Raw genomic sequence first — 72,089 nt, forward strand, 5'->3', positions numbered from 1 at the left:
TTAATTCTCATTTAATAATTAATTCAGCCGAGATTAATTCTCACTTAATTATTTACACGTCAGCTTTTCCACCTATTAATTCTCATTTAATAATTTACACGTCAGCTTTTCCACCTATTAATTCTCATTTAATAATTAATTCAGGATTTTATGAGTTTTTATTGTGATTTGCTAGATTTTGATAGTTTTTATCTATATTTATTTAGTACCTTTTTAAATTTTAGATTTGATTAGGATTTAGGTTGTTTATTTCATGATTTTATCTTAATTTATTTTTAGAGTATTAATTAATTTTTATGGTATTTTTATTGAATTTTCGGATTTTTAATTAATTCAAGCTTTCATGAGTTTTTATTGTGATTTGCTAGATTTTTGTAGTTTTTATCTATCTTTATTTAGTACCTTTTAAAATTTTAGATTTGATTTATAAGATCTGTCCTAATTATCTAAGATTTACCTAGATTACTCCTTACTAAATTTATTTCATCATGATTTAAATAGATTATTAATATCTGAACTTTTTTTTCATAAAATTTTAAAAGATTTGCCCTAATTATCTAAGATTTACCTAGATTAAATAAAAAACTAAAAATTCAATAAAAATACCTTAAAAATTAATTAATAAAAACTACCAAATCACAATAAAAACTCATAAAATCCTTAATTAAATAAAAATAACATAAAATTTAATTTAATTAATACTCTAAAAATAAACTTTTTCTTCACCTAAAATTTATTTCCATAACAAATCTTGAAACCGGTTTTTTAAAGCTAATTTTAAATCTGATAAACTTTTTCATAAAATATTAAAATCTTAAAAGATTTGTCTTAATTATCTAAGATTTACCTAAATTTCTCCTTACTAATACTGCATCAGCCACCTCCTCCACTACATGTCTCTACTGTGAATCGGTTGGCATGAAGGAAAAATGAGGAAGATCATAAACTAAAATGTAAATAAAAATGTAACAAATAACTCAAATAGGAAACACATTTAGCCTATGTGGTATCTATATATATTAGAAAAGAACAACTTCTAGCATGACGTGTCGCTCTCACAGGCCAAGTTAGTGACGTGTCGTTCCGAGATTAATTCTCACTTAATTAGTTACACGTCAGCTTTTCCACCTATTAATTCTCATTTAATAATTTACACGTCAGCTTTTCCACCTATTAATTCTCATTTAATAATTAATTCAGCCGAGATTAATTCTCACTTAATTATTTACACGTCAGCTTTTCCACCTATTAATTCTCATTTAATAATTTACACGTCAGCTTTTCCACCTATTAATTCTCATTTAATAATTAATTCAGCCGAGATTAATTCTCACTTAATTATTTACACGTCAGCTTTTCCACCTATTAATTCTCATTTAATAATTTACACGTCAGCTTTTCCACCTATTAATTCTCATTTAATAATTTATTCAGGATTTTATGAGTTTTTATTGTGATTTGCTAGATTTTGATAGTTTTTATCTATATTTATTTAGTACCTTTTTAAATTTTAGATTTGATTAGGATTTAGGTTGTTTATTTCATGATTTTATCTTAATTTATTTTTAGAGTATTAATTAATTTTTATGGTATTTTTATTGAATTTTCGGATTTTTAATTAATTCAAGCTTTCATGAGTTTTTATTGTGATTTGCTAGATTTTTGTAGTTTTTATCTATCTTTATTTAGTACCTTTTAAAATTTTAGATTTGATTTATAAGATCTGTCCTAATTATCTAAGATTTACCTAGATTACTCCTTACTAAATTTATTTCATCATGATTTAAATAGATTATTAATATCTGAACTTTTTTTTCATAAAATTTTAAAAGATTTGCCCTAATTATCTAAGATTTACCTAGATTAAATAAAAAACTAAAAATTCAATAAAAATACCTTAAAAATTAATTAATAAAAACTACCAAATCACAATAAAAACTCATAAAATCCTTAATTAAATAAAAATAACATAAAATTTAATTTAATTAATACTCTAAAAATAAACTTTTTCTTCACCTAAAATTTATTTCCATAACAAATCTTGAAACCGGTTTTTTAAAGCTAATTTTAAATCTGATAAACTTTTTCATAAAATATTAAAATCTTAAAAGATTTGTCTTAATTATCTAAGATTTACCTAAATTTCTCCTTACTAATACTGCATCAGCCACCTCCTCCACTACATGTCTCTACTGTGAATCGGTTGGCATGAAGGAAAAATGAGGAAGATCATAAACTAAAATGTAAATAAAAATGTAACAAATAACTCAAATAGGAAACACATTTAGCCTATGTGGTATCTATATATATTAGAAAAGAACAACTTCTAGCATGACGTGTCGCTCTCACAGGCCAAGTTAGTGACGTGTCGTTCCGAGATTAATTCTCACTTAATTAGTTACACGTCAGCTTTTCCACCTATTAATTCTCATTTAATAATTTACACGTCAGCTTTTCCACCTATTAATTCTCATTTAATAATTAATTCAGCCGAGATTAATTCTCACTTAATTATTTACACGTCAGCTTTTCCACCTATTAATTCTCATTTAATAATTTACACGTCAGCTTTTCCACCTATTAATTCTCATTTAATAATTAATTCAGGATTTTATGAGTTTTTATTGTGATTTGCTAGATTTTGATAGTTTTTATCTATATTTATTTAGTACCTTTTTAAATTTTAGATTTGATTAGGATTTAGGTTGTTTATTTCATGATTTTATCTTAATTTAGTTTTAGAGTATTAATTAATTTTTATGGTATTTTTATTGAATTTTCGGATTTTTAATTAATTCAAGCTTTCATGAGTTTTTATTGTGATTTGCTAGATTTTTGTAGTTTTTATCTATCTTTATTTAGTACCTTTTAAAATTTTAGATTTGATTTATAAGATCTGTCCTAATTATCTAAGATTTACCTAGATTACTCCTTACTAAATTTATTTCATCATGATTTAAATAGATTATTAATATCTGAACTTTTTTTTCATAAAATTTTAAAAGATTTGCCCTAATTATCTAAGATTTACCTAGATTAAATAAAAAACTAAAAATTCAATAAAAATACCCTAAAAATTAATTAATAAAAACTACCAAATCACAATAAAAACTCATAAAATCCTTAATTAAATAAAAATAACATAAAATTTAATTTATTTAATACTCTAAAAATAAACTTTTTCTTCACCTAAAATTTATTTCCATAACAAATCTTGAAACCGGTTTTTTAAAGTTAATTTTAAATCTGATAAACTTTTTCATAAAATATTAAAATCTTAAAAGATTTGCCTTAATTATCTAAGATTTACCTAAATTTCTCCTTACTAATACTGCATCAGCCACCTCCTCCCCTACATGTCTCTACTGTGAATCGGTTGGCATGAAGGAAAAATGAGGAAGATCATAAACTAAAATGTAAATAAAAATGTAACAAATAACTCAAATAGGAAACACATTTAGCCTATGTGGTATCTATATATATATTAGAAAAGAACAACTTCTAGCATGACGTGTCGCTCTCACAGGCTAAGTTAGTGACGTGTCGTTCCGAGATTAATTCTCACTTAATTATTTACACGTCAGCTTTTCCACCTATTAATTCTCATTTAATAATTTACACGTCAGCTTTTCCACCTATTAATTCTCATTTAATAATTAATTCAGCCGAGATTAATTCTCACTTAATTATTTACACGTCAGCTTTTCCACCTATTAATTCTCATTTAATAATTTACACGTCAGCTTTTCCACCTATTAATTCTCATTTAATAATTAATTCAGGATTTTATGAGTTTTTATTGTGATTTGCTAGATTTTGATAGTTTTTATCTATATTTATTTAGTACCTTTTTAAATTTTAGATTTGATTAGGATTTAGGTTGTTTATTTCATGATTTTATCTTAATTTATTTTTAGAGTATTAATTAATTTTTATGGTATTTTTATTGAATTTTCGGATTTTTAATTAATTCAAGCTTTCATGAGTTTTTATTGTGATTTGCTAGATTTTTGTAGTTTTTATCTATCTTTATTTAGTACCTTTTAAAATTTTAGATTTGATTTATAAGATCTGTCCTAATTATCTAAGATTTACCTAGATTACTCCTTACTAAATTTATTTCATCATGATTTAAATAGATTATTAATATCTGAACTTTTTTTTCATAAAATTTTAAAAGATTTGCCCTAATTATCTAAGATTTACCTAGATTAAATAAAAAACTAAAAATTCAATAAAAATACCTTAAAAATTAATTAATAAAAACTACCAAATCACAATAAAAACTCATAAAATCCTTAATTAAATAAAAATAACATAAAATTTAATTTAATTAATACTCTAAAAATAAACTTTTTCTTCACCTAAAATTTATTTCCATAACAAATCTTGAAACCGGTTTTTTAAAGCTAATTTTAAATCTGATAAACTTTTTCATCAAATATTAAAATCTTAAAAGATTTGTCTTAATTATCTAAGATTTACCTAAATTTCTCCTTACTAATACTGCATCAGCCACCTCCTCCACTACATGTCTCTACTGTGAATCGGTTGGCATGAAGGAAAAATGAGGAAGATCATAAACTAAAATGTAAATAAAAATGTAACAAATAACTCAAATAGGAAACACATTTAGCCTATGTGGTATCTATATATATTAGAAAAGAACAACTTCTAGCATGACGTGTCGCTCTCACAGGCCAAGTTAGTGACGTGTCGTTCCGAGATTAATTCTCACTTAATTAGTTACACGTCAGCTTTTCCACCTATTAATTCTCATTTAATAATTTACACGTCAGCTTTTCCACCTATTAATTCTCATTTAATAATTAATTCAGCCGAGATTAATTCTCACTTAATTATTTACACGTCAGCTTTTCCACCTATTAATTCTCATTTAATAATTTACACGTCAGCTTTTCCACCTATTAATTCTCATTTAATAATTAATTCAGGATTTTATGAGTTTTTATTGTGATTTGCTAGATTTTGATAGTTTTTATCTATATTTATTTAGTACCTTTTTAAATTTTAGATTTGATTAGGATTTAGGTTGTTTATTTCATGATTTTATCTTAATTTAGTTTTAGAGTATTAATTAATTTTTATGGTATTTTTATTGAATTTTCGGATTTTTAATTAATTCAAGCTTTCATGAGTTTTTATTGTGATTTGCTAGATTTTTGTAGTTTTTATCTATCTTTATTTAGTACCTTTTAAAATTTTAGATTTGATTTATAAGATCTGTCCTAATTATCTAAGATTTACCTAGATTACTCCTTACTAAATTTATTTCATCATGATTTAAATAGATTATTAATATCTGAACTTTTTTTTCATAAAATTTTAAAAGATTTGCCCTAATTATCTAAGATTTACCTAGATTAAATAAAAAACTAAAAATTCAATAAAAATACCCTAAAAATTAATTAATAAAAACTACCAAATCACAATAAAAACTCATAAAATCCTTAATTAAATAAAAATAACATAAAATTTAATTTATTTAATACTCTAAAAATAAACTTTTTCTTCACCTAAAATTTATTTCCATAACAAATCTTGAAACCGGTTTTTTAAAGTTAATTTTAAATCTGATAAACTTTTTCATAAAATATTAAAATCTTAAAAGATTTGCCTTAATTATCTAAGATTTACCTAAATTTCTCCTTACTAATACTGCATCAGCCACCTCCTCCCCTACATGTCTCTACTGTGAATCGGTTGGCATGAAGGAAAAATGAGGAAGATCATAAACTAAAATGTAAATAAAAATGTAACAAATAACTCAAATAGGAAACACATTTAGCCTATGTGGTATCTATATATATATTAGAAAAGAACAACTTCTAGCATGACGTGTCGCTCTCACAGGCTAAGTTAGTGACGTGTCGTTCCGAGATTAATTCTCACTTAATTATTTACACGTCAGCTTTTCCACCTATTAATTCTCATTTAATAATTTACACGTCAGCTTTTCCACCTATTAATTCTCATTTAATAATTAATTCAGCCGAGATTAATTCTCACTTAATTATTTACACGTCAGCTTTTCCACCTATTAATTCTCATTTAATAATTTACACGTCAGCTTTTCCACCTATTAATTCTCATTTAATAATTAATTCAGGATTTTATGAGTTTTTATTGTGATTTGCTAGATTTTGATAGTTTTTATCTATATTTATTTAGTACCTTTTTAAATTTTAGATTTGATTAGGATTTAGGTTGTTTATTTCATGATTTTATCTTAATTTATTTTTAGAGTATTAATTAATTTTTATGGTATTTTTATTGAATTTTCGGATTTTTAATTAATTCAAGCTTTCATGAGTTTTTATTGTGATTTGCTAGATTTTTGTAGTTTTTATCTATCTTTATTTAGTACCTTTTAAAATTTTAGATTTGATTTATAAGATCTGTCCTAATTATCTAAGATTTACCTAGATTACTCCTTACTAAATTTATTTCATCATGATTTAAATAGATTATTAATATCTGAACTTTTTTTTCATAAAATTTTAAAAGATTTGCCCTAATTATCTAAGATTTACCTAGATTAAATAAAAAACTAAAAATTCAATAAAAATACCTTAAAAATTAATTAATAAAAACTACCAAATCACAATAAAAACTCATAAAATCCTTAATTAAATAAAAATAACATAAAATTTAATTTAATTAATACTCTAAAAATAAACTTTTTCTTCACCTAAAATTTATTTCCATAACAAATCTTGAAACCGGTTTTTTAAAGCTAATTTTAAATTTGATAAACTTTTTCATAAAATATTAAAATCTTAAAAGATTTGTCTTAATTATCTAAGATTTACCTAAATTTCTCCTTACTAATACTGCATCAGCCACCTCCTCCACTACATGTCTCTACTGTGAATCGGTTGGCATGAAGGAAAAATGAGGAAGATCATAAACTAAAATGTAAATAAAAATGTAACAAATAACTCAAATAGGAAACACATTTAGCCTATGTGGTATCTATATATATTAGAAAAGAACAACTTCTAGCATGACGTGTCGCTCTCACAGGCCAAGTTAGTGACGTGTCGTTCCGAGATTAATTCTCACTTAATTAGTTACACGTCAGCTTTTCCACCTATTAATTCTCATTTAATAATTTACACGTCAGCTTTTCCACCTATTAATTCTCATTTAATAATTAATTCAGCCGAGATTAATTCTCACTTAATTATTTACACGTCAGCTTTTCCACCTATTAATTCTCATTTAATAATTTACACGTCAGCTTTTCCACCTATTAATTCTCATTTAATAATTAATTCAGGATTTTATGAGTTTTTATTGTGATTTGCTAGATTTTGATAGTTTTTATCTATATTTATTTAGTACCTTTTTAAATTTTAGATTTGATTAGGATTTAGGTTGTTTATTTCATGATTTTATCTTAATTTAGTTTTAGAGTATTAATTAATTTTTATGGTATTTTTATTGAATTTTCGGATTTTTAATTAATTCAAGCTTTCATGAGTTTTTATTGTGATTTGCTAGATTTTTGTAGTTTTTATCTATCTTTATTTAGTACCTTTTAAAATTTTAGATTTGATTTATAAGATCTGTCCTAATTATCTAAGATTTACCTAGATTACTCCTTACTAAATTTATTTCATCATGATTTAAATAGATTATTAATATCTGAACTTTTTTTTCATAAAATTTTAAAAGATTTGCCCTAATTATCTAAGATTTACCTAGATTAAATAAAAAACTAAAAATTCAATAAAAATACCCTAAAAATTAATTAATAAAAACTACCAAATCACAATAAAAACTCATAAAATCCTTAATTAAATAAAAATAACATAAAATTTAATTTATTTAATACTCTAAAAATAAACTTTTTCTTCACCTAAAATTTATTTCCATAACAAATCTTGAAACCGGTTTTTTAAAGTTAATTTTAAATCTGATAAACTTTTTCATAAAATATTAAAATCTTAAAAGATTTGCCTTAATTATCTAAGATTTACCTAAATTTCTCCTTACTAATACTGCATCAGCCACCTCCTCCCCTACATGTCTCTACTGTGAATCGGTTGGCATGAAGGAAAAATGAGGAAGATCATAAACTAAAATGTAAATAAAAATGTAACAAATAACTCAAATAGGAAACACATTTAGCCTATGTGGTATCTATATATATATTAGAAAAGAACAACTTCTAGCATGACGTGTCGCTCTCACAGGCTAAGTTAGTGACGTGTCGTTCCGAGATTAATTCTCACTTAATTATTTACACGTCAGCTTTTCCACCTATTAATTCTCATTTAATAATTTACACGTCAGCTTTTCCACCTATTAATTCTCATTTAATAATTAATTCAGCCGAGATTAATTCTCACTTAATTATTTACACGTCAGCTTTTCCACCTATTAATTCTCATTTAATAATTTACACGTCAGCTTTTCCACCTATTAATTCTCATTTAATAATTAATTCAGGATTTTATGAGTTTTTATTGTGATTTGCTAGATTTTGATAGTTTTTATCTATATTTATTTAGTACCTTTTTAAATTTTAGATTTGATTAGGATTTAGGTTGTTTATTTCATGATTTTATCTTAATTTATTTTTAGAGTATTAATTAATTTTTATGGTATTTTTATTGAATTTTCGGATTTTTAATTAATTCAAGCTTTCATGAGTTTTTATTGTGATTTGCTAGATTTTTGTAGTTTTTATCTATCTTTATTTAGTACCTTTTAAAATTTTAGATTTGATTTATAAGATCTGTCCTAATTATCTAAGATTTACCTAGATTACTCCTTACTAAATTTATTTCATCATGATTTAAATAGATTATTAATATCTGAACTTTTTTTTCATAAAATTTTAAAAGATTTGCCCTAATTATCTAAGATTTACCTAGATTAAATAAAAAACTAAAAATTCAATAAAAATACCTTAAAAATTAATTAATTAAAACTACCAAATCACAATAAAAACTCATAAAATCCTTAATTAAATAAAAATAACATAAAATTTAATTTAATTAATACTCTAAAAATAAACTTTTTCTTCACCTAAAATTTATTTCCATAACAAATCTTGAAACCGGTTTTTTAAAGCTAATTTTAAATCTGATAAACTTTTTCATAAAATATTAAAATCTTAAAAGATTTGCCTTAATTATCTAAGATTTACCTAAATTTCTCCTTACTAATACTGCATCAGCCACCTCCTCCCCTACATGTCTCTACTGTGAATCGGTTGGCATGAAGAAATAATGAGGAAGATCATAAACTAAAATGTAAATAAAAATACCTTAAAAATTAATTAATAAAAACTACCAAATCACAATAAAAACTCATAAAATCCTTAATTAAATAAAAATCCGAAAATTCAATAAAAATAACATAAAATTTAATTAATACTCTAAAAATAAACTTTTTCTTCACCGAAAATTTATTTCCATAACAAATCTTGAAACCTATTTTTTTAAGTTAATTTTAAATCTGAGAAATTTTTTCATAAAATATTAAAATCTTAAAAGATTTGCCTTAATTATCTAAGATTTACCTAAATTGCTCCTTACTAATACTGCATCAGCCATCTCCTCCCCTACATGCCTCTACTATGAACCGGTTGGCATGGAGGAAAAATGAGGAAGATCACTCGAGTATGCAACTTGCTTTATGTGGTGATGATAATTGTGTAAGTTGATAATTGTGTAAGTGTTTGACATAAATGTTTATGCTTCGCTTCCTAAAGATTAAATTTTATTGCTGAATTTGATTGACCTAATTAGTGAGCACTATATTTGGTAGTGTTGATTCAATTCCTAAAAGTCATGGCCTTTAATTTTCTCTTAATTTGTTCATTGTTCCCTATTTTGTGATTGTTTTGTTTAATTTCATATATGCTTTAGTATTTGTTGGTGGTTTCTGTGATGCTTCCATATCTCTTAAATAAACTAATGTTGTGATGCTTCCTCTTATGCAACCTTTATTCTGAATGTACTTAATCGGCCAATTAATAGCAAACTTACATGCTTTTATCCTTCCCATTGCAAGTTTATTTAATTGCAGATAAACTCTTTCAGAAGAAGGGACGTCCAACAAATTTGACCCAGGATCCCAGTTAAAGAAATGAGATTTAGGTAAGATACTTATTCATATGATTGCTTTCAATTCCAGATTTTGCTATTTTTCTTATTAATTAATAGATTTTTTTGTTGTCAATTGTAAATCGCTTTTAGACATAGCTATAGTCTCTTTTATTTTTCTTTACTATCTCAATAGTGGAAGCTTTTTTTTCAATTAGTACATGGGTTAAAATTCTAAATTTGCTTAACTAAAGGTCTGATTCTATTTGATTTTCAGGAAGTTTCCTATTTGGCTCAAGAATGTTTGGGGTTATGGTCCGGGAACTGCATCCTTATACCTGTCACATCCATGGGTATTAGTTGTACTCATAGATGCATCTTTATAACTCATAAGAAGATACTTATTCATATGATTGCTTTCAATTCCAGATTTTGCTATTTTTCTTATTAATTAATAGCTTTTTTTTGTTGTCAATTGTAAATCGCTTTTAGACATAGCTATAGTCTCTTTTATTTTTCTTTACTATCTCAATAGTGGAAGCTTTTTTTTTTCAATTAGTACATGGGTTAAAATTCTAAATTTGCTTAACTAAAGGTCTGATTCTATTTGATTTTCAGGAAGTTTCCTATTTGGCTCAAGAATGTTTGGGGTTATGGTCCGGGAACTGCATTCTCATAGCTGCATCTTTATAACTCATATGTTACATTTAGTTTGGCTTCATAACTGATACTTGAACTTTTGCTTAGTGGGAAGCAAGCCTTAACACAGTTAATGAGCTGAATGGAAAGAGAATGTGGGTAAGGAGAATGAATCATATAAAATTTCCTTATTTTCATCCACCAATTTATGGCATTTGCTCTTGCTATCTCATTTCTTGCTGATAAATTTATTGCTACTCATTTTTATTGATTTTGGATCTTAGAATTATGAATCTAATGCAAATAAGTAACTTTTCAAGCATGTGGTTCATTCTCCTTTTTGTCTCCATTTTTGTTACTGCAATTCTTGATCTGATGTGGAATGGGGTTAGTGTATAAGATTGGTGGCAGAATGAACAGTTATGGGTTCATATAATGAGGATAGGGACTTTGCTGAGCTCTATGAACATCACCTCTCATCCCAATCTTAGGCAAGGGAAGAAATTTATTATAGCCTTCACACATTCAGATTGCTTAGTATAAAAAGATTATTAACTCTTATCCGGGTTTTATGGACTTGCATGTCTGTTGCTCACCTTTTTTTGGTAATTTAATTGTTTTCCACTACCTAAACATTATTTCATTGTTCCTCTCAATCTGTTTTGTCCATCTCACATGTGCAATGTAAGCTCTTGCCTGGTTTGCAATTTGGTTTTGTATTTTTTTTATATATAACAGATGCATCATCTTGCACAATTTAAGATCATTCCCAATGATGTAGAGTAAAAGAAAGACATTGATGCTCCCAACTACCAAAGAAGCATGACGATGATTGATGATATGTGATGGATTTGCAAGAAATGGAGCTTGAGTTCTACACCAAGAATAGTATAAAATGTGTTATTCTAAATACAGTTGGTGGCTACTATACAGCTCTAAAGGCTCACACTTCTTGATAAATGGTGGCAAAAAAGAGCATGCAAAGATCATTGTTTGTTGTAATGATATTTCAAGGTGTTGCCACCTATGTATAAGTGAATCCTTCTCCTATTTTGACACGTGTTACACTGAAAATTTTAAAATCTTCTTTTTAACTTTAGAGATTTTAGTCTAGTCCTCGATCTGTGGCCGACTATAGGCCAATCAGCTTGATAGGCAGTGCATATAAATTAATATCAAAGGTTCTTGCTGCCCGCATCCAAGTGGTTATGCCTAAGCTCTTAACGACTAATCAGTTTGCCTTTACCCAAGGCCGACAAATAGCAGATTGCATCTTGATTGCGAATGAGGCAGTGGATGTGCTAAATGAGTGTGATGAGGGTGGGTTCTTATTAAAGCTGGATTTTGCCAAAGCCTACGATAACATAGAATGGGATTACCTTCTGGATATGCTTCATCAATTGAATTTTGGAGCGAAATGGATTGGGTGGATAAGGAGTTTCATCTCTTCGGCTTCTTTGACTATTCTAGTGAACGGATCTCCCACTGATTTCTTTGACATTCATAAAGGTCTCCGGCAGGGAGATCCGCTCTCGCCATTCCTATTCAATCTGTGTGTAAATGGGTTCTCGGTCATGTTAAACCAACTTCTTGGGGAGGTCTATTTCACGGGGATCCGATTTGGTGGGACATTCCCATTGAATCATCTACAGTTTGCGGACGACACTCTCCTCTTCTGTGAAAATAGCGAGGAGCAATTGGATAGACTCTGTAACACATTGCTGATTTTCCTATATGCATCTGGTTTAAAGGTAAACATGGCCAAATCAACGCTTATAGGTTGCAACATCTCAGATATGGAAGTGTCAAGAGTGGCTAGTCTTTTTGGATGGTCATCGGGTAAGCTCCCGTTGACCTATCTGGGGGTGCCATTAGGTGGTAATCCGAAGCGTAAGTCTTTCTGGGAACCTATGCTGGTGAAACTTAGGAGGAAAAAGGGCTCGTGGAACTCCAAATATATTTCTCTCAGTGGGAGAATTGTTCTTATGAAATCAGCCCTTTTTTCCATTCCCTTATATATGATGGCAATCTTCAAAGCTCCTTTGGGAGTTGTGGGTGAGATTGAAAAAGAACTAAGAAGTTTCCTATGGAACAAGGGAGATAGAGGTCGTAGGGTGGCATGGGTACCTTGGATTCAAGTATGCAAACCCAAGGAAGCTGGTGGCCTTGGGGTGGGATTCATAGGGTGGAAGAATCGTGCTCTTCTTCTCAAATGGGTTTGGAGATTTGGGGTGGAGAGGAAGAGCCCGTGGAGGAAAATCCTAAGTCACAAATATGGTTTAAATGAAGAGTGTCTATTACTGCACTCAGTAATCTCTCAAAGAGGCTGCTGGTCCCCAATCGTGCAAGATATCATCAAGGTAATTCAAGAAGATTGTATACTGGCTAAAGGGGTGAAAGAAGGGGTCTTGTGTAAGGTGGGGGATGGGAGATCCATTAATTTCTGGGCTGACCCTTGGGCAGGACCGTTACAGCTTCGAAATGTCTTTCCTCGAATTTTTGCCATCTCTAATGACAAGTCAGCAAAACTGGCAGATGTTGGTAGATTTACGCGGGGTAGATGGTCTTGGGACTTCAACTTCAGAAGACAATTCTTCGTCTGGGAGCAAGATATTTACACTGAATTCCTTCGCTGTATCAATTCTGTCTTTCCTTCACCCAGCTCCCCTGACTCCCTCATTTGGTGCCTTGACAATTCTGGATGCTTCTCGGTAAAAGCACTCTGTAAATGGGCGGAGAATAAGACTTTTGATACCACAACTCCTCATATTTCGGTGCAAGTCCAGAAAGTAATTCCTCCTAAGGTAAATCTTCTCCTCTGGCAAGTTTCTAATAATAAGTTAGCAACAAAAGATAATCTCTTGAAGCGGAACGTGGTAGTTAATGAGCTTTGTCATGCGTGTGAGTTAACACTGGAAACAGCACCTCATCTCTTCCTCCACTGTGTGAAAATTTGGCCATTGTGGTGCGCTATCATGCTTCGAGAGGGAATACAATGGGTTATACCAGGCTCTCTCTCCATTTTGCTGGAAGAATGGGACTATCTTGCTGTTATTACTGATAAATTACTATGGAAAATTATTCCAGCAGCTTTAGTATGGTCACTTTGGCTTGGTAGGAACGATGGCTTGTTCAAGGACAAGTGTTTTTCCTCTCAAGAGGTATGGGATATGCACCTCTTGAGGGCAGCATGGTGGGTGAAGGGCTCCTGGCCAGAGTGTCCATACGATATCTCTCAACTCCTATCCAACTACTGTCATATCAAAATTAGGAAGAAATTACCTGGCCCGCGTGTTGCTACTTGGGATCCTCCGCAGCTGGGTATTCTCAAATTTAACGTAGATGGATCATCGTTTGGTAACCCGGGTCCATGCGGTGTTGGAGGTCTGATCCGTAATGCGAACCAACAAATTCTGGGGATGTTTTCCAAAAATGTTGGAGAAGGTTGGGCTTATGCAGCTGAGGTGAAGGCTATCTTGATGGCATTACTGTTTTGTCAACAATTCTTGCTGAGCAATATCATAATTGAAAGTGATTCCTCCTTGGCTGTGGGGTGGGTCAATCTGAAAAGCAACAGGCCATGGGCTTTGATCAATGACCTCAATCAAATTGACTATCTCATACCACAAGTTAACTGTCTCAGCATCCATCACATTTTCCGGGAAGCCAATGATAAAGCTGATCAGCTAGCTAAGGAAGGAGTAACCCGTGAATCTCCCTTGTGGATTTGTAATGTATCTAATCCCACTGTGCTAGAAAGTTGATTTCTGTGTTCTGGTGCCTTGTTTCTGGTCTTCCTGGTCCACTGGTTCTTTTGCTGCTATGTTTCCTTCAATATTGGTGTTTTGTTTGGCTGCTTTTCTGGTTGCGTCCTGAGTGTGCAGCTGCCCCGTCAGGATCTGCCTTGATTGCTGGTCGCTTGCTCCTCGCTGCTTGGCGTTCCCTCTTCTCTGTTTAGCTTCTGCATTGTTTTGCTTTTCCTTGTTGTTTTGTAGCTTATCTGTGTAGTGCTCTATTATTTCCCTTTGTGTTCTTGTTTCTGTCTTTTCCCTGCTACTCTTTGTACTGGCTCTCTTTGCTGGTTGGTCGTTCTCCAATCTAGCTTTATATATTCTATTTTGGTTTTCCAAAAAAAAAACTTTAGAGATTTTTTATGCATATGTAACGTGAGATATTGTTTTATATAAAAAATATTATATTTTTTTTTTAAACAATCATTATACTCTAAACTAATTGATTGATATTGTGTTAAATTACAAATAAAATCAAATGAGATACCAACCGAATTTATTCAGTTATAAATGGAGAGGAGAAATTTCTGCACCAAAAATTTATTACCAAAACAAATCTGGCTAATTTAAAAATTTTAAATATGAGAAACTTTTTTATAAAATATTAAAATCTTCTTTTTAATTTTAGGGATTTCTTTATGCATATGTAATGTGAGATTTTGTTTTATATAAAAAGTATCATTATATTTTTTTAAACAATCATTATATTCTGAACTAATTGATTGATATTATGTTAAATTTCAAATAAAATCAAATGGGATACCAACCGAATGCATTCAGTTATAAATGGAGAGGAGAAATTTCTGCACCTAAAATTTATTACCAAAGCAAGTCTATGTTGGCTAATTTAAAATCTATGCAAAATTATTTTTGTCGGTTTAAGGTTCGTAAATTTTGTACAAAGTCTGATATATTGCTATTTTATGACTTCAAATAAACAAAATGATGTCATATTTTGTGATTTATCTTTCACAACCCTAATTTGTGCTACTATCAGATTTTTTTTCCCATGATTAATATGTTTTTATCATCTGCTTTATTATAATTGTTCTTACATTCTTAGTATGTTAAATTTTTTATAATTTAAAATATTAATCGATGTATCAAATACAATAGACACATTCTTTTTTTTTCCATGATTAATATGTGTTTATCATCTGCTTCATTATGATTTTTCTTACATTCTTAGTATCTTAAATTTTTTTATAATTTAAAATATAATCGATGTATCAAATACAATAAACATATTCCCCGTGCAACGCACGGGTAAAAAAAATCACTAGTTTGAATTGAAATTTGAAAAAAATAATAATTTATATTATTTAAAAAGATAAAAAGAAAAATAGATCAAGGGGGGAATTTATCTTTATTTCTAATAAAAAAAATAATCTAAATTTGCATCATGAGTTCAAGCAATAAAGGTGATTTACTACATTTTTGGACTGATTCAATCATTCATTATTTTATTTATGAAATACTTAGGCTATGTTTGGATTCATAATAGGGATTAGGAGGAAATGAGATACAATATAACGAAATGGAGCGGAATGGAATGAAATGAAAATTTCACTCCATTGATTGGGTATTCTATAATGAAATGGAAGAAATTACCACTCCATTTTGTAGATAACGAATGAAGCAGAATGAATTATAATTTTTTTATACCTATATTACTCTTACTTAAATTCAAAGGGACAATAAACCATACACAAACTCAAGTGAGTGCTTCTAGATTAATGAGCACTTTTTCGTTTGAGAAAGGAAAATTCGATTTTCTATTTTATTGTACAGATAGTTCTCCTGCAAAACCAAATGTCCTGTTTTTTAATTTTTATCTATCTACATCTAATTTTGTTTTACAAAATAATATATCAAGAAAAACATGAGGAACGCACAAGCAACGCAAGGAAGGAAAAAGGAGCAAGCGCATGAACAAGCTGCAAAATAGAAATAGGGAAAATAACGGTGGAACAAAATGATATAGGAACGATAAAGGAACCATAACGATGTAGAGACCATGAGGAAAGGAAGAAGAAAGAAGAACGAAGCAGAGACCACATTATGAGGATTGAAGAATAATGATGTAATTGTTGTTTGTAGGGATAAAACTATAAATCCTCTTATGAATTATTTTTTTTTATATGCAGGACACCCCAATTTTATATATTGATAATTATGAAAATAATTACCAAGCAAGTTTATCATTCTAACCCCTTAATTTTATTTCTTTTATTATTATGATATTAAATTGAAATATCATACGTAGAATTATCATCCTAAAGATCTTTCCAAATTAACATTAACATCTATTATTTTTAAGAAAATATTAATATATAAATTCATAAGTAAACTAATTTTTTTTACGATTTAATTCATTAAATATATATTTCTAACAAAGATTTATATATTTATGCAGTTAAAAAGTTGTTTAAAAAATATTTGTGCAATTAAAATTACAAAAATTAAAAAAAGATAATACTACAGAAATTTAATCATAAAGTCACCCGTGCAGTGCACGGGTATTCAACTAGTGTAATTGATTTTATTGTAAATATATACTAAAAAATAACTGATAAAAGTACTTGAATATTAATTAATTAATTAATTAATTATTACGTCAGCAAATATTTATCAGATCATTCTCACATGATTTATTGATTTTATTCATTCATTCTCACATGGAACTTTTTTCTTTAAAAAAAAAAGAAAGATTTTTTTAAAAAAAAAAGAAGCAAAAATTTATTTTAGGTTTATCTCAAATTTACTCAAAGATATTGGCTTAGTCCATGCAATGGATATTACAAACTTTCAGGACGGAGAGCTTGCAGAAAGAGCAATATTGATTATTACATGCTCTATCAAACAAGTGATCCCCAACTAGTTTGGCTTCTCAAAGTAACCCTACATATTTTCTTTTTTGAACTCGGATTCCTTCCACAGTTTACAGTACCATTCATACTTGTGTCTGTGGTTCTTCCTCGATCTTCTGTTAGCAGGCACTGGTGTCTATCCTAAATTTCATAGGTTCTAAGTTCTAAGATCAAGTACCACAAATCTTACGCATCTTTAATCAAAGAATCTCTCTGGAGCTTATATCATGTTTGGATCAGCTTCTGTTCATTCAAAATCAGTTCTAAAATCCAGAAATTACTCACATAAATTTCTCCCCAAAATCGACTTTGCATTAAAAATAAATCGTAGAAGAATTTCCAAACATACACTATTCTATTAGTCTAGCAGCCAAATGGAATGTTCAAGTCGATCCAATGGAGGATATATTGCCCCTCAATTCTTCTTGAAAGTGATGGAAGTAACTTCAAGGGCTCCACCGGAAACCCATCGAGTTATTCTATACCACCAATTCAACAGGTTGCACTCTATCAATAACATCCTTTGAATAATGCTCTGTTTTAGACTAATACATCCCCTTGACTAATGTCATTAAACACCACCACCTCATGCTCTTCATGTTTTGAAGCAGCTAAGAATTCTGGATGGGGTTAGTCCGTGTTCAAAAAGAATATTATAGGATGGTATAATCCTATAACCTCACTTGTGTTTTGTTTATTTACTTGACGGCAATGACGTAACATAATTTCTTAAGCCGGTTCCATAAAATACAACATTTTGAGCATTCAAGAAATGGAATGATATAAAACAAATCCTGAAGCATGGCATGATGCCTGATTAAACATCAATGGCTGTCGAATTGAAACTTTAGAGTGAATAAGATGCTATCAGTTTTGTAGATTGAAAGTAACAAAAAGTGCTAGTGTACAAAATTAGTCCTAAACTCACAACTGTGTGGTCACAGTGTCACACAAATAAATGCTGATCAGAACAGAGCAGAGTAGTTCTTCGCTAAAACCAGCCTTACCCCAAGGTGTATGAGCACGGCCTGGAGTCTGCAATAAAGACCTGGTTACGATCCAGGTGATGACGTACTGCACAAGAAGCAACTATAATCAATGGCATTATATAAACAGACAACAACAAAAGCTTTAACCCACTAGTAGGATTATCTAAAAGATTCAACATGCCATAATGTCCTATTGTGAAACATATCAAAAGATCAACCATTTAAATGTAATCCAATCATTTATAATTCAGAATATGGGGGCAAAAATACTTCAAACTTAAGATCATTACCCAAAAAAGTGGTGAGCTAGTTAATATTTTGACTTAATTAACAATTCTGAGTTAATGAATCCTAAACTGATACTTTGTTCACTCGAATATCTGAAGTGTAACTGCCACAAACAAATATCAAAAGTCAAAAGATAAATGGCTGCCAAACACTGATCAATTTAGCACCGTTCCTGATATTTAATGACCTCCCTTACACCATTCTATTACAAAGATTCCATTGAGAGAATAACAAATATAACTGGCATCGGGTGGATGCCTTGGTACTTGGTAGTATACCTCAAAAGTTGTTATAATTCTTTATCGCTGTCAAGCTGTGCTTTTGCTGCTGCCTTTTCAGCTTCTTCCAAAACAAAGGTTTTCAATAATTCAACATCCCTTGTACCTGATCATTCACACAGCATGCAAAGTAAGATTAAATTTATAATGTACCACTTCTCCATTTAGCTTTGCGAGAACAGGAGATGGGGGTAGCTATTACAAGTTTCCTCTAAATAAATCATATAAAAAAAAATACGGTAAAAATTAAGCTAAAAGACCATAATTTGTTTTTACTTAAAATTTAAGAATATGTTTCTTCCTTCAAGGCTGATAAAATAAAATAAATCATAAAAAGCGTAAGTTCATTTCTATCAGGCAGTTCATAGAAGTCCCTCAGTTAATTGTAATGGGGAAACTTTCTGAAAAAGGGCTTTGAATCGCTGAACTTATAAGTAGATTGGACTCTAACATGACAGATGTGATGTGAGGCTATATGCTATGCTACCTTACATCATTACCATAGATATATAATAACCATAGACTTACAGAGGTATAAGCCACAATCTCTGATAAGTAGAAAACTCATTTGGTTTATCATCATTATTTAAAACAAGTGAAAGGGGTCGTGCCATCTTGCACCTATCCAAAGATAAGTGTTAAAGCCAACATTATCTCATAAGCGTAGTTATATAATTCCACATTCATGTTTTGCAGAGAAAGGTTTTACTTATATTGAATCAATGGCTGATGTGATGCCTTGTTTGGTTTTCCAGAATTATAGATATAAGAACTCCAAGAGAACTCTAATTTTTTTATCCTTAACCTTAACCTTAACCCAAGGTAAGTTATGCACCGGAAATCAATGGACACAAGCAAACATGAAAGATCAGCAAGACATGATAATTCAAAGTGAAGGGTTGAGGATGTGAATTAAGTTGAAGATACAGCGGAATTGAGCAGAATCCAGTAAAACTCATCTTTTGCAAAAGGGAAAAAAGGAATTATAATTACCTTGGTATCTGGCAACTTCTTCGCCATCATAGAAAACCTTAAAGGTAGGATATGAATGAATATCAACTTTGGAACAGACTGGTTTTTCCGTGCTGCAATCCACTTCTCCAATCTCTATTTCATCTTCTCCTTCCATAGCCGTCCCCAAATCATCCCACAACGAACCCAGATTCTTACTGACAACATTATAATCATTTTACATGTAAGCCAACTTAATGAAATAAAAAAAAAAAACTAGTTCAGGCTTCAGCATCAAGTTTAAGCTATAATAGAAGAGTGCAAAAAAGAATTAATCACCAATGCTTGCACCAGGGAACGCAGAATTTCACAAACCACGCAGTATCCTTCTCCTTGATCTAGACACAAAAAAAGAAAAAAATTAAATCGAGAATAAAAACCATAGCAATAACGAAAGGGAAAACCTAGTTCTATAAAGCTCCCCCTATGCGCGAGGTCCAGGAAGGGGCCGGAACCACTCCGCGGATCAAATGTAGGCAGCTTTACCTTGCATTTTCGCAAGAGACTGATCCCACGGATCGAACCTATGACCGCAAAGTCACATAGCTGCAACCTGCTCGCCCTCGAATAATGATCGAGAAATATTTCTATAAAACCCCTAATTGAACAACTTATATCCCTAGCTTGCATCGAACATCATTGTAATTTTATTTTTCAAAAAATAAAATAAAATGAAAACAGGAAATTCAACATGGGTATGATAATTTCAAACGAAGCATAAATTACGAAGATTATATAAAAAAAAAAAGAGAGAGAGGGTGTAGTACGAACCTTATCAGAGAAAGTGTCAGAGGTTAAGGTTATAACCTCAGATTGGGTGAGAAGGAAGAAGGTGAGGAGAAGAAGAAGAAGAAGAAGGAGAAGAGAGGGTGCAAATTTCTGAGTTCTCATTGTTGATCTGCGTTTGCTCCCTGCCTGCGCCACCCAAAAATTTAGTCTGCAGATCTTGCAGGCACGTGGTACGGCGGAGATAATTTTTAAGGTTAATAGAAGCTTTAAAAAAAAAAAAAAACTAATTTAAAAATGCATTAAGCAAAACAATAAGGGCTATTGAGTTATTACATCAAAGCTGGATTAAGGAAACAAGTGCTTCATGGATTTTCTCAATTCAAATAAAATAACCTAAAGAATAAGAAGTTTAACCGACGAAACCACAATAGAGTTACTAGATCTACGAACAAATAATAAATCAATAGAATCAAAAGAAGAAATCAAGTTATGGAGACCATTAACGAAAGAATTGAAATAAGAGCATCTCGGGAAGGTCTTCTTCAAGAGTCAAACAAGAGCATACAATTTGTCCCTAAATAGACCCGATAGAAACAAAGATCAAAAGCCAGGGAGAAAGCCCAATGAAAGCACATAGCCTATGCAAGAACAAGAAATAAGACATCAAGAGATGCTGAGGTCGTCGTAGCAAGGACATCGTCGTTAGAATCTCGTGCAATAAAACTAAAACCACTTGAATCAGAAGCGGATACATAAGCATCAAATTTAACCTTCACCACACCTCAAGGAGGTCGCGCCAGACAGAAGGGAGCTCCCTCGATGCTGGTTTAACTAGGAAGGCACCTTTGGATCCATCTCCATGCCCCGACCAACAGATTGGAGAAGATTCAAACAAACACGCCAAGTTGTCTCCTTGCATCGAGGAAAATAATTCGCTTTTCACAATTTTCTCCATAACGCACACATAAGGACGACGACCCCGAAGACAAAGACAAGGTCACACACCCCTAGCGTCTAATAAAATGAAAACATGTTTTTGTCGAATATTGTCAATCCGGAAAATGAGACTAGAAGAAAATATCGTCCTAATTATGTGAAGATAAAGGAATAGTCATAACTCTATGAGTCGTAGGAGGCCCAAACACAAACTCCATCAACTACCGATTTTAACCAGAAGAAGAATGAGCCATTAAACTTTTAACTCATGTAATGTTAAACTCTTGAGCAGCATCCTCACAATAGCTAAGGAAGTTCCTTGGGGAAACCAATGATCTCCCTAGGATTTTACACATATTACATTACTAATATGCTAGGAACCACCTTCTCGCATGACTTGACTTGCCTTTTTGATACTACTTCAAGCATAACTAGGCCCGTAACATTTCTTTTCCTGGAAAACATTTACCATTATGCAACTAAACCAATCGCATATAAAGGTTCGGGGAATACTAATTCAAGTTTAAAAATGATCCCAAAACGACTAATTAAGTCCAAGCACTTCAGATCAAGTCAAGACAAGGGTTATTTGAAATCACACCTAATTTGAAGCATTCATGTTCAAAGACACAAACCCATGACCAAAAGCACTTATCCACGTCCAGAAGCACTAGCCCACATTCTGGAGTGGTTAATGGACTTGAAGAGTAGCTCATGAATTCCAGCACAGTTGAAGGGCTCGAGGTTCAAGTATTGAGTTCAAGCTTCAATGTTATGCTGAACTCAATACAATCATATTGAATGGAGCTTCCTGCAGATGGTGATGGTTTCTATGGGTTTCCCTATGAGTTTAATTGATACAATTATGAGATGTGTTACGACGCCTACTTTCTCCATTTTATTGAATGGGTTCCTGGGAAGAGCTTTCCAAGCATCTAGAGGTTTGAGACAGGGTGACCCTCTCTCCCCATATTTATTCATATTGTGTGCTGAGGTGTTTTCAGGCCTTATTTTGAGATTTCAGCGCCAGTTTCTTCATGGTGTGAGGATTGCGCCTCGTGCACCGGAGATATCAAAATAAAATTCCACAGATGACAGCCTTGTGTTTTTCTAGGAAAACGTTCAGGAGGCAGATGAAGTGGCTAGGATCTTATCTAAGTATGAACAGGTCTCTAGCTAGCTTATTAATTTGGATAGTTCTGAACTCTCTTTTAGCCGAAATGTTCTTAAGGATAGGAGAAATGCCCTGCAGGGTCGGTTACAGATTAAGGCAGTTGAGAGTCATCCCAAGTACTTGGGGCTGCCTACGTTTTTCGGGAGATCAAAACAGAAAGTTTTCAATTTTGTGCAAGAAATAGTGTGGAAGAAGCTGAAAGGGTGGAATGAGAAGTTCTTATCCACTGCTAGTAGGGACGTCCTTATTAAATATATGGTGCTGGCTATCCCGACTTACATTATGGGGTGTTTTTCTTTGCCGTTGGGCCTGTGTGAACACATTGAGAGTATGATTAGTCGGCCTTTTTGAGGAAGTAGGCAATGGGAGAGAAGAATTCAATAGGTGAATTGGGATGCGATGTGTGCAAGGAAAGGGAATGAGGGAATAGGTTTTGGAAGATTTAAAGCTTTTGATGATGCTCTCTTGGCTAAACAAGGTTGGAGGTTTATGTAGTGCCCTGATTTTTTGCTGGCTCGCTGTTTGAAGGTGCGTTATTTCCCCGAACAAATGTTTTAAAAGTCGCGGTGGGATTCTCTCCAAGCTATACTGGGCGGAGCATTCAACAAGCTACTTGGATTTAGAAAATGTATTTTTTTAGGATTGGAAATGGGTGTGAAGTGAATATATGGGAGGGTGCTTGGCTTCCCTATCAGAATGGTTTTAAACCTTGGTCCCCAAGACCTCAGGAGTGCACAGTGTCCTCGGTTTTTGATCTAATTGATAGAGAGAATATGTGTTGGAAGAAAAGTGTAGTGAAACAACTTTTCTATGCCTTTTGAGGTGGAGTAGATTATGAGAATTCCACTTATGAACGTCTCTAAGAGTAACCGTTTGGTGTGGGCAGCAAATACGCATGGAAACTATAGTGTAAAGTTTCCTTACAATTGTATCAGGGATTGGGAAAGTGCAGAGGTGCAGGGAGGTTCGGGTATTGAGGACAACCATGTATGGAGGAGGCTTTGGAAGTTGCAGATACTGCCAAGGGAGGCTCACTTTATATGGCGAGTTCTAAAGAAGATTTTCTCGGTGAGAAGCAAGCTTTGGACTCGAGGAGTTCCGATGGATCCTTGTTGTTCTAGGTGTGAGAGTGGGGTTGGAACCATGGACCATGCGTTTTGGGACTGTGATTGGAGTCGTTGAGTTTGGTTTATATGCCTTGGGTCTTTCGTGGAGCACAGCGCCGGAGGTAGGAGTTAGTGAGTGGGTGGTGGATATGATTTTGAATGCTCCTGTGGAAATAACTGAGCTAGTATGTGTCTTGTTGTACCTGATATGGAAGGCACACAACCTCTGCTGTTTTGAAGGAATTTTTTGGATTGTCAGCAAGTGGCCCAAGCTGCACATACAGGTTTGCACCAGTACCACGAGCTTCTTGCTCTTGTCCCTCCATGTGTGGTGCAAAATGCTGCTTCGTCTGCTTGAGCGTGGTGCCCACCACCACCGGAGATGGTCAAAGTGAACACCGATGCAGCTTGTCGAGGAGATGATTGGGGTATGGAGGCAGTGGCGGATCCAGGACCCGGGGTCAGAGGGTTCAAATTTTTCAAATGAACACATCGGTAAAAATATAATTAAAAACAACTTTAATATGTGCATACATCATAAATTATACAAGTCATAGTTGTCCTCTACGTGATTTCATATTCTGAAATCGTTGAACAACTTACACTAACACCAGCGATCATTTTCTCCCCTCAATCGAGGAAAAACTGAATAAAGTTAAATATTACATAAAACTTGCAGAAAAATATAAAAACGACTTTCTCTTATCATTTTACTTGTTAACGAAAATAACAGCCAAATAAGTAAAAATAGAGGAAAAAGTATCCGCCACTTGAAATTTTATATCTGCAAATATTTATGTATATATGCACATGCATATGTATGTATGATTCATTAATATCTGTTATTTTAGTATCACTTTTGACATTCAATAATTATTTCTTATACTTCTAGGTAGGGGTGTACAAGACCCGGCCCTACCCGCCAACCCGTCCCGGCCCAAGCCTTTAGGGCCGGGTTGAACCCGGCCCGATTATTAAAAGAGACCGGGTTCGGGTTGATCTTTGAGTTACCCGACTTCAGGTAGGGTCGGGTTCGGGTTGACACTCGGGTCACCCGGCCCGTCCCACATGTATATTTTATAAAATTTTAATTTGTTATAATGATTAAAATGTGATACATGGTGCTCAAATTTATCTTACCATGTAGATGAGATTAAATGTCTAACATCTACCTTATGAATTAAATAAACGTTTGTCAAACTATGCACACTTTCATGTTCTAACAAGAGAAAATCATGTGTGTGTATTATGCATATGTAAGACATGTGAAGAAATGATCAAACAAAATGTAAACCTCAAGTGCAATAGATTATGAAAGAATTGGATCCTTTCAAGTTATTTCTTTCAAAAAATAGTTCCAACTTATAACTCTTTTACTATGTTATTATCTTTAAATTTTACAATTAGTATCAAATAGTCTTAAACTTATTGTCCCTCGGGCCAACCCGGTCCCGTCCTACATAAACCCGTCCTAAATTGGACCCGCATAATGTCGGGTTGCTTCGGGTCTAGGGACGGGTTAGGGTCTATGAATTGACCCGATCAATATTTAGGGCCGGGTTAGGGTTAACTAAAACCCGTCCCAACCCGTCCCTTGTACACCCCTACTTCTAGGGACTGAGACTGCAATTGAACTTCTTTTGTGCTATACTGAATTCATGCTCCTTCATTCTGTTTATGTTATTGGTTGTCTACAAATGAAATTACCAAATTTGATAAATCCAGTTATGAAAAACTTTGCGAAAAGAACCTCTTATGGTAACTGTTGAGTATTACAAGAGAATGAGTCGGTTGTCATAAAAATAAGCTACCTATTGACTACATAGTACATAAGAATATAAAAAGTATACAGAAAATACTTAACAATTTTGTTAACCAAGCAATTAGAATAGCCGAATAGGGATATTAACAGCGGTGCGTCAACTCATTGTTATTCATGTAGTAAAAAAGTATTCACTCATTTAGTGGAGATTACATGGGATGATGATGATTACAGTACAGATTACTTCACCTATCTCCAATCAGCATTTTGCAAAATATCTTAGTTTAAATTGACCAACTGAGATGAGAAATCTAAACTAAAACACCATGTGCTTGCAAAATTCTCTTTGGATCATGGAGATGAGTCTTGGTTTCAATGTGTTCCTCCATCTATTTCACTCATGTATCATCTCGGATATTCTTCCGATTATATTTTATTATTCTAATGCAAGCTTGTCTTTCCGTAAATATAAAAAATAGAACATCAAACAAGAAAAAAAGAGAAAAGGAAGGATAACTCAAAAAAAAAAAGTCGAATTGGCTAAAAATCTAGCCCCTCTTATAACCTCAATGTTTCACCAGATTATTCTCACTAGCACTGCCCCAAAATATTCCTCTAATTATCTCAATAATAAAAAAATGGAGCTCGATATCGATAACCCGAAATCAATCCATTCCTTCGAATCCACTCCTCCTCCTCCTCCCTCCTCTTCTGATTCTGGTATACACGTGCAGCCCATGGAGTGGGTAGTATCACAGCCTCTTGTTGTGCATTAACCACATGCCTCATCGTTTCCTCACTCACCCCAAATGCAGTTGCAAGCTCAGGCCCCATCATGGTCCTCAGAAGCGACGTTGCACCCACCAAAAACTGTGGCCTGTTCTTCCTTGCAGAGGTGGTGAACCCAAAGAACTCTAGTGATCCACTTTGTGATGCTATTTGGCAAAATGGGAAGTACCTTGGAACAAAGAACACGTCCCCTTCTTTGATATGTGTGTCCATTGCATTGCTCCCGTTTGGAAACACAATTTGGATTCTACCAGATCCTTTCAGCACTACTCCATACTCTGTTGCCCTTGGATTCAAATGGGGTGTCATCATTGATCCCTGCCATAATAGAGTGAGCACAATGAAAATGAAACTTGTGCCATATCTTTTGTATATGTACACACTATATGGATCTTCTGAAGCTCTCTAGTGCAAATTCTTGGCTTTTAATTCTTGCATTAAATGGTTCATAGTGATTAATAAAAAATTGAAGTATCAAGGTGTTTAAGAACTTGTTCTTTTACTGCTGCAAAGGGAGTAGAGCATCCAAATTCATGTACACATACATCTTTCATGAGATGATGATGTGTTAGATGGATTTGGATTCCATATAATTGGGGAATTCTAAATTCACGTTGTCAATGAATTTGAGTTGATCAAGATTGGACGACTCATATCTTGAGTTTATGTTAGCCATCCAATTTTAAAAGAACATTTGAGTTGACCGAATGATCGAATTCATTCACTGAGTACATGAATTTATGATTTTCCTGACTGTACATAATCCAAATCTGCGGTAGATCTGTCATTGCATTTTATCCACATACAAGATTAAACTTAAACTTACCGACCACAAGTTTATATGCTTTTAATTTCTTTTCATAATTCTTTTCAAATTAAAAATTCTTTTCATAATTATACCTACATATTGAATACTTGGAATTCCAAAAACACTTTACTTAGTACACCATTTTTATCACATAGTTATCACTATTGAGTGAAATTCATGCTAGATCCATTAAATTATGTGAATTTTACTTCTTATCTGGTGTAACTATTCCATACTATGGTGGAAATATTGTATTAACGAATGTTAAGCACTTCTGTAACTGGCTTACCGCTTTGAGATTGACGTGATAAATTCCAATGCCAGAGCTTTTGAGTGGTGAATAATCAGAGCCATCTAAAGCAACACTCCAACCATAATTGTTAATAAAATCTGGTTTTCTGTCATAAAGGTTGCAAGAGTGAGGAGATTTATCGGTAAACTTTTGATCCCTAATATTCTTGTTGTCATCTCCAACTCCAAGCACAGATTCCAAGAGTTTCCTCCAAGACCAACTTGCTTGTTGCTCTTCTTCTTCTTCATCATCACTCTCTTCTTGGCATTGCACCATTCTCTTCAGGTGCTGCAATTTCTCTTCCTCCTTCAGTTGAAGAAACTTGTTCCATATGTTTGTTGCACTTGAATGATCACCCAAATGCACAATAGGGCCCTCATGTTGCCTGGTGAAGATTTTCCTCAACTCAGGTCCTGTTGCCTGTGATTTACAAGAGAACTTTGTTAGTGTTTTGTGTATGAATGTTGGTGATTTGGTTTTCCATGGTGCTATTTAATGAAAGATTGTTAGCTTACATTAAATACAGTTTCAAGGATTTCTGGCTCAAATCCAGAAAGCACTGATGCTGGATTAGCTCCTCCTCCAATATAGAAGGACTGCAACATTAACATATATTTAGCCCAATGAAATGCATTAGATCTTGAAATATTAATAAAACTAAAGTTACTGCTATAAAGCTTCTGTTATGCGTGAGATCCTAGGAGGAATCTGACCCATTTTATAGATATTAATGTAGAAAACCTTACCTTACATTTTTGCAAGAGACCTGATACAGTTCAAATTTGTGACCACAAAATCACGTGGCAATAACTTTACCATTGAGCCTAAGCTCGCACTCACATCTTAAAATATTGATCAAAATTATACATCACCACTAAGTTATTAAGGATGCATGCATGTGCCCCCGAGGGTTAACCTAAGTGATAAGAGTTCTGGGACGATATGAGTTGGGGGAATGAAGAGTGAAGAAGTCAGGATTCAAACCTTGATAAATGAACTAATTTACTAACATTATTAACAATTAACATTGTTCTATACAAAAACGGAATCATGCATGTACCTCGAAAATGCCTACTCCCAAGCTCTCAGCGGGGTCAATGCTACAAATGATGTGAAGTTTTTGACTCTCCCCGGTATTCACCAAATAGAACGCTGAACCAGCTGGAATTTCATACACATCTCCTCTCTTCAATTTCCTTTCTGCTAATTTGTCCTTATATATGAATGCCACCTTTGCTTCCCCTGAAACCAATTTTTAACCCAACTTCCAGATTTCTAATTTTTACAAAAAAGTAAAGGGCATTCTAACTTCTAAGGTATCTATAAATAAATAAACTAGATACACATGGAGGTAAAAAATAGAGATCCTTTTCCTATTGTATGTTTAGAAACCTTTATACCATTGATTCTAAAATTAAAATCAGCTTTAAAAAGAAACGTCCGAATTGATTCTGAGAAAATAGAAGTTGGTACCTGAACGTACAAACATGACTAAACTAGAGTCTAGGTACTGAGGAACAAAGAGAGATCTTGGTTCCATGGTGATGAAACCAATGTGCAAACGTCTCTCAGAAACCCTGCCACCATAGCTTTCCAGCACTCGCATCTCCCCTGCATCAGTCTTGGCCACACTCTTAGATTTCTGTAGCATGAACAATTTGTCTGGCCTTGGAGACCCCTCTTCAAGCTCTGTTACCCAATACCCCATTGTCACAGCCACACCATGACAAAGAACAAGGAGCAATATCAAAAGGGTAGCTTTATCCCCCATAGTTTCTTTGTTACACTGCAGCAGTGCAGCACTCTTGTGTGTTTTTTGTTGCTTGTAATTTGATCCTTGAGTGATGAGGGAAATGGAGGGTCTATAATGATAGAAGCAGAGAATTTCAAGGGAGACATGTGTCAACCATGTAGAATCAGAAGGAGCTTAGTGACCATGTATAAAGTCGTGTTAATTGAGCTCCTCCTTCGGAGAAAACATCCGATCAAAGAAAGACAAAGTCTGTGCTTGAATTTTTAACTTATAAATTTTAGGTTTAAATACTCTAAAGGTGTATGAAATTGTCTCTCGTACGAAAATAAGTCCCTGAATTTTTTTTTTCTGATTCCGAATCCCTGGAATTTTTTTATAATTAAAATAAGTCCTTACTCGTATTTCCGGCTTATCTAGCTTAATTTTTGCTTAGCCAAATATTCCACGTGGCTTTTTTTTAAATACACATGGATTAAAAAAATAAAAATAAAAATTTAAATATAAAATTAAAATCCTATTAACCTAATTAACCCTAAATCTACGTTAAAAAAAAAACCTAAATCTAATTAACCCTAAATCTAATTAATCTAGTTAGATTTAGGGTAATTAATTAGGTTAATAGGATTTTAATATTAAATTTGAATGTTTATTTTTATTTTCTTAATCCATGTGTATTTTAAAAAAATATAAAAATCATGTGGAATAATTGACTCAACAAAAATTAAGCCACATAAGCTTGAAATACGAGTAGGGACCTATTCTGATTAAAAAAAATTCTAGGGATTCGGAATCGGAAAAAACTTTTCTATAGACTTATTTTCGTACGGGAGACAATTTTAGGGACCTCTAGAGTATTTAAGCCTAAATTTTATTATAGCTTTATTGTTATATGACTTCTACTTCCCCGGAACATTTTCCTCTGCTTCATGAGTGTCAGGGATTTAGAAAATGATTTGAAAACAGAGTATAATATTGTAACCGAAATTAATGCTTCCTTTTTAAATAGCAATGGAACAATAGTGACAATTATGCCTTATAATCTTGTATAGAAAATTATATAATGCATCTCTATATCTAAATACACACTAACAAAGTAAGAGTTATTTATAACCATCGGAGTATTTATAGCTTGCGGAAGCGTGGGATAGAGCTTGAGGATGTGTGCCAGTTCTGCCAGGATACTAGTGAGACAGATCAGCATGTTTTGTTTGAGTGCCCAGTGATCTCTCGTTGGTGGTACGCTGTCCACTTGAGCATGCGGTTTCGACTTGGCGACGGAGTGACACACTACGTGCAGCAGATTTAGGACAGTCGTGATGATGAGGTAATTGCCACTGGTTTAACTCTTATTTTTGTGATTTGGGAGCAGCGGAACAAGGATGTTCATGACCAGGTCCAGCCTACTTTGGACGTGATTCTCCAACGCTTAGTTTCATTGCGGTGTGTGGATGATGGTCCTGTCCATGCTCCAACGTCAACCAGCAATGTGAGCTCGGTCGTGGCAGCGTGGTGGAGACCCCCAGAAGGAATTATTAAGCTCAATTTTGACGCATCTTGGACCACGACGGGGGAGCTGCAATGGGTATGATTGCAAGAAATTCCAGTGGAGATGCTGCTACTCACGGGCCCGTTGGCGCTCCTTCTTCCCTTGTGGCGGAGGCCATGGCGTTCCGGTGGTGTTTGTCTTTGGCTAGAGACCTTTGATTCTTTAGAGTGCTTCTTGAGACGGATTGTTTGCAACTCTTTGAGGCTTGGAAGCAGAATAAGCATGGCACATCTTATTTATTTTCTTTTTTACATGACTGTAGAGACTTAGTCTCATCTTTTATTTGTTTTGATTTATCTTTTGTTCGTTGTTCTGGTAACTCAGTAGCTGATTTCTTGGCAAAGAACTCCTCCAAGTTTCCCAACGTTGTTTGGCTTGAGGAGGTTCCGCCAGTTTTGAACCCTTTGGTGGCTTCGGATGTACTAGCCTCTACGGCAATTTGATTTTAATATAATGTTATCCAGTTTTTAAAAAAAAAAACATCGAAGTATCTACATACACTTAATGGGCTGTTAGAAAAGCACTATTCATAAGAGAACTTCCAATCTTGGCCATTCAATTCAGTTTCTGATCTAATGGTTGATTTTCATTCCTCACCTAACCACAGTACTACACCTTCCATCATTCACTTTTTGGTTGATTTTCATTTTCACGTTTCCCCTGATTCCAGCTAAGAGCACTATTCATGCATCACTTTCCTCCTTCCCCATGTTCACCTGTTCAATCAGTCGTACCACCTTCCATGACTCTACTCTACTCCCATCATTCACTTTCTCACTGTTCGAATTAATTGGAAGGTCAGAGGAGAAAGTAAGTAGAGGAAGCTTGCATCAACTAGAGTATAAAGCAGAATAGAAGGTGATGAGAAAGTAGAAGGAGAAGTAGAGGCAAATTTGCATCAACAAGCATGAGAAAGGGAGCATCAAAGAGGTTAGCATTTAGCATACATCTTATAGCAATATTAATAAACATCCAAACTTAACATAAAAAATCAAACTTTACAGTAAAAAATCGTTCTTTTACACTGAATATTGATATTTACATGGAAAAAAAAATCCATCTTCAGTGGCTTGCAAGTCCAGTTTGGTTGACAGGGAGATGATCTGGAGGGGAGAGGAGAGGGATTCAGTTAGTGCAAATTTTAAACAAACAAAATCAAGTAAAAATTTGATTTTTACATACCTCAGAGCCTTAAATGTCCGATCCAGGTGCTTCTTCCCTCGGATTATGGTGAAAAAATCGTTGCTTGGATAGCAACGAGCCTTGCATGCATCAAATCATTTTAAAAATCTCCGATCCAGGTGCTTCTTGACTCGGTTTTGGAGAAAAATGAGGGTTTTCGATCGGCATGGGGCGAAAGTTAGGGTTTTGGATCGGTAAGAAGAAGAAGAAGAAGAAGAAGAGGAAGGGGAAGAGAGGATGATGGGGAGAACGGGAAGATGAGAAGGAGAAAGGGAGGAAGAAGAAGTGAGAAAAAGATAGGAGAAGAGAGGAGGACGAAGACGTTTCAGAGAGAATGAGAGATGAGAGGTGAGCGGCTAGGGTTTTTGGGGTGAGAAAGAGTGGAATGAACTTTATATAGTGGGTGACCTGCTGAGCAGGTCATCCAACTGTTGTTGACCGGTTCCAGACCGGTTTTGACCGGCTGGAGCCGGTTTTTTTTTAGTTTTGACCGGTTTTCTCCCTTTTTTCAGCATTTATTATTTTAAATATTAAGTAAAGTTAATTTTGTATAAATAATCTTTAAATTAATTTTTACTTATTGTAGGTATTGGGACAGGAAATTTGATCAACCGTGAGACATTAAATTTGTGCGAGTATTTCGAAGGAAGCAAGCTTGGAAAATTTAAGTATTAATTGCTTCTTCTTTTTTCTTTAGATGTTCTTATATTTGAATTTAGTTTTTTGTAAGCATATTTGAATTTAGTACATAAGTTTGTTATTTTTTATAAATTCATTTTGCTATAATTAATTACTTTCATATTAATCTTCTTTATCATTTTTATGTTGATCATATGTAAAAATTGTATAATTTACTTTTTATGGCTATGTTTGGTATGTTATTTTAGTTAACTTATAACTTTTTTTCACTAGCTTGAAACTAATTTGACTAGCTTAAAAGTAGTTCTAGAAAATTTTCTTATAAAGGAGCTTATTCCAATAGCTGATAGGTTTTTTACCCTCCTACAATGACAGTATAAAATAAAATCAGAAATTACAAATTATTAAAAATTTGAAAATATATATCTGCATTCACCATTGAATTACCTCCTCAGTAGAGTGTAACCCATGCAGTGTTTTCCTTGGAAATAATTTCAGAAACTCATCATCCATAGGAATATGACGAAAACCATCATCAATGTCACCGAGGGGCACACATGGATCAATAACATGCAAGGACAACCTAATCAAAATCATAAGAGAAACAGTAGTTAAATCCAGAATCCATAATCTCACCAACGAAAAAAGAAAAAAAAGCCTCGCTGTGAACAGTACCCAGCACGAAAAGAAGCAACTTCAGGAATTTCAGGATTCCAAAGGACCTTTGTAGCATTCATTACATTCTGAAGGACCACATTACCTAAAATTAAGATATAATGATTAAATACATTTTTTCTGTCTACAATGTACAAAATAGAATCACCAAATGATAACATGCTTTGAGAATAAGATAAATAAATATAATAGATGAGTTTAATTAACAAAATTACAACAAAGAAACCCTATTTACACAATTAAAGGACAAAGAATCAGTGGCGGATTCAGGACCCCAGGCTCAGGGGGTTCAAATTTTTCAAAAGACCACATCGGTACAAATCTTGTATTGTTTCTTTCTAATCCAAACACTAAAAGCAAATTGAAATCTAAAAACAAATTGAAATCACTTTCAATTGAAATCTAAAAGCAGAATTTTGGTGGCCCGGAATACTTTTTCTTTGCCAAAAAACAATGGACTATGATCTTAATTACATTTTGCAATGAGCTGTTTACATGTTTATCTTACATGCATACATCAGCCATCAACGAATGTAAGAAAAAACAACTAAAAAAACACATAAGATCTTTTTTTATAAGCCAAGGTAACATTAAAAGGCAAAGGGGTGCCACCCATTTACAAAAGAAATCAGATACAATCAAGCAATTAAAGAAAAGAAGAAAACCAGATACAGGGAGAACGAAAACCAAAACAGAACAAGGGGAAAAAATGAGAAATGCACAGAGGTGCTAATATGAAGTACAAGTTCAAATTAAATCATCAACCAGCACACTTTCCCCACAATCCAAACCAAAACCAGTATAATTCTTCAATCATCACCCAAATAACCAGCCATTGTCAACAAGAATTTGAGAGCCACACTATCAACAATCATCATTCACATTGCTCACCTGATGACCTAGACCATAATCAGAATTTTTAATATATCTCATGGCCAATAATCAAGGTCAAGATTGTGCTGTCCAAACAGCACTTACATAGCACAATCACATTCACATAAACAGTTTGCTTCAACCATGTATACAAAGAGTAATCAAAACAAAAGAAAAGAAAGAAAAGAATAGGGGAAATGAATGAAAAGAAATAGATCAGGGTAGGGTAGCAATTAGAGGATAAAAGAAACTACCTAGATAAACCAAGAGTATATATATGATTAAAAGCAAAAGTAGCGCCATCATAATACAAAGTAGACCCAAAGGACAAAGAAAAACATACAGCAGCAAAAAAGAGAAAAAAACAAAACCAGACGAGAAACTTGGGGTCACAACAAGTGAGCATTGGAACAAAAGTTTCAAGAGTCACAAGCTTCAAATCCCCAACAAAGTCTGCTTGAGCAATGGTACACCACCTCAGCAAAGACTCAAATTTCATCTCCTTAAATCTACCCGTACCCGATGTTGGAAATCAGATTGCAGCCTTTAGACATAATAGTGAGAGCATCAAAAATTCAAAATTGCTTTCTTATGTTTCTGAAAAATTATCCCGTTTTGCATAAACATAAGAGAGAGCAAGGAAAATCAAAATCAAAAATCAATTTAGCAACCTTACCTTACCCACCCAGTAACCCTCTGATAGAGATAAAGAGGCAGAGTAGTGAGATAGAGACCGCGAGAGAAAGAGGTGAGGCTGGTGGTGGTGGCCGCTTGGCCGGTGGACGGTGGTGCGTGTGTTTGACTGCTTGACCTAGTGTAAAATTACTCAAACTCAAAGTCTTGTCAATTACTCCTGAATAAAATTGAAGCCATAGTGGGAAGAAGAGGAAGATAAGACCAGAAAGGGAGATAGGGTTCGAAATTAACGTTATTAAAAAAGAGGAAGAGAAGACCAGAAAGGGTTATAGGGTTCGAAATTCATCCTGCTATCTGACACAGGATTTTCGACCAAATGAGAAGAGGGTAAGGTTAAAATGGGCCACCATATTCATATTGAACTATTCTCAATTTTTTTGTTTGGTCCATACATACCCCAGAGCAAAAAAAAATGTTTGAGCCGATGGGCAATTCTTTTTCTATTAAAATCTAAATGTCAAAATTACAAAAATAAATCAAGAAAATAAAATAAAAGGATAACATATTAATAAATAAATGAAGATATCTCAGAAATAATATTAATTTAAAATTTTCCCCCATAAATACAAGGATACAAACAAAAAATAAATGATACCTATTATAGCCATAATTAATAAAGTAGCTCAATAAAAAACTTATTGAGGAATCAATATCAATCAATATCAATATATATTAGAAAAGAAAAACTTATATCAGAATTTAGTGACGTGTCATTCTCACATTAATTCTCATAAAAAATACTTTTTTAAATTTTAAACTTGATTAGGATTTAGATTGTTTATTTTTGATTTTATCTTAATTTATTTCTAAATTTCAATTCATGAGGTGTCACTCTCAGATTAATTCATATGTCAATTTGATGAGGTGTCACTTCCAAATTAATTATCATTTGATATTAAAAATATTTAAAAAAAAACCCTTTATGTACCTAAAAATAAACTTTTTCTTCACCTAAATTTTAATTTCATAACAAATCTTGAAACCGATTTTTAAAAGGTAATTTTAAATATGAGAAATTTTTTCATAAAATATTAAAATTTTAAAAGATTTACCGAAATTATCTAAGATATACCTAGATTAAATAAAAAAGTAAAAATTAAAGAAAAATATTATAAAAAATATTTTATAAAAACTACCAAATCACAATAAAAACTCATAAAATCCGAAAATTCAATAAAAATCCGAAAATTCAATAAAAATATCATAAAATTTAATTAAATATTCTAAAAACAAACTTTTTCTTCACTATAATTTATTTCTCCTATTATAACTAAGGAAAAAAAATACAAATTAGGTAAATTCTGTTATTTGTTTGAAACGAGTTTGTTTTATATTTCAGATTAATAATATATAATCATTTTAAATAATCAAATGTTCATGTATTATCTAATATACACTGAAGTTAAGGAATAATTTAATATCACCTATCTTTTTATAGCAGCAAACATTATTAAAATAAATCTATTTATTTTATAAATTATTGAATTAAAAATTATAACTCATCCATAGAACCATATTATTTAGCTTTGGAATTCAATATGAAGTGAAAGTTAGGATTTTTTTTTAATGTTAGCCGAAGTGATGGGACTAATTTGGCGTAGGGGATCATAAGGGTTAAGTGTGAATGGTACAGGATTCGAATGCAATTCCAAGCTAGCTATTGCACTAACTGTGATGGACGAATGGTTTTTACCTATTATTGATCGAAGCAGTGGGATCAATTTAATCTATAATGTTTTATATAATAGTGGGTAAGCACAACTATGAAGATTGTGAATGAACCATATTTTTGCTTCCTTTCATTTATTTATGATCTTCATTTTTATTGTTTCAGTTTTAATGTTTTATGACCAAGTGGGTTGTGACACCCGGGGCTGAGGAGGGCGGGGAGTGATCGCCGGTGCAGTGAGGCACGAACAAGGAGCGGCTCCTGGCAGGCTTCTAGGCGAAGGGTCACAGGAATGAGCCGATCTCACACCCGAACAAGAGGTATTCCGAGACTGTATAGGGATGGACTATACAGTTGAAGAGGGCATAAGAGATTTGATTGGTACTACTCATAACAACAAGTTGCAACTTCTTTTCGGGAGCCCAACTGATAAGAACTCCATGGTTAAGTGTGCTTGCCTTCGAGCAATATCGTGATGGGTGACCTCCTGGGAAGTTTTCCCGGGAAGTGCACGAGTGAGGACAAAGCGCACTGAAAAGACTCATGTTGTTACCGTGAGGCCAGTCGTCAGATCGGGATGCTACATTGTGGTATCAGAGCCAACATTTCCCAGTACGGTGTGGTTCGAGGACGAACCAAGCGGAAGCTGGTGGGCCTGTGACACCCGGGGCTAACGAGGGCGGGGAGTGATCGCCGGTGCAGTGAGGCACGGACAAGGAGCGGCTCCTGGCAGGCTTCTAGGCGAAGGGTCACAGGAATGAGCCGATCTCACACCCGAACAAGAGGTATTCCGAGACTGTATAGGGATGGACTATACAGTTGAGGAGGGCATAAGAGATTTGATTGGTACTACTCATAACAACAAGTTGCAACTTCTTTTCGGGAGCCCAAGTGATAAGAACTCCATGAATAAGTGTGCTTGCCTTGGAGCAATATCGTGATGGGTGACCTCCTGGGAAGTTTTCCCGGGAAGTGCGCGAGTGATGACAAAGCGCACTGAAAAGACTCGTGTTGTTACCGTGAGGCCAGTCGTCAGATCGGGATGTTACATGGGTAATGTTGACTGTTTGCTAATGTAAGTAGGCAGAAAAGGAAAATATTAGTTTATAAACATTTTATTAAGTGTTGTTTATAACCTCAAATTTTGAATTTTCTTATAGAATGGTTAGCCATGTATTTTAGTATCGTGCTCAAATTTTTTGAACTAAGATGCATAATTTCTTCCTCATATATTTTTTTCTCTATTTTTTTCTCCACCTGGCATTATCTTAACAAACACTTTGCTGAACTGAAGCTTTTTCTGTGAACATTAAACCCTAATACTTGAGTCAAATCAACCACAAAGAGAAAAGAATGAGGCAACAATGGTTTTCAATTTCCGGAAGAACAACTCAATGTTTTGTTAATCTTTCTATGCCAACAAGAATTATTTGCTCTCTTAACAATAAAGCAGACCCTCAATTCATATTCCATCTTATTTATCTATATTTGTTTTCACTTTTTTTAGAGGCATCTCAAAGGAATGTGTCGTAAAAGGTAGTGGAAGAGAAATTGTACTGAAGTTTATAAATCATAATTGTTGGGTGAAGAACAATGAGGTTTTGGAGCAACCAAGGAATTGTCACTACCTTGCCATCTTCAATATGCAGTTTTGGATGTGGGTGCATAAGTGCCCACGTGTTCTCGAGCTTGACAAAAGTCAGCTGGGTTGCTGAAGGAGTGTTTGCTCCATTGATACTCAGTACTGATGTGAGGTAATGTGACATATATATTGGCTAAACCTATGTGGCAGTATGAGCCCATAAAAATAATGCAAAATATTGTTTAAGAAACCAAAATAAGAAACTTGGATTGGAGATGTTCTCTTTTGAGTCTTTTCTTAGGGGTGGGTGTAGTTTTCTTAATATATGTTAAAATATTAAAAATTATTGGTATATTAGTTAATTTATTCACCTTAATAAATTATTCAACTAAATATATGTATAATTGTAAATTGTTTTATCCTTGCATCTGTGCATCACACGTATGTAAAAACTTCAAATGTCCATATATTTTATACACTATATACACTAAAGTTAATAATTAGTTTAACATCACCAATGTTTCGATAAAGTTAATGATGTATAAGTAAATTTGTTAATTTTATAAATCATTGAATTAAAAATCATAACACACAGAATCGCTCGTCCGTGCATCGCACAGCAACGTGACATAATCCTAGTGATCACTAAGTCATATGTGCTATACAAAACCTTTCCTGCGAAGTTTCCTTTAAAATTTTCTTGTGAAGTTTCCCACAAAGTTTTCATGTGAATATTTTATCAGTTTTTTGTTTTTTTATCAAAATTGTGTGGTATTTTTTTTAACCATAGATATTATCTCCAGGGTCGTGTACAGACATTTTGGAGTCTTAAGCGAAAATGTTAAAGGGTTTTTTTTTAGAGATTTTTTAAGAAACTTAACATAAAATATTAATTTTTATATTAATCTCCTAGCTTTTTTAGCTGTAAAATTATTTATAAGAGTTTTATAATCAATCAAGTCTAACATTTCACTTTCAATAGATAAAATAGCTAACTCATTCAATCTACCTTGTAACATTGTTGACCTTTGATGTTTTTAACGTGATATTGTTTTTTTTTTGTATGCGTGATATTGTTAGTTAATTTGAAAAAAAGATGATATATTGGTCTAACTTCCTTTTTTAGTTGGCTAATATTTATGAAATAAATAATTCTGTTTTTTTATAATTTGTTGTTTAAAAATTATTAATGCTTAGTAACAAATTTTATTTTTTTGGGGGCCTTAAGTAGTAGCTTTTTTTTTCTTTAAGCACTCCACGACCCTGGTTATCTCCTGAGGCAATCATATTCGATCTAAGTGTGGAAAAGACTAAAAGCCTCTCTAAAAGTGTGTTTCCGAATTGAAACACTCAATCTCAGGGATTTAAACAATCACTAAAAATTACGCTCATTGTGTAAAATTTGTTTGGTGGTATTAGGAATCAGTGGCAGTACCAGGAGAGAAATTTTAGGGGACCAAAGTAAATTTTAGGGTTAATCGTCTACTTGGTCCCTGTCTTTGTCTCGCCGTCTGAAATTAGTCCCTCTCCGGAAAATTTGCAAATCTGGGTCCTCTCATTTGCAATAAGTCTGGAGCAGGTCCTCCCCGGAGCCCGGAGCCCGGAGCTCCGGCGACTGGTGATTTGGTTAGCTGACTGGGCTAATGTTGATTATGTGGATTTTTTAAAAAAAACAAAAACAGGTCAGAAATTTTAATTTATTTAAAAAAATAAAAACAATTATTTTAATCTAAATTCAATTATAAAAATCTAAATTCATCTTCATCAACATGAAACTTCTTCAACATCATGTTTTTCATCTACTTTTTTTTACATTGATCTCATCTTCATTTTCTTCAAAAAATTATAACCCTAACAATAAACAAAATAAAATCCCAAAAACACCAAATCTAATTTCCCAGGGTCTTCATCATCATAACCAAGAGTCCAGAAATAATCAAAATCCAGAAAAGAAAACTCACCCCCACCATAACCGCCCCAAACATGTACATAACAAGAAAAAGAAACCCAGAGAACCCAGAAGTGGTGGGGGTGGCCGAGAAACCCAGAGATGGTGGTGGTTCTGTTCCTCTTCCTCACTGCACCATAAATCGTCTTTATTTTCCTCTTATTTTCCCCAACAATTTGCAGAGCAAAGAAGGTGAAGTCCAAAATGAACCAGTTGCAACATAAACCCAGAATACCAACCCCAACAACATCAACCCCAATCCCCTCATTCCCCTATCTCCTCCCACTCTCCCCAACCCAAACCCATCAGCAGCAACCTCTGACCCAAAGCAAATCATAAATAAAAAAGGGAAAGGAGCAAAGGAAGAAGGTGAAGAAACGGTTGCTGTGTTCTCTGGATTGAAGGAGAAGCGAAAATCTGGATCAAAGAAGGTGAACCCGATAACTAGATCGAAGGGGGTGAAGCTGAAATCTGGACCAAAGCAGCTAATCCCTCGCACTATCGATCTCCTCATCACCAACAAGGGATCCGGCGCCTCTAACCTCCATCATCGTCGTGAGCCCCTTGGGTCGAATCCTTGCTCATCTTCCCACCCTTGAGTCAGTGATCCGCCACACCTCTGATCTCATGGTGGAAGGCGCGCCGATGGTCATGGAAGGCGCCGTCAAACTCTCCGCCGCGAGCGATTCGCCCTCCGTCGCACCAAGCCATCGCACCCAGCCTCTCCCTCTCATTTTATTCCTTCGTCCTCCGTTGCACTCAGATTCAGATCCAGATCCAGATCGTTGTTGCAATGGTGGTGGCTGTTGGGGTTGGTGGTGGTGAAGAAGAAGAGAGGATGGAGAAAAAGAAGAAGAAGAAGAACACGATCTATGAATGAGGAAAGGAGAGGACATTGAAGAAGAAGAAACTGTCAAATTGAACACGATCTATCTAATTTGGGTTGCAGAATGTGAACCCTAATTTGATTGGGAATTTGGGTTAATTGGAATTAATTTGTGGAATTGATTTTGTTAATTAATTTAGGGTTATTTTCATTAATTGGAAATTGTTTTTTTTTCCTTGACACGTCAGCCTCATTTATCCAGTCAGCATGCCTATTCATCACTCGCCTGAGCTCCGGGCTCCGGCGAGGACCTGCTCCAAACTTATTGCAAACGAGAGGACCCAGATTTGTAAATTTTCCGGGGAGGGACTAATTTCAGACGGCAAGACAAAGACAGGGACCAAGTAGACGATTAACCCTAAATTTTAACACATAAAAAATGTTGTTAGTTATTGGGTAAGACGGGGACCCAATTTTAATACATAAATTAAAATGTTTTTAATAGCAATATATATAACAAAAAAAGTAAAGATTAGATTAAATGAATTAATATTTCTAGTGTAAGAAAAACGTAAGAATATCATATGCGTCAGCGGTGGAGAAAAAGTCGGGTGATGCTAACCATAGAAATAAGATAGCAACATTTTCTTGCATTTTTATGTTATTATTATACCATAAAATTATTATAACTCACATTTTTCTATGCAAAGAAAAAAAATACGTCATTGATGTTAACTTAATGGTAAGTCCAAAACCAATTAATCAAAAAATAAAAAATGTGACAATTAATAAAAAAATCTGGGTATAGATCAAAGAGGTTCTCAGGCAGGTTCGATCCCAGACTCTCCTTCAAATATGCAGCCAAAATTACCGCTGGGAGATATTATTGTCGTTGTTTTTATATAACGATTTATTGTAACAAAAAAATTTATTAGTGTGTACTTAATTTTCTCAAAGAAATTTCTAGAGGTTTGAGGGGGCCAAGACCACCCTCTGCCTTCAAGTAGTTCCGCCCCTGTTAGGAATACTTATATGAAAATTCACAGGTAAAATTTGTAAAGATGCTTGCAAGAAAAGTTGGAAGCTATATCCGCAAGAAACCGTATGGCTTTGAGCCCAAACAGCCCAATAGCGGGGTTGTTATGGAAAATGCCATTATGTGGCCTTGGTATGATAAAGTGTAATGAGATTTTAATAAAAAGAGTATATTAGATCCGAATGAAGATGGTTAGAAACTTAGAATACTTATCATAATTGGGAATGTAACTCATATTTTCATCACTCTGTTTCTATCTAGGTTTGTATTCAAGCGGAATTTGCTTATAAACACTAGAACGTGTTTTCGAATGAGTAACGTAAGAATTTTTTTTTCATATTTTCATCACTCCCCCTCAAATTTAATTGTTCTGTTTGAACTTATACTCAAATGAAATTTTCAAAGGTCATCATCATCGTGAGCTTATGCTCCTTTAGTGTGAATCTGAGTCTCAAAGACCCAAGAATATTTTTTTAGTTGATAGTTTTTTTCTTCTTCTTTAAAGCCCAATTTTTTTCTCTTTCTTTGTTGGTTATTGTTTTTAAGGTGCTCATTGCCCATTGACCAATCTGATTATGATACCGCTTATTGGGCTCAATGCGCTTAAGTCCAAAATGTTAGTAGACTAATAGGTGGGTCTTCTTCCACTTTAAGGTGGATTTTCTTCCACTTTAGGTGGATTTTCTACCCAAATAAGTGGGTTTTGTTCTTCCTTTCATCTCTCTGTTTTCCTTCCTCTGCTTCCAACACGCCATCTACAGCCACCAACACCGTTGATCGTACCCCTCCTCCGGCGGCGAGGCCACCAGCACCTGCCACCACCGTGACCATTTTCTCCCTCCACTATAACCCATTCCGCCCTTGTCACGAGCTCCTACTACCGCGTCCCCTCCTCCTTCGTAGCTATCAGATCTAGCCCACCACTGGTCCTGCAATCATCTCCGCCATCTCCGCCCTGTCTCCGCCTCATCTCCACCGCTGTGCCTCGCCGTCGCTATCGTTGTAAAGACCGTTGCTTCCTCTACCACCTCATCGTCTCCTTTCTTTTCCATTCTCAGCTTTGCTAGCTGTTGGTTGTTGTGGAATCTTCAAAGGTCTTCCTTTACTCCTCAGGTTCTCAGATCTACAAGTTTGACCCCATTTGGTGTGGCTGAAGCTAAGCTTCCTTGAAAGCCCCACGGTTTGCAACCCCGGCAGAGTCGGTTGAGTTGTATTTTTGGAAGCGCCATTTGTAAAAGATGATTAAAATCTCTTAGAAGTCGCTTGGTTTATTTCTGTTAATTTTTGGGGTTTATAGGGGCCTTTGTATGACCTTTTAGGGTTTTGCATCATGGTTTAGCTGAGACGTTTCAGCTTGTTTAATTGAGTGAGCATGCTTGTTCCTCATTTTCTTATGTATTTGCATTGCATAACGCTCCTTGAGATTTATTCTCACATGATGTAAGTGCCGCTTGGTAACCTTTTAGGTATTTATTCCAAACACCTTTGACAAAAAAAAAGAGAAGAAGATTAGCCTAAAATATCTTGAAACAATTGAGTTACAACGACCCTCAAGTTTATCTACAGCAGAATTTGTTTTTAATCGAGCAATGTGAATGTGAGACTTCTTTCCATATTTTCATCAATCAACCTACGTGACTAGTGAGTGGAGACTCCTAAGCCAACAATCCATTCCTGAAAGTGCTTTGCTGAGAAATTCCCTCAACTGATGCCCCAGGAGACAGACATGTCCACATGAGGACCATAGATAGTAAATAAAAGTCAAACCAATACAAATCCATCGCTTGCTTTCTGGGGAAAGCATTGAATGCATCGTGTTAGCCACAGCCCGCAGCTATAATAATCTCTTCATTAATATTCTCCGCTGTTTTTTTCTTTTCCACTACACAAGTGATTTTGCAGCATTTTACCTATCATCAGCTAATTAATTATATTGCTCCTTCATTATAGTAAAATATTGACTCGCACACAACTAATCCAATCCTTTCATCACTAATGTAACTACTACGTCCTACTGTCTTAAAGTGATGAATTGATAAACCACCATGCTGCTGTTTTAGTTAATTTGCGTGAACAAAGTAAGACGGCTTTTAATTTATGTGTTCATATAGTAATTCGACAAGTGACACTGAGTCAACATTATTTATGGTAGGGTGGGTTTCACTGTTTATCTTATCCTCACCGTGCATGTGAAAAGGATGTGAGAAAATACTGCGCATTCATTAATGCAAAAAAGGGGGTGTAGATATGTATATCTCCGGGACAGAGCTAAAGGCTTAGGAGTTTAGCTGCTTACTAACAGGATGCATGCATGTTGCCACTTGTATGACTATACTTATCTTGAAGGGTCATCGATAAATCAAGGTTATTTTTTTTTTAAAGGCCAAATCAAGGTTAATTAGATTCCGGCTACCCTTACAGCTCCCACGTGTTCACATATTGAATTAAGGCTTAGATTCAGAAATCAGAGCTATGAACTATTAACCTAACTGTTTTCATTATGATAGTGATCAACATGAACATTATAAGATATAGGTTCCTTTCCCTTTTGTGAGATAATATGGTGCAACCTAACTCTAAATCTCTCCAAGGTTTATGCCCATTTAAAATGGGTCCAAAATATACATAAATCGTTAATAGGGCGTGAATGATACACAAATTCTTAATATAGGTGTGAGGTCATCAAGACTCTCAATAATACATGAATTGTCAAAGAGGCGGTGCATATACATAAATAGAAAGACGTCGTTGTAGGATGTGAAGGTTGCAGCTAATGAATCGTCAAATATAGGAGTATCACTAATCAGATTATGGTGTCCCTCGCCAAGCAAAGGAGGTACTCCCGAAATGCAGAGCCCCTCACCAGCGGTGGGTGGCGCGGCTCACAAGAATGAAAAAGACGCTCATGATGAGAGTGGTCACTCCTATCCAGATACATATAATTGATGAATGAGATTAGCAAATTGAGCATTGGTCACCAATTTGATATATTAACTTCTCTGTTTAGATCTAACTAATTTTCTAGCATGTTTGGAAATTGCTTCCTATCATATAACTCAAATGACCAAATTTGGAGCTGTTTCATAAGTATTAAAACTCGTTATTTCATATTAAAATGTGCATATATGGGAATGGGAAACATTAATTCCAGCGTGTACTGTGTTCAATTTATGTATCTTTGACTTTAAGGGGTCAATTACACCAAAAGAAGATAAGGTGGGAATAAAGAAAGATTTAATTTTGAGCAAATAGTACCATCAACAAATTACATGTACACTGAAAGAATGCCAGGAAATGGAGCTGATTTTTACAAATCTTCCAGGCTAAACTTATTCCTCATTCAATTTTGCCAATCCCTGGCCTATAAAAAAAAATTGCCTATAATTATATGTTTTATCATGCATGATATAACTTAATTTAAGAAACATGTATGTATTTAATTTTCATGAGGACTAATCAATATTGATGACTTGACTAGTTAACGGATTATACTATATATGAAAGGAGTCACACAGTAAAGGTGTCTATAACTTTTGTAAAGCTACACTTTGAGTCAATAATAAGCAAATGTACAGGTTTCCCTTCACACACAAAAGAACAGAAGATGACAAGTTGGGTGACAGAAATGAGTTTTCTTTCTTTCTTTCCATGAGGACGAGAAAAGAGGATATCAATATATTGAGTTGCCGACAGGTGACATTGTATTGTATGGGTGGGTTTCTTTAGAGATCACCTCACTCCTCTGTCCAGTAACGGATCCAAAAATTTTATGTCATGGGGGCAATATACGCATAAAAATTTCAAGCAGTAAAAATATAACATAACTATTAAAAAGTTTGAAGGTTGTCAAAAAAAAAACTATTAAAAAGTTTGATAGAATAAAAGATAAACGCCCCAATAAAATTTTAAATATTCACTATTCAATTAGTTTCAGAATATTATAAATATAAATATGTGACTATTATTAATTTATCTTATTATATGTTTACAAACCTTCTTTGCATGAGGTAATTTTTAAGCACGTATCACTTTAACTAACCACCTATTGATATTATCAATTTATAAAACACTATAGCACCTAAGAAAATCACAAAAAGACAATAAAAAACAAACTAGAAACCAGTACCCATTTTTAAAGTGTAACCAAACAAAAAAACTAAGGACCCATTGACCATTGTCACGGTTTATTCACATTATTAATTGGCAATCCGAGCCTCTTCTGTAAAGTGGACAAGTAAAATGTAGTGGATCAACACAACAAAAATTGATCTTTCAATGGCACTAGAGGTAAAATTGACAAAGTATGGGGGCATTCATTAAATATGTGGGGGCATTGTAATGTTTTATTCCTATTTTATGATATAGTATGAAGTACCAGTAAAAAAGACGTGAGGTCATTTGCCCCATATGCTAGCAACGTGGGTCCGTTCCTGCTCCTGTCCCCCAAATTAAAAACGCGTTTAAGAGAGACACTCACACATGCAATCATAATTCTCATTATTTTGAAAGATGCGTGTTTTAGCTAATTTAACATGATTTAGTGAAACTAACCGCATACTTAGTTGTAGGTCAATAGCTTAGTCTAACAATATAGTATAGATTTTCCAATATGATAAATAGGGAGTGACCGTTAAATATCCCGTTTGTGTGAAATGCACATCTCAAACCATTAAGGAAGAAGTAAAATTTTATCATGTTGACTCTGTTAGAAATAATAATATAAAATTATTATTGTTGTTTTAAATAGCTTAAATTTTTAGGATAATTAATTAATTGGTATGGTATTAGTGTCTCAATTTTCAAACGATATAGAGTTCAATCTTTGTCACCTCAATTCTTAAAAAAGACATGATAGGTGAATATGTACATTCTTCACGCTTCAAGCTCAAACGAGCTCTTTTGTGAGAAAGCGTTTAGAAATAATAACATAAAATCATTCATGTGACCCTTGCCCAATAGCATAAGATTTTGGGATAATTTTATTATTTAACAGACACAAATGTGAGTTGACGTTGAATTTAACGGAAATCCAACATATGAGAGTAGAGGGAACAAATCCATCCGAATTCATTATCAATTTTCCCCTTGTTGGCTGTGAGTTTAATCAATTAAGACTTAAGAGAGTTTCTTGATTGGCTTTCGCTATAATTAACGGTTATATATATTTATATATTTTGAGAATTTGAGTTAAGTTTAACTACGCCTAAAGCTAATTTAAGGGTGAGAATTATTGTAACTTTTATAAGGATTATTTTAATTACATCTCTATCTCTAGTTAATGTGAGACTCAATATATATATATATATATATATATATATATATATATATATTCATAGGAAATAAATTTACTAATCGCCCTTAATAACTATCATAATATTTGACTTTTCTAGCAGTGGGAACATCCACATAAACTTTTTCATGAAGATTTTTTTACGCACACATAATTTAAGTTTGATACCTTGTTTAAAAGAAAGAATAATGTTATCTTCACACCTCTCTTTGAGGTGGAGAGAGGTGAAAGGATGAAAGAGATAGAAAGAAAAGAAAAAGTAAGAGAGAGAAAGTATGAGATGTGATAAATGATAAGAGGAGAGAGATAGAAATAAAAAGAGGTGGAAATAAAGTGTTTAAAAAATTAGGTGTGTATATATCATTATTGTTAAAAGAAATCAAACACTAGACCTTGAACTAACCACACGTTAGTTTCATAATATTTGACTTTGATCATATACGTTACTCCCTCCGTTCCTAAATAACTGACATTATTTTTAACTAAATTTTGTTTCTAATTATCTGCCACTTTACAAAGTTCAAGAAAACATTAATTATACTTTACTAATAGTAACCTTCATTTATTGGTGGTAGAAAAGTTAAAAAGTTAGAATTAATATGAGAGATAAAGGGTATAGTAGAAAGTTAGATTGTAATTTTAATAAAACAAAAACATTAATTGCTATTTCTTAATACTTGTGCAACAACCTTAAAGTGTCAGTTATTTAGGAACGGAGGGAGTATATAATTAACAAATATTGAAGCCCCCTTAGCTATCCTTTGGTTCAGTCTTCAATCTTGATGTTGTCAAGATTTTGTCTTTTGATTAACATATATCTACCAATGAAAAATTTGTGTTCCGGTAGAACTATAACGAATCCAAAGCCATAAGGTCAAAAGCTACCTTTGACAAAGAATTAGGCATTCATGATAGATCAATTTTTGAATGATTACAGTAGGTGACCAAGAAGATGTTCAAGATCCGAAATGTAATTAGCCCACACAAACATTTCCTCTAAATTTTTTTTTGAATATTACAATGATTACATTTCATGTCATGAAAAACCATCTAAATTTTTTAATTCATATAGGGATTATAGGGTGATTTTGGACCAATTTACTCTGCCTAGTCTGTGTAAAGACTAGATCCAACATATCAGTAATTTCTCCAAAATCTTCTTCATATAGATGGAATTATGCATTAAATACGTTCTAGCTACTTTTGTATATTAGCTCTAATGATTTCTTTCTCCTTAGAAGAATGTCATAAAACACTTTTGAAATGTCTTATTTAAGTTAATTATTTGGTGTTCTCTCTGTTCATGTCAAAAGAGGCTCCCACAATGAGTTTAGGCCAGTAATATTCTCCTCAAAGAAGTTGAGATCATTTTGATAGTCACTGCTGCTGGAAGGACTTGAAATGAAGAAGTTATCCACTGATTTCTGTGGTGGTGATTCCTGCATTGGAGTTTCTACCATTTTTTCCATGCAAATTAGAGCCATAAGATTGGCTTGTTGGAGTTGCATGTTTACAAGCTCAGCATGTGCTTTAGCTAATTGTGCTTGAAGCTCATTCACTTGCTTTTGGAGCTGGCAAATTGCACCTGCACATCCATACACAGGGTCTCTTATTCTTGCACCAGCCTCATAAACCATGCTGGTCACTGCATCTGCTCTTTGAGACTCTGGAAGTTCCTGCAAAATCAAGGAAATAAATGAATAATTTGATCAATTAACTACTTGAATACTTATCTTAATTAGTCCTACTATACAAAAGAGATTACATAAGCAAATTCACATAGATTGTGTTTGTTTCAATATCAGTTGAGTGTAACGTGAACAGATTTTCACCTCAATTCATATAAAGAGTTTCGTTAATTTGAGAGTTAAAAACCATTTAAATTCATGCTAACTGATATCCAGACATGCTCTAAATTGTTTAATTACTTAGAGAAAATTAATATTGAAAAAATTCACTTGAAAAAATATATGTAAGAGTCAACTGTGTTGAACATAGTAGGCCCATCATAAGGTATTGGTTGAAATTAGGTAGTTGAATGTTGGGGCTGCTTCAACAAAGAAAAATGAGAGGATGAAGAAACTATTGAGTCACTGTGGTATGTGCATTTGTGGAAAAGTTTTTGGGTGAAAACTTACGTGTGTAGAGTGTTATTCAACAAAGGGAATAAAATAAGTATATATATGCAATTACAATTTCTCCGTACACTTTATCGTCACAGTTAAAGTTTCAGGGGATTTGTTAAAATTAGGCGTTCCATAATTCATTGGAGACTGGTCTTATCATCTATTTGTCCCAATGAACATGGAACCATAGGTAGAAGGTTTTTGTCCAGTAACAGTTGAATCAGTTATCTACTAATAACATGTTTTTTGATCAACTTATTTTTCTTCCGAGTTAATTTTGACATCCAGAAACTATTCACCTACTGTTTCTTCTTCCTACATTGAATAGTGAGTTCTTATCATTTGCTACCACTTACAAGTTTATGTCTATTCATCATTTCAACTCAAACAAATTGGAATTGATGTTCTTATAGGTTAGACAATACAGAACATGATGCAGAGTGTTTGATGATATTTTACAGAATCATAATGTCCTTAAAATAGGTTATATCACAGATGTGGTGAAAATGTGCTAGATTTATACTATGTCAAGACTCAAGATGTGCACAATATCTTATAGCGTGTTTGGATCGGTAGTAACCAGACCATCCAAAAGCAGTAACTTCAGAAGCTACACTTTATAATTTCGCCTTAGAATTGATTATGAGAGACAAGAGAGCATGTAATGTAAGTGTAGATAGAATTTGTAGGCATATGTACCTGTAAGAACTTGATAATGTTGCTAGCACCAAAGACTCGATGAGCAATGGTGAACTTGGCAGGTTCGGTGGGAGGAAAATAAGGTGCCAACACACATTTCTCAGCACATCTTCTCCTCAAAATCTTGCAAGCAGCACATGGACTCATCACAACTTGAGGGGAAATAGGGGAAGTGTTTGTGACTGTGTCACTCTCCATATTTTTCTGTCCTGAAAATTTTGTTGTACTTCTTTGTTTATTTTAGGGAGAAGAATAAAAAGGTTTAAGACTTTGAGAGGTTAGAAGAGTGTGGGGTTTGTTTGGAAGTAGAGGAGTTTTTATAGAGGAAAGTGTGCGTAATCAGTGAGAAAAAATGACGTCACTTTGGAAATTCATTAGTGAAACGTGGCAGCTCGTGCTGTCTTCTATTCTTGCTTCTCTGTTAGGTGTTGTGGATTGTGATGCCCCTCTCTGGCTGCTTGTATGAAAACTCTTTCCCAACTTTGAAAAACCCTTCTTCACTCACTCCTTTTATTTTTAAGTATAAACCACATAATGTCCGGTCACGTTTTAAATATCGACTATTTCAAATTTGAGATTTAATTATAGACTTTTTATTCGTTCTTTTGCGTGTATTGTACCGAGATCGAACTAGATAGTTCTTCTCACACATTTAACCTGTGTTGTCAGCTGAAATAGTGTTCTTGGCTTACCCTAATAATTGTATCCCATTTTTTCTATCAATTTTTTTTGTCCTTTTACTTTAATGCACGGTTTTATTATTAATGATAATAACCACTGCAATGAAGTTCTTTCCACATGGGAGCAGAGTTTTGTATTTTAAAGGAAAAATCCTTGTTATGTGCCTAACCTGCCTAGGCCTAGTAAATTGACCTTTCTGGGCAATATGTCTTATTCACCATCCAGTGTTATTGGAGTCTAGTCAAAGTAATTCCATCCAGAAGCAGAAAGCACAAAAAGTCACACTCTAATTAACATGCTTAAAGACGCAGTAAATGCAGATATTGTGTAAAACAAACAGGGAAGATTAGATACTAAGTACATCTTTGGATACACTATGTAAAACCAAAAAGAAGACAAAATTATGGTAACCAACACAATAATAATATAGTAATGGATAGTTGCTTCAATCCATTGTGAATTTAGCAGATGTAGTGTGATTTCCTACTATATATCTAAATATGTACTAAGTTGTGTCTGTTTTTTTTTTTCTGTTTCAATCATGTTTATACACGTTTCAATATAAAATCACATTATATAAAGTGAGTCTTCTTTGGCAGTGGAATGGACTATGTGTGTTAGAAGTCTAACATTGGCAAAAGATATGACATAAATAGTCTTTATAATAGTAGAGTAACCCTCAACTCTTGAACTACCTTTTGGGTTGAGTTAGGCCTCCCAAATTTTAATACTATGAATGAGGATAAAATGTCATGGAAGCCGATGCATTATTTTAATCATATTGACTACTTGGTAGTGTTTAGTCCGACTTTATTTTTTTTTCTTAAACTCGCATTTGAACACGCCTCAATTTTTTTTCCATACATCGAAAAGATAAATTGCATCGCCAGGAATCAATCTCTGGACCTCCCCTACCCTACAAGGACACCTCAAATTTTCTTTAAACTATGTGTATCAAATTTACTTTGAAAGTTTTAATTAAGAAAGTGATAAATTATTATTTATTATTCTTATAAGATATTGATCATTTTCAAGAGAGATTTTATAAAAGTACGGGCATCATTCCAACATATGTTAAAGACCGCCTCAAATTTTGAAAACACTCGAAAAGTGTTTGTGAAAAATTAAAAACCGCCCTAATATATACTCCTTCCGTTCTAGAAAGTTTGTTGTTTTGAAGCTTCTTTCAATATTCCAAAATGCTTGTTGTTTTAGAAAGTCAATGCATTTTTTGCTAATTTTTCCCACCTATACCCTCATTTAATACATTTTCTCTCACTTATCACATTTCTTATTAAACCAACCACAACTCTTCTTTATTAATTACATTCTTCTTTATCTAAGTATAATTTAATAGTTGTACATCATATTAGTAAAATTAAATAAGGGTAATCTAGTCAAATTATACTATCAATAATTGATTTCTTACTCATTGTGTCACAACCTTAAACTACAAGCTTTCTGAAACGGAATGAGAGTATGTTAGAGAGGATGCCAATTTTTTGTATGTTCGATCAAGTGTTTTTATTTTTATTTTTTTTTAACACGGAGGGGTAAGGTGTGGAAACTGAAACAACCCCAAGTGTCATTATTTTTTTTTAAAATAATAATAATGTGAATGGAAAAAAATGGTGTCTATAAAGTGCATACCCAAGTACCCAACCATGCTGCGTCACCAGTAGGTGAGTATGGTCTTCCCTAAACTACAAATTGTCTTGATGCTTTCTTATGCTCATGCCAATTGGCCCAGGTGTCTAGGATCAGAGTTATTGGGTTTGCTGCCACCACTGAGACAGTGCTATCTTTTCTAACTCCCTTTTGACTCTCTCATTTATTCACAAAAAAATGAAGAAATTTCAATAACCAAGTCTCTGTTTGCAGAAAAAATTAAACAAGTTTATGGCTACTTGTGTGTGACAAAGCTAATAAGGTGGGGCAAGGTTGGTGATGAGCGGTTAAGCTCGTTGAACACACGAGCAGGAAAAGAGGAACTATAAAGACTTAAGTGCCATCTTGACAAAATAAATAAAGGACTTGAGTGTCATCAAATTGCAACTTTTCAGATTGTGAAGAACAACTTAATGTATGCCTACTTCGGTTAGTTCCTGAATTAGTCTGGTTTAAATTTTGTGCAATATTATAGGATAAACAATTCCTTAATGTATGGTAAATTTGAAGGAATAGGGAAGATAGGATAAATGAATTTCAACAAAGGGAAACAAGTTTGATAAAAAAATATAATTTAAGTTGTTAAAAAAAGGCTTTTCGTAGTGGCTATCCCTAGTTTTTTTTTTTTTTTTATCATGATGAACGCTTTTCATCCACATACTTGTATTTATATTTGTTGGCTCTGATCACATCACATTATCACAGGTCCACTATATTGCAAAAAGACTTTACAAGAAACTAACTACCCATGGTCGACATTACAAGCTTTGATACCATTGATAGAGAGAAGCCAAAAACCAATAGGCCTAGGTTACGAAAGATATCAAGAGCATTTAACATCACATTTTTTTACTCAAAACTTGTTAGTAATATATTGTCACAATGTGTAAAAATTGTTGCTACTACCATCACAATATGGATCCAATAGCCATGAGCTAGCAAGCTCTTGGATTTGGGTAGTGTTTTGTGGTTGATGACTTAGATCTTAAAATTGTTCTACAAAAATTGTGGTGAGGATTGCCCATTTCAATGGAGGTATATAGTGCAATTGCGATTTGGGGCATGTGTTATGAAACAAAATAATCGCTGATTTTAAATCAAATCCCACTGAATATATGAGGACCAAAAACTTGTTTTTTTTTTGTTTCATAGGAAAATATAGAAAACTACACTACGGCATCCTGGCAAAGGAAGGACCAAAAACTTGTTTAGTCCTATAAAATATAAAATATCTTCAATAGTTTTATACCAAATCAGACCTTAAAGTAAATATATATTAGCTAATGCATTCAAACTGAAGCCTCAAAGTAGGAAAACTGGAAAATATACTAGGCCTAAACTGATTTTTCTCATTTCCAGCAACTTATAGCCATGTTTATACAAATAACCATATGTTTAGGCTAGCCTAGTATACGTTTGAAAAAGTTTCTTAAACAGCTATATGAGAGGATCAGAGGACTTAAGAAAATGTTTATTTCTTAAAAGAAAAAGATATGTAACCAAACATGAACCATATATTCCGAATGTAAACTTTTGCATACTGGGGATGATGATGATTCGAAAATATATATCCTATATCATATCTCCAATTCAGCATTTCAACTAGAAATCAATTCTAAAGGTTCAGGAGAGTTATAATCATAACCTCACTTCATCTATTCATAATTTTTTGGGACAAGCAGATAATTAACATATACTTGTACTACTCAAAGTATTTGGTTTGATACTGCCATCTGAATGGAATGGCTAAGCAGCAGTGTCAAATGGGAGTTGTAAGATTTTTAAAAGGAAATTGATTATTATGAAATGGAAATCCAACAAACTACAAAACTTTTACACAAAAGCACAAGTGCTTTCTCAGGAGTCAGGACACAGATTATGACCTTTCATATCTCCTTTGGACGTTTTCAATCTACATATCAAAGCATCCTGAAGAAATTCATCTGCAACTCCCAAATCCACACGGTTGTACAGCCTCAGAATAATCTGCAAGGATGTTAAAGTAAAAGTTATGGATATGCTTATTGCTTAATGAAGGAAAGCTATCAAAAACGACTAAAGAAAATAGTTTTAAAGTTTATGAAGTTTTGTTATTGAATGGAAGTATTTCCGCAAAGTTATTTAAGCATGAGACTACAAAAAGCCAAAATTATCCATTTAATCCAATGTTAGGCTTACAAAAGTCCCTAATAATGTCCAATAATTTATAACAAATAAAAAGATGAAAGAATGGATAAGTTTTGGAAGCCAAAAAATACCCAGCATTATTACTAGTAACAAATACAAAGAGAAAATATAGATGCTTACTAATATCTATCACCTAACCAATTCAGAGAGAAAGAGGTTGTCTGCAATTATTATCATTCTTTAACTTCATCAACAAAGAAGTCCTGAAGAGCAATCATTTTAATAGAATTGGACTTCAAGCTCTTTATAGCTTCAGCAGTTGCCAGGGCACCATTAATTGTTGTCACAATAGGAACCTTGTAATCCAAAGCCATTCTTCTCAGAGCCAGACCATCTATCCGATCAAGTGCGTCATCAGAACTGGTTACCACCATCAGCTGAATGTCTCCATTGGCTATCATGTCACCAGCATGAGGCCTCCCTTCATGCAACTTCAGCACTCGCTCAGCTGGGATTTGGACAAACTTAAGAGCAAGAGCTGTTCCAGCAGTAGCAACAATCTGAAAGCCGATCTCAGTGAAAGCCTTTGCAATCTTCTCAAGATGAGGCTTTGTTACTTCATTCAAGCTAAGGAATACAGTACCAGAAAGTGGTAACTTCTGACCAGCAGCAATTTGAGCCTTAGCAAATGCTATATTATACGAAGGGTCAATACCCATGACCTCACCTGTACTGCGCATCTCAGGACTTAAAAACACATCACAACCTGGGAACTTTGAAAATGGAAGAACTGCTTCCTTGACCGACACATGTTTAGGAATAACCTCTTTTGTAAATTTTATATCCTGAAGAGACTTTCCAGACATAACAAGGGAAGCATATTTAGCCAAGGGATGGCCAATTGCTTTTGATACAAATGGGACAGTACGAGAAGCTCGAGGATTGGCCTCAAGCAAAAATACCTCTCCCGATGGAGATATTGCATACTGACAATTCATGAGCCCACATACCTTCAGCTGTTTGGCCAAATTTTCAGTCCATGTCCTGATAGTCTCCAAGCATGAAGATGGAATAGTTCTTGTGGGAATAGAGCAAGCAGAGTCACCAGAGTGTATTCCAGCCTGTTCAATGTGCTCCATTATCCCACCGATTACAACATTGCCATAAGAGTCGGCAAGTGCATCAACATCAATCTCAATGGCATCACATAAATACTTGTCAATTAATACAGGGCGTTCTGGATCCACTTCAACAGCATTTTCAAGGTAAGTCACGAGTTTATCATCACTATATACAATCTCCATTGCTCGACCACCCAAGACATAAGATGGGCGAACAACAACTGGGTATCCAATTTCGGCTGCAATGGAAAGTGCATCGGCTTCACTCTTAGCAATTCCACCTTTTGGGTGTTTGATCTTTAGTTCATGAAGCATCACATTGAACCTCTCCCTGTCCTCAGCTATATCTATGGAATCAGGAGATGTGCCCCAAATGCGGACATGACCCTCCCCACTAGCGCAAACTGGCTTATGTTCATCTAGATATCTTTGTATGGGGAGAGATAACTTCAATGGCGTTTGACCTCCAAATTGTACAATGATACCATCAGGCCTCTCCAAATCAATAATGTTTAAAACATCTTCAACGGTCAAGGGTTCAAAGTAGAGACGATCACTAGTGTCATAATCTGTGGAGACAGTTTCAGGATTTGAATTCACCATAATTGTCTCATATCCTGCTGCCTGCAAATATAATAGGCAATGGTAACATCAGCACATCAATCAAGAAACACGTAGTTTGCCAAATCATAGGATATATTGGAACCAGCTCCTATTATGTTGAAGTGCAAAACAGAGCATAAATTAAACATCTTAAAGCACACATACTAAAACTGATAGACAGGACAGACAGAAATTTAACTTAAATACTTCATCATTGATGGCTGAATATCATAGGTACAATATCATGCAGCAAAGTCAGACCCACAATAAAGTTGAAACTTTGCTAGAGTAAAAAGGGGAAGAAAGTAGAGAGTTAAATAAATTTATATATCCTTTTTAATTGGTCATTCACAAACAAATACACAGCTAGGGGAGCATAAATATATAGGGAATCTGACCAACACAGAAGGAAAGAAAACACACCTGCAGAGAAAAGGATGCATGACAGCAGCAGTAGTCAAACTCAATCCCTTGACCAATTCTATTTGGTCCTCCACCCAAAATTAGAACCTTCTTTCTTTTAGTGGGAGCTGATTCGCACTCAAAATCATAAGAAGAGTACATATAAGGAGTATTAGCTTCAAATTCTGCAGCGCAGGTATCAACTCGTTTATACGCTGGGGTAACACCGAGTGATAGTCGCCTAACTCGGACTTCTTTCTCGGTGGACTTAGTGGCAAATGCTATCTGTTTATCACTAAATCCTCTTCTCTTCACCTCATAGAAATCATTGTCAGTCAAATCAAGTAAACTACGAGACAGCAAGAAATTTTCCACATCAACTAACTCCTTGAGCTGTGTGAGAAACCATCTGTCAATAAAACTCAGCTCAAAGATTTCATCAATTTGCATCCCTTTCTTCATCGCAGCATATACGGCATGGATGCGCTCTGGGTTAGGAACTCTAAGGTTATACTTCAATTGCTCCCAATCATAGTCCAACTCCTTCACATGTCCAGACCCCCATCCAGAGTAGCCGCATTCTAGAGAGCGCACTGCTTTTTGAAAGGACTCTTGGAAGGTTCGCCCTACTGCCATCGACTCCCCTACTGATTTCATCTGTGTTGTCAATATTGGCTGTGAGCCAGGAAATTTTTCAAAAGCAAACCGAGGAATCTGCAAAGTGAACGATCATGAAAACGTAAATACAAGGTCAGAGAAAACAGCTTTGAATGAAAAGTAGCAACGGAAAAAAAAAAAAACCGACACGGATCCTCTACGGCTATATTCTCTACAGCTCTCTGCCGCAAATTCTGGGCCATTTAATTTTATATTAAATGTTTCAATTAACTAACAAAAAATTAAATTGATCAAAACTTTCAAACACGGCCATTTTGCCACGCGGCAAAGGCTGCATATGGCAGCAGGGGATCCGGATTTGAAAAGATTAGTTATTGTCAGCCATTAACTCATGTGACAATATTCACATGTCTTGCTCTACTATCCACAACATAAATGTAACCTACAGAATATCAGATTCAAGTAATGAACTAATGATGACATTATCAAAATCTGAGCTGCTTACCTTTGTAACCACATAATCTATGGAGGGTTCAAAACTAGCAGGTGTCTTTTTTGTTATATCATTTGGGATTTGATCCAACGAATAACCGACGGATAACTTTGCCGCCATTTTCGCGATCGGAAACCCAGTTGCCTTTGATGCCAGAGCAGATGACCTGGACACTCTGGGGTTCATCTCAATCACCATAACCTCTCCGTCCACCGGGTTAACAGCAAACTGCACATTGGAACCCCCACACTCCACCCCAATTTCCCTTATTATCGCAACCGAATAATCCCTGAGGCGCTGATACTCCTTATCCGTCAAAGTCTGCGCGGGCGCAACAGTGATAGAATCCCCAGTGTGAACCCCCATTGGATCAATATTCTCAATGGAACATATAATCACAACATTATCAGCCAAATCCCTCATAACCTCAAGCTCATACTCCTTCCAACCGAGCAACGACTTCTCAATCAACACTTGATTCGTCAAACTAGCAGCAATCCCAGCCTTACAAATCTCCACCAAATCCTCTCTATTATACGCGATACCACCCCCGGTACCACCCAGGGTAAACGCGGGCCTAACGATCACCGGATACTCGCCAATTTCTCCGGCAATTCTCAAACACTCCTCAAGGGTAGTCCCAATGCCGGAAGGCGGGGTCTTAATCCCAATATTCTTCATAGCATCCTTGAAAAGCTCTCTATCCTCCGCCTTCTTAATCGCCTCCAGCTTGGCTCCGATAAGCTCTACACCGTACTTGTCCAACGCGCCGCTCTCGGCTAAGGCCACGGCGAGGTTGAGCGCGGTCTGGCCGCCCATGGTGGGGAGAAGCGCGTCAGGGCGCTCTGCTTCGAGAACCTGCTCAACAAGCTCCGGCGTCATGGGGGTAACGTAGGTCCGGTCAGCGGTTTCCGGGTCGGTCATGATGGTGGCAGGGTTGGAGTTGATGAGAACAACTTCATACCCTTCTTCTCGCAGCGCCTTGCATGCTTGGGTTCCTGAGTAGTCAAACTCGCACGCTTGCCCTATCACGATAGGGCCAGCGCCGAGGATGAGAATCTTCTTGATGTCAGTTCGCTTGCCTAGTTTCCCGGCGCTGTCCGTCGCCGGGAGAGTGGGGGCGGCGGGGGTAGCGACGGAGGCGGAGATGGGTTTGTGAAGGGAGGAGCGGAGGAGATTGGGGCGGAGCGGGGAGGGGGAAGGGCGGAGGGTGGTGGGTGCGGCGAGGGGGTGGTGGTGGCGAGAGTGAGAGAGAGGGAGGTTGAGGTGGTGGCGGAGGTGGGTTAAGCGGTGGGCCATTGACATTGTGCGGTGGTGTTAGGGTTCCGGTGACGGAGGCACGAAATGAGAGTGAGTGAGTGAGTGAGGGAGTGTGGGTTTAGGGTTTGTTTGGTTTGGTTTTTTAATAGGTGGGTGGGTGGGTTCGATGGTCCTCCGTCGCCGTCAGTGGGAGTGGGACACTGTGATTGTGATGAATGAATGAATGAATGATAGAAACGAAACAAAAGGAGAATCAATTGTAAAAGCTTCAAATTTACGATTTTGGACAGGATGTCATTCTTATCATGTCTTTATATTACAAGTGGTAACTAAAGGTGCAAAAAAGGATCTTCAAGGAAATCAAAGTTTTATAAAAGGAATAATTGAATTAATTAATAGTAAAATATTATTTATTAATAAATAATTTTAAAATATATTTTTAAAATTAAAAAAGTCTATATAAGGTATTCACTATTAACTATAATGTATGTGTGCATCATTTGAAAAATATTTAAGTATATTTTTTTTTTGAAAGAAAGTATATTTTTTATGAATAATATATTAGTAAAGGACTTGAAGAATAATAATTGAGTTAAACAATTATGACCAAAGTTGATTAAATTTAAAAATATTAAATAATATTTAAGCTTTTAAAATTATAATTTATAATTTATTATAATTGTAATAGTTAAAATTACCTTATACTCTCTTGAAATTTTGAATTAAATAATTAAGAATTAAGAACTTTCTGCCTTTGATTACAATACATAAAGAAATAAAAAATATCCTTTGTAAAAAATATATTAAATAATAAAATTAAAAACAGAAAAATTATTTTGTCAAAAGCTATTTACCTAATGATATTGTAAGATCAAGTTTTGATCGAGTAGTACAACTCTATGTTTTGATGATTACAAGTTAACATTTTAGTATGAACAATTGTGGTTCTCTAACGTGTTTTCTGAGTGTGTTCTTAATAGGCTCTGACCTTAACACAAACCCACACAAATCAGAAGCACTGTGCTTAAAGAGTGACCCAAGCAACGCTTTCGCAATCTCTATGTTCAAATCTGAACAGTAGAAAAGCTTCAGAAGATCTGAAGTTAATCAAGCTCTGACGTGGACTCAACTCACTTGAAGTTCTGAAGATCCAGACGTTCTAACAACCCAGACACTCTGAAGGTTCAGATGTTCTGATGGTGTAGAAGACTCTAATGATCCAAAAGCTGAAAAGTGGAGACTCTGAAGTCCAGAAGCAAATGGCTCTGAAGACCAAGTACTTCTCCTCTGAGTTCAGAATCATAAGGTACAACGGTTAGAGGATCCATGCTTCCCTCAGACTCTGATCAACGAGCTTCACAAGTTCCAACACGAAGCATTCCTCTGATCAGAAGTCTACAAGGTTAAAGGTCAAGTCACTAGCCAAAGTACAAAAGCAAATGTACTATCCTGACGACCTAACCTAACATTCTCAGCCACAGCAGAAGCTGGAAATTCCAGATCTGCCCTCCAACGGTAGCATTCCCATGCAGTGTTCAAACCTTAATCCTTGGAGTATATACAGAGGCTGAAGATTGAAAGATGCAGTTGGAAGAATCTCATACGCGCAAGCTATATTCAAATCTTCTAAGCATTCTTTCTTCATAAAATTCATTGTGTTTACTACAAGCTTTTAAGAAGCAATTTTTTTGTAAACAATATTTCTTAAACAGTTGTTTAGTTGCCTTTAGGAGATCAAGGTTGATCGGATCCTAGAGAAGACTAAGAGAGTGAATCTTAGTGTGAGCTAAGTCAGTGTATTGTTAGTCACTTGTAGGTTTCAAGTGCAGTTGTAACAATTATCTGATTAGTGGATTGCCTTCATTCTAAGAAGGAAGAAATCACCTTAACGGGTGGACTGGACTGGCTTGAGTGATTCATCAAGTGAACCAGGATAAAATCCTTGTGTGCTTTTCTAATCTCTTATCTTAAGCACCTTACTTGTGTCTTGAAAGATTTGCTAAAGTCTTAAGGTGGAAGTTTTATTATGAAAACGTTATTCAAACCCCCCCTTTCTACCGTTTTTCATACCTTCAATTGGTATCAGAGCGCAAGTTCTGATTACCACACCTAACAGTGTTCAGTGATCCGGGCCGGTGTGAAAAACAAATGGCTACCACCAGTGAAACGCAAAAAGATGGCTACAATGCAAAGCCTCCCATGTTCGACGGTCAAAGGCTCGAATATTGGAAAGACAAAATTGAGAGTTTCTTTCTGGGCTTCGATGCAGATCCCTGGGATATCATTGTGGATGGCTATGAGCGTCCAGTTGATGCAGATGGCAAGAAGATCTCCGGATCAGAGATGACTGCTGAGCAAAAGAAACTTTACTCACAGCACCACAAAGCTAGATCTATTCTTCTTAGTGCTATTTCCTATGAAGAGTACCAGAAGATTACAAATCGTGAGTTTGCCAAGGGCATCTTTGAATCTTTGAAGATGTCTCATGAAGGAAACAAGAAAGTGAAAGAATCAAAGGCGCTGTCTTTGATCCAGAAGTATGAATCCTTCATCATGGAGCCTAACGAGTCCATTGAGGATATGTTATCCATATTTCAATTGCTTGTAGCTGGAATAAGACCTCTCAACAAAAGCTACACTTCAAAAGATCATGTCATAAGGGTCATCGGAAGTCTTCCTGAAAGCTGGATGCCTTTAGTGACTTCAATAGAGCTTACAAGAGATGTTGAGCATATGAGTTTAGAAGAACTCATCAGCATACTGAAATGTCATGAGCTGAAGCGCTCAGAGATGCAGGATCTGAGGAAGAAATCTATAGCCTTGAAATCTAAATCTGAGAAGTCAAAAGCTCTTCAAGCTGAAGCAGAAGAATCTGAAGAAGCATCAGAAGATTCTGATGAAGATGAGCTGACCCTGATCTCAAAAAGGCTGAACCGCATCTGGAAGCACAGACAGAACAAGTACAGAGGCTCTGGAAAGGCCAAAGGAAAGTATGAATCCTCATTAGGCCAGAAGAAGTCCTCAATCAAGGAAGTCACATGTTTCGAGTGCAAAGAATCAGGGCACTACAAAAGTGACTGTCCAAAGCTGAAAAAGGACAAGAAGCCAAAGAAGCACTTCAAGACCAAGAAAAGTCTGATGGTGACTTTTGACGAATCAGAGTCAGAGGATGTTGACTCTAATGGTGAAGTTCAAGGACTCATGGCTATTGTCAAAGACAAAGAAGCAGAGTCAAAAGATGCAACTGACTCTGACTCAGCATCAGAGGAAGATCCTAACTCAGACGATGAAAATGAGGTATTCGCTTCTTTCTCAACCTCTGAACTAAAACATGTCTTGTCTGAAATTATGGATAAGTATAACTCTTTATTGACTAAGCATAAAAAGTTGAAGAAGGATTTCTCTGCTGCTTCTAAGACTCCTTCTGAACATGAGAAAATTATTTCTGAGTTGAAAAATGATAATCATGCTTTAGTGAATTCTAACTCTGTGCTTAAGAACCAGATTGCTAAGTTAGAAGAAATAGTTGCTTGTGATGCCTCTGATTGTAAGAACGAATCTAAGTATGAAAAATCCTTTCAAAGATTCCTGGCTAAGAGCGTAGATAGAAGCTTAATGACTTCGATGATCTATGGCGTAAGCAGAAATGGAATGCATGGCATTAGCTATTCTAGTTCCAGTAGAAATGAACTTTCTATGCCTAAGGCTAAATCCTTGTATGAATGCTTTGTACCCTCCGGTACCATATTTCCTGAACCATTCCATGTTAAAATTGCTAACCCCCCCTCTCAAAAAGGGAACCTTCTCCATGTCTAAATATCATGCTAAAATTCCTTTACATTATTATGTTGAGAAACCCAAGGTGATCAGAACCTCTGGGGTAACTAACAAGAGAGGACCCAGAAAGTGGGTACCTAAGGATAAGATTATTTATGTTGCAGATATCCTTGATAGCTCCACTTAAACACCAATCATGGTATCTGGACAGCGGATGCTCGCGTCACATGACGGGAGAAAGGCGTATGTTCCAAGAGCTAAAACTTAAGCCTGGAGGCGAAGTTGGCTTTGGTGGCAACGAGAAGGGTAAAATTGTTGGTACTGGTACTATTTGTGTTGATAATAGTCCATGCATTGACAATGTTTTATTGGTAGACAGCTTAACTCATAACTTATTGTCTATAAGTGAATTAGCTGACAAGGGTTATGATGTTATTTTCAATCAAAAGTCCTGCCGGGCTGTAAGTCAGATCGATGGCTCTGTTCTGTTTAACAGCAAGAGGAAGAACAACATTTATAAGATCAGATTATCTGAGTTGGAAGCTCAGAATGTGAAGTGCCTTCTTTCTGTTAATGAGGATCAATGGATATGACATAGACGATTAGGGCATGCTAGTATGAGAAAGATTTCTCAGCTGAGTAAGCTCAACCTTGTCAGGGGCTTACCCACTCTGAAGTTCTCTTCAGATGCTCTTTGTGAAGTATGTCAGAAAGGCAAATTCACAAAAGTCTCTTTCAAGGCAAAGAATGTTGTCTCTACCTCAAGGTCGTTGGAACTTCTGCATATCGACCTGTTTGGACCAGTGAAAACTGAGTCTATAGGTGACAAGAGATATGGGATGGTCATTGTTGACGACTATAGCCGCTGGACATGGGTAAAATTTCTAACCCGCAAGGATGAGTCTCATTCTGTGTTCTCTACCTTCATAGCCCAAGTGCAAAACGAGAAGGCTTGTAGGATTGTGCGTGTCAGAAGTGACCATGGTGGAGAGTTTGAGAATGACAAGTTTGAGAGTCTGTTTGATTCCTATGGAATTGCACATGATTTCTCTTGTCCCAAAACTCCTCAACAAAATGGTGTTGTTGAGAGGAAGAACAGAACTCTTCAGGAGATGGCTAGAACCATGCTCCAAGAAACTCGCATGGCTAAGCACTTTTGGGCAGAGGCAGTAAACACAACATGTTACATTCAGAACAGAATCTCTGTGAGACCAATTCTGAATAAGACTCCTTATGAATCGTGGAAGAAAATAAAACCCAACATTTCTTATTTTCATCCTTTTGGTTGTGTTTGCTATGTTTTAAACACTAAGGATAGATTGCATAAGTTTGATGCTAAGTCTTCTAAATGTCTACTACTTGGTTACTCTGATCGATCTAAAGGTTTTAGATTTTATAATACTGATGCTAAAACAATTGAAGAATCTATACATGTTAGATTTGATGATAAGCTTGACTCTGATCAGTCAAAGCTAGTTGAGAAGTTTGCAGATTTAAGCATAAATATTTCTGACAAAGGCAAAGCTCCAGAGGAAGCTGAGCCAGAGGAAGATGAATCAGAAGAAGCTGGTCCCTCTGATTCACAATCTCATAAGAAGAGTAGAATCACTGCGGCTCATCCTAAGGAATTGATTCTGGGTAACAAAGATGAACCAGTCAGAACCAGATCAGCTTTCAGACCCTCTGAAGAGACCTTGCTCAGTCTGAAAGGATTAATGTCCTTAATTGAACCTAAGTCAATTGATGAAGCTCTTCAAGACAAGGACTGGATTCTGGCTATGGAAGAAGAACCGAATCAATTTTCCAAGAATGATGTTTGGAGCCTAGTGAAGAAACCTCAAAGCGTTCATGTTATTGGAACCAAATGGGTGTTCAGAAACAAACTGAATGAGAAAGGAGATGTAGTCAGAAACAAGGCAAGGCTAGTTGCTCAAGGCTACAGTCAGCAGGAAGGAATAGACTATACTGAAACATTTGCTCCAGTAGCAAGACTAGAAGCAATCAGACTGCTGATCTCTTTCTCAGTGAATCACAACATAATTCTTCATCAGATGGATGTTAAGAGTGCTTTCCTAAATGGTTACATCTCAGAGGAAGTCTATGTTCATCAACCCCCAGGTTTTGAAGATGAGAAGAACCCTGACCATGTCTTCAAATTGAAGAAATCTCTCTATGGTCTGAAGCAAGCTCCCAGAGCATGGTATGAGAGACTCAGCTCATTCCTTCTGGAAAATGAGTTTGTAAGGGGTAAAGTAGATACAACTCTTTTTTGCAAAACTTACAAAGATGATATCTTAATTGTGCAAATCTATGTTGATGATATTATATTTGGATCTGCTAATCAATCTCTATGCAAAGAATTTTCTAAGATGATGCAGGCTGAATTTGAAATGAGTATGATGGGAGAACTCAAGTACTTTCTGGGTATACAAGTTGATCAAACACCAGAAGGAACGTACATACATCAGAGCAAGTACACTAAAGAACTTCTGAAGAAGTTCAACATGACAGAGTCAATAATTGCTAAGACTCCAATGCATCCTGGAGAAAGAAGATGCAAGTGGTAAAGTTTGTCAGAAGCTCTATCGTGGTATGATAGGATCACTTCTATACTTAACTGCATCTAGGCCAGATATTTTGTTTAGTGTTCATTTATGTGCTCGTTTCCAGTCAGATCCGAGGGAAACCCACTTAACTGCTGTTAAGAGGATCCTGAGATATCTGAAAGGCACCACTAACATTGGCTTGATGTATAAGAAAACATCAGAGTATAAGCTTTCAGGTTATTGTGATGCTGATTATGCTGGAGATAGAACAGAGAGAAAAAACACTTCTGGAAATTGTCAATTTCTGGGAAGCAACTTAGTCTCATGGGCAAGCAAGAGGCAATCAACCATTGCACTATCTACTGCAGAGGCAGAATATATCTCAGCAGCAATTTGCAACACTCAGATGCTCTGGATGAAACATTAGCTGGAGGATTATCAAATCCTTGAGAGCAACATCCCAATCTATTGTGATAGCACTGCTGCAATCTCACTAAGTAAAAATCATATCTTACACTCAAGGGCAAAACACATTGAGGTAAAGTATCATTTTATTAGAGATTATGTTCAGAAGGGCGTACTTCTTCTGAAGTTTGTTGATACTGACCATCAATGGGCAGATATCTTTACAAAGCCCTTAGCAGAGGATAGATTTAATTTCATTCTGAAAAATCTGAATATGGACTTTTGTCCAGCATGAAGATGGATCAGAACCTCTGACTACGATGCTTCTCTATCAGAATATGTCTAGTTCAGAAAGTAACTCCATCAGAGTTTAAGTACCCATTGGTGCTCACTCTGAAGCTGAGACAGTAAACGTGTGTCAGTAGCTATGATACATCGTTCCTTGTGCCCGTGCTGATAGTCTGTCGTAATGAGTGTTGATGTGCTTCTCTCCATCGTGTGCTATGTGTATTAACTGTTGCTATGATGTCTTTAATTTTCAACCGTTGATTTTACTTTGCTTTTTAATCAACAACGGTTATTTTCAAAAACCCACTATACACACACGTTCTCCATCACTTACTGATTTACTCTCTCTCTCTCTCTTCGGTTGCAAACCCTTATCCCCACGATATATCTCTCTCTCTCTCTCTATTCATCCTCTTTCTTTCTACCCAAACCTTCAACCGCTTCAAAGATGGTGAAATCTAATAGAGGTGAAACTTCCGATGGAACCGAATTTCCTGTCATGGTAGTAGGTCAAATTACTGGTCAATCGGGCCCTGCAACTCAAAGAAATCAACCACAAGCTCAAGCTACAGAGCAGATGATTCCTCCAGTACAAAGGAGTTGTGCCGTTACGTGTGTCTATGCTCCTGATGAACTCCAGGTTCTTGCTGAATGAAGATTCGATCTTGACAACATTGTTGCAAATGGGTATGATCTTCGTCCTGAAGTTTAAGTTCAAGGCTGGGAAGAATACTTCAACAGGCTTCGTGGTCCAGTCTATGTCAAGTTGGTAAAGGAATTCTGGAAACATGCCGACTGTGATGAAACTCAAGTGGTTTCCTACATTGCTGGTAGAAGAATCATCATCACGGAGAAGTCGATTGTTGATCTTCTGGGAGAGCACACTGGCACAAGCTACAGATTCCAACTGACGGAATCAAAGGTAAAACCCAAGACCAAAGAAGAGACCAACAAGGCTCTCTACACAAACTATAAGCCTGACAAGAGTGATTACAAAGTAGTGGAGCTTCATCCTAAGATGAGGATTTGGCACAAGATTCTGCTTCACTGCATCAATCAGAGACCAAAGGGAAGCTCTCCAGACTACATCAACTTTTGTCAGAAAGTGATGCTCTTCTTCATCCAAGATCGCAAGAAGATCTGCCTTCCCTTGTTCCTGTTCTCGTACCTCAAAGAATGCATCAGGAAGTCCAGAACAACTGCTTCTTTAAAGTCTGCCATCAGGTACATTCCTTTTGGAAGACTGCTCTCAAACCTCTTCATTGAGAGCAAGTTAATAGAAGATATGACTAAGGCAGGCTGCACAGAGGATCTGAAAACGGTTGTTGGTGATGTCTTCACCTCCACATCCATGAAGAAGATGGGATTGATCAAGACAAAGGTTGCACCTGCTCATGAAGACACCTTTGATGAAATCAGACAGAGAAGAGTCCTTCTGATCGATTACCCTCTGTGGTCTCAAGCTGATGATCCAGTTGCTATCTTGCATTATATCGATGACTTGAGGCAACTAGGTTATGAAATAGATGTGGACGAGTTCTTCAGAACCCTGCCACCAGCTCTAGAGTTTGATTCTCCTCCCAAGAAGAAGAAGAAGGGAAAAATGGTTCTTGAGGAATCCTCTGAAGAGTCTGATCCTTCTGATGGTGTTGATCAGAAGAAGAAGAAGAAGAATGACAAGCTCAAGAGGAAGCATGAGGAACCCACCAAGCCAGATGCTCCATCTGATGGTGATGATGATGATGCTCCTCCACCAAAGAAGAAAAAGAAGCAAGTGAGAATAGTGGTGAAGCCAACTCGTGTGGAACTAGCTGTTGAAGTAAACAGAGTTGAGGCTCCTGCCAGGGTTACTAGGTCTGCAGTGCGATCATCAAGTAAGTCTGCTGCTACAATTATTGATGATGATTTTAGCACACTTGATGCACTCCCTATTTCTGCACTTCTTACTCGACCTGCTATCCCACTCTCTCCTATTCAAGAATCCCAACCAGCTGAACAAATCACCTCTCCACCCACTTCACCTAGATCTTCCTTTTTCCAACCTTCTCATGAAGAAGCTCCTCTTTGGAACATGCTTCAGACGCCAAGACCCTCTGAACCTACCTCACCCATAACCATTCAATACAACCCACAAGCCTCTGAACCAATAATTTCAGATCCAACTCAACCTGAACCCAGAACCTCTGATCACTCTGTCCTCAGAGCATCAGATCATCCGGTTCGCAAAACAACTGATACAGAAAACACAACTCCTTGTCCCTCTGTATCTTTTCCTACCAATGTAGCTGACTCCTCACCCTTCAATAACTCTGAATCCATTCGCAAATTTGGTCAAATTGCGAAAGAAAAAGAGTCTGCCATTCCTGAGTACTACCATACTGTACCAAGTCCAAGGAGATATCCTGGACCAAGACCAGAACGTCTTGTTGACCCAGATCATCCTTTTCAAGTAGTCCCTCTGAATGCAGCATCCCCAGCAAACCAACCCATCCAACCAGAACTTCCCTTACAACCAGATCTTGTTCAACCAGACCCTAATCAACCTGAAAACTCAGTTTCTAACAATTCTTCGGTTAGATCTCCAAACTCTGAGGTTGAAACCTCTCAGCATAACCTTGAGATCAACACTTCAAATGTCCAAACTTTAGACGTTGGCTCTCCTCAAGGTGCTTCTGAAGCCAATTACAGCAACCACCCTACCTCTCCTGAAACCAATCTCTCCATTGTTCCCTATACTTATTTCAGACCAAACTCCCTTCTTGAGTGCATCAGTGTGTTTAATCATGAAGTGTCATTGATGATTCGCAATGTACAAGGTCACATTGACCTTAGAAAGAATCCTGACTCTGTTGCTGGAGAATGGGATCATCTGTGTGATTGGATGATTGCTCAAGTTCCTATCATGATGCATCATCTCACAGCTGAAAGAGATCAGAGGATTGAGGCTGCTAGCAGCGTTTTACCAGAAGAGTGGCTCTGTATGAACAAAAGCTAAGGGTTGAGCTACTTGAAGCCATTGGGGAAGCAAGAAAGAAGAAAGAACAAGCAGAGGAAGCTGCACGCCTAGAAGCTGAGCAAATTGAAAATGCTAAGATAGAAGCTCTGAAGGAAGCTGAAAGGTTACAAGCTGAAGCTGAAGCTCTCAGGTGTCAAGTTCTTGCACCAGTACCTTTCACAAGTGCTGCCTCGCAATCCACTCAAGCTCCTCACTCTGCTCAGGATGTTCCCTCTACCTCTACTCAGCCAAGTTCTTCCAGACTTGACATTTTGGAACAACGTCTCAACTCTCATGAGACTCTCCTGTTCAACATGAATGAAGCCCTTCAAAAACTTCTGCATCGCTCTGCAAAGCCCTAGTCTTTAGGTTCTCTATCGTTTTTCTTCTTTAATTTGATAACTTTTAGTTCTTTATTTTCTTCTCTTTAAGATATTTGCTTACTTGTTTTATATCTATTTCTTTATGTGATTGTTTATTTCATGTTTTTATTGCATTAATCATCACATATGTTTGAATTTTTTTTTTCATTTATAGCATCATATAATTATTACATCATACATTAACTCTAGAATGGAGGATCCTTCCTCATTCTCCTACATTCTTGGCGCTGCTCCACTCTTTCCTTCTCCAGACGATCGAGCATGTACTCTATGTTGCCGAGCCTTTTGCTCAGATCTTCCCTCTCCAGATGATCTTCTATCATCTCCTTATTCTTTTCCACTGTTTCCTTCTCTTCCAGAAGATTCAGCTCCAGCTGGCATAGCTCCTGAATTTCCTCCACGAAGCAGAGGAACTCCTTCAGATCTTTTTCCAACTCTGGACTAAGATCCTCTTCCAGCAGCGTTGTGATCCGCTCATGTATGGTTCTTGAACCATCTGGATGCCTTAAATTCAGGAACAAATCTTCTTCAAAGGCTTTCTTCCTGAGCTCCTCTAATGCAACCATGTATGATGCCATTTTCCTATATTTGGAATTGATCTTGTTGTGAAGCTTACTTAGTTCCTAATCGCTTTATATAAGCATCCTTTTCTCTCCGGAAGTTATTGCTACTGCAGTTTCTCGAGGATAAGTTCTTGGTAGGGATGGCAATGGGTAGGGTTTGGGTAGGGTACTATAGTACCCATCCCCATACCCGCGTTTTAAAAACTTACCCGTACCCGTCCCCATACCCGCGTGGGTAACAACTTCAGTGCCCATCCCCGTACCCTATGGGTACATATATGCCCGTACCCGTACCCAATACCCGCAATTTGCTTAAATAAAATATAATTTTCCGTATTTGCATTTTCAATGAAAAAAATATATGATTGCTATTATAAAATGGAAACACATTAATTAAAAATATATAACATCATCCAAATACATTAAGTATAAATTCAACACCTTAGACTCAAAATATAACTTAATAAAACACTAAAGAGTCTTCAAAAAGATTTAACTTGTATGGACTGTGCTGCTGCTCTCCAAAACCTGTTAAAAATAATAAATCAAGTCAAATTAGTTTTATATTGCAAAGTCAATATACATGAACAAATTTTAAAAAAAAATTATAACAAAAATTATATCATATTTACCTCATCATCAGAATCAGATTCCCCAAAAGATTGCAGTCGCTTATCTTTAAAATCTAAATATTGCTTTGGTCCAGTAATACCAATAGAAACTGCAACATAAGAAAAAGATAAAAATTGTAGTTTTTTTAAGAATCATTTTGAGAATCAAAGAGGATATATTATTATATATTAAAGAGGTCCCAACATAAAACAGATACAGTACTAACGAGAAAAAGAACATAAGTTTATTAAGTTTTCTAGTTTTGCCAAGTAAAACAATATAAAGAAACAGGGTAGTCATACAAAAGAGTGTCCAAGCTCTATTTTAGAAAGTGAAGTGGTGATAAAGGGAGAAAAAATAGAAGAAAATAAATAAGAGAGGGAATATTTCTAGCAAGGCAGTATGCGTAAGAAGCTTGATACAAAATTAACTATAAAAATATACTAATACAATATTTCTTACCTTCATTATCATGTTTTAGCCAGCTTTGTACACACATAAGTGCCTCCAAAGTATCTTCATGAAGTCTAGAACGATGAGGACTCAACAATCTTCCTCCTGTGCTAAAAGCAGATTCTGAAGCAACTGTGGAAATTGGGATGGCTAATATATCCTTTGCAATTTTTAACAAATTTTCAGTTTCAAATAATTTATCTCTTTATAATAAATTTTGAAATGTCAACACTCAACAAATTTTAAAAAAATTTAAAGGTATTGTTTAAATTTAAAGAGAAAATTTTACGGTATACATGTTTTTTTTTTTACAGTTACGGCATATAGGTTTTATATATATATATATATATATATATATATATTAATAACGAGATAAAGTTTATGAGAGAGAGTCGAAGAAGGTCTGCCAAGGAGCCTCCGGCACGGTGGCGGCGGCCATGGAGGCGACCGGCGACTAACTTTGAACGTCACTGGGAGGAGGAACGTCCTAAGCAGAGATATGCAAATTACCGCTGGAGCTTTGATAGATCACAGCAGCAATGGAATGGGTCTGGTTTCTCACGGCAGTGGCAGAAAGGTGCAGCCCAGGGACATGGCAGATATGGAGAGAATGGGGGCCAATTTAGGGGGAGCTATGATCAGAAACGGAAGCAGCAGTCATACGCGCATAATTCACGCCCTCATCAACATGGATTCCACCGTGATCAGTATGAACGTCGTGCTCATCAATGGCAGGCTCCGACGGCGAGAAATACAGAAGGGGACGGCATGATTTTGATTCCAGAAAGGCCTCATAACCAACGTCCTCACCCACAAGAAACTAAACAGCACAATTCCAATCAGCAAACACAGTCCTTTTCAATTTTCGTTGATGGTTTGGGGGATAGGATTACACTTGCAAAACTTAGAGCAGTATTTGGGAAAACAGGAAGGCTTCGTGATGTTTTTATCCAGCAAAATAAGAAACATCACCGTCGCTTTCGTTTCGGATTCGTGCGATTTGCTAGTAA

General features: G+C 35.1%; 4 protein-coding genes and 1 long non-coding RNA gene across 7 annotated transcripts; all 5 read right to left on the reverse strand.

Annotated features, from left to right (window-relative positions):
* Nucleotides 1–18,094: 18,094 nt before the first annotated feature.
* LOC130749214 (protein disulfide-isomerase 5-1) lies at nt 18,095–20,919 on the reverse strand. The gene is made up of 5 exons (XM_057602537.1): nt 20,720–20,919; nt 20,228–20,286; nt 19,931–20,106; nt 18,938–19,043; nt 18,095–18,456 (listed from the first exon to the last, which is right to left on the reverse strand). Exons 1-4 carry the CDS (start codon nt 20,837–20,839, stop codon nt 18,949–18,951), a joined length of 450 nt encoding a protein of 149 aa, XP_057458520.1. The 5' UTR covers nt 20,840–20,919; the 3' UTR covers nt 18,095–18,456; nt 18,938–18,948.
* A 4,913-nt stretch (nt 20,920–25,832) lies between these two features.
* On the reverse strand, nt 25,833–29,536 carry LOC130748368 (vicilin-like seed storage protein At2g28490). The gene is made up of 5 exons (XM_057601590.1): nt 29,018–29,536; nt 28,605–28,786; nt 28,060–28,140; nt 27,542–27,964; nt 25,833–26,762 (listed from the first exon to the last, which is right to left on the reverse strand). The coding sequence occupies exons 1-5, from the start codon at nt 29,313–29,315 to the stop codon at nt 26,280–26,282; spliced, it is 1,467 nt and encodes a 488-aa protein (XP_057457573.1). The 5' UTR covers nt 29,316–29,536; the 3' UTR covers nt 25,833–26,279.
* A 2,285-nt stretch (nt 29,537–31,821) lies between these two features.
* Nucleotides 31,822–35,227, reverse strand: LOC130748200 (uncharacterized). Its single transcript, XR_009022623.1, has 5 exons — nt 34,889–35,227; nt 33,340–33,424; nt 33,112–33,247; nt 32,026–33,027; nt 31,822–31,946 (listed from the first exon to the last, which is right to left on the reverse strand). It is a non-coding gene; the product is annotated as an uncharacterized LOC130748200 (long non-coding RNA).
* Nucleotides 35,228–48,143: 12,916 nt separating this feature from the next.
* Nucleotides 48,144–50,368, reverse strand: LOC130746116 (LOB domain-containing protein 11). Its single transcript, XM_057598639.1, has 2 exons — nt 50,085–50,368; nt 48,144–48,935 (listed from the first exon to the last, which is right to left on the reverse strand). The coding sequence occupies exons 1-2, from the start codon at nt 50,280–50,282 to the stop codon at nt 48,561–48,563; spliced, it is 573 nt and encodes a 190-aa protein (XP_057454622.1). The 5' UTR covers nt 50,283–50,368; the 3' UTR covers nt 48,144–48,560.
* Nucleotides 50,369–54,046: 3,678 nt separating this feature from the next.
* LOC130746114 (carbamoyl-phosphate synthase large chain, chloroplastic) lies at nt 54,047–59,325 on the reverse strand. 3 transcript variants are annotated; one of them, XR_009022014.1, is made up of 4 exons: nt 57,810–59,325; nt 56,708–57,400; nt 54,741–56,305; nt 54,047–54,419 (listed from the first exon to the last, which is right to left on the reverse strand). XR_009022014.1 is itself a non-coding variant. In XM_057598638.1 (4 exons), the coding sequence occupies exons 1-3, from the start codon at nt 59,100–59,102 to the stop codon at nt 54,794–54,796; spliced, it is 3,498 nt and encodes a 1,165-aa protein (XP_057454621.1). In that variant the 5' UTR covers nt 59,103–59,325; the 3' UTR covers nt 54,047–54,419; nt 54,759–54,793. The 3 variants fall into 3 exon arrangements, 2 of the variants coding, with proteins under 2 accessions (XP_057454621.1, XP_057454620.1); XM_057598638.1 differs by having other exon boundaries at nt 54,759–56,305; XM_057598637.1 differs by lacking the exon at nt 54,047–54,419 and having other exon boundaries at nt 54,564–56,305.
* Between the last annotated feature and the right edge of the window lie 12,764 nt (nt 59,326–72,089).

The sequence above is a fragment of the Lotus japonicus genome, chromosome 3 (genome assembly GCF_012489685.1).
Source record: "Lotus japonicus ecotype B-129 chromosome 3, LjGifu_v1.2".
Lineage (NCBI taxonomy): Eukaryota > Viridiplantae > Streptophyta > Magnoliopsida > Fabales > Fabaceae > Lotus > Lotus japonicus.

What these genes read in the sequence shown, in the direction of transcription:
- LOC130749214 (XM_057602537.1), bottom strand. Translation starts at nt 20,839, where the DNA reads ATGAGAACTCAGAAATTTGCACCCTCTCTTCTCCTTCTTCTTCTTCTT. An exon ending in CTGACACTTTCTCTGATAAG is followed by an intron (nt 20,287 to 20,719) that starts GTTCGTACTACA and finishes TTTTGTGTCTAG; the next exon opens with ATCAAGGAGAAGGATACTGC. An exon ending in AGAAGTTGCCAGATACCAAG is followed by an intron (nt 19,044 to 19,930) that starts GTAATTATAATT and finishes GTGAATGATCAG; the next exon opens with GTACAAGGGATGTTGAATTA.
- LOC130748368 (XM_057601590.1), bottom strand. Translation starts at nt 29,315, where the DNA reads ATGGGGGATAAAGCTACCCTTTTGATATTGCTCCTTGTTCTTTGTCAT. An exon ending in AGTCATGTTTGTACGTTCAG is followed by an intron (nt 28,787 to 29,017) that starts GTACCAACTTCT and finishes AATTGGTTTCAG; the next exon opens with GGGAAGCAAAGGTGGCATTC. An exon ending in TGGGAGTAGGCATTTTCGAG is followed by an intron (nt 28,141 to 28,604) that starts GTACATGCATGA and finishes TTAATGTTGCAG; the next exon opens with TCCTTCTATATTGGAGGAGG.
- LOC130746116 (XM_057598639.1), bottom strand. Translation starts at nt 50,282, where the DNA reads ATGGAGAGTGACACAGTCACAAACACTTCCCCTATTTCCCCTCAAGTT. An exon ending in ACATTATCAAGTTCTTACAG is followed by an intron (nt 48,936 to 50,084) that starts GTACATATGCCT and finishes TTGATTTTGCAG; the next exon opens with GAACTTCCAGAGTCTCAAAG.
- LOC130746114 (XM_057598638.1), bottom strand. Translation starts at nt 59,102, where the DNA reads ATGTCAATGGCCCACCGCTTAACCCACCTCCGCCACCACCTCAACCTC. An exon ending in TAGATTATGTGGTTACAAAG is followed by an intron (nt 57,401 to 57,809) that starts GTAAGCAGCTCA and finishes TTCACTTTGCAG; the next exon opens with ATTCCTCGGTTTGCTTTTGA. An exon ending in ATGCATCCTTTTCTCTGCAG is followed by an intron (nt 56,306 to 56,707) that starts GTGTGTTTTCTT and finishes TTATATTTGCAG; the next exon opens with GCAGCAGGATATGAGACAAT.